The sequence below is a fragment of the Gastrolobium bilobum genome, unplaced genomic scaffold, assembly GCF_033153095.1.
Source record: "Gastrolobium bilobum isolate Gb01-03AN ecotype WA unplaced genomic scaffold, APGP_CSIRO_Gbil_v1 utg3949, whole genome shotgun sequence".
NCBI classification, from domain to species: Eukaryota; Viridiplantae; Streptophyta; class Magnoliopsida; order Fabales; family Fabaceae; genus Gastrolobium; species Gastrolobium bilobum.
In genome coordinates, this window is record NW_026897444.1 from 158,037 (window position 1) to 218,984 (window position 60,948).

Sequence of the window (60,948 nt, forward strand, 5' to 3'; positions counted from 1 at the left end):
CATTAAATATTAGGCTAATCTATGTACTTTATGTAAAACAAAAGGGAGATAAGTAATTAAAAAGGAGAAATTCAAGGGAGTAAGTGATAAAATATTAAATCATATGATTGTTTTGAATTTTTCCCTTACAATAATTAAAAAAAAAAACTTGATGTGAGGAATAATATGGAACTGGACAAGCTGATGAGGTTATGACCGTTGCAAATAAAGGATATCATGTACAAATGCCATCCGCATGTATCTTTTATGTTTGTCATTTATATGTGTCTTTTATGTTGGTCGATTATTTTATTTAAAAACATCAATGTTATACATGTACATGGTTGCTAAAGAAAAAAAAAATATAATTATCCTAATAATTTAGTTTTTTATTTTATTTTCATTCTACCTATTTAAAAAATTAAAATAATAAAAGTATAGCACCAATAACAATTTGTTTATATTTTATAAAAAATAAAAAACTTTACACTATATAATCCTAATTTAAGTAACGATGATCATCTCAATTCTAATCCTTTTCACAACGAAGCATTCATTTTTTTTTCTTAAGAAACAAATTATAGTAGATGTTGAACATAATACTCTTTCTTTGCATTGGTCATATAACTCATCAACTTGTTCGGTTCCATATTATTCCTCACTTCAAGGTTTTCCTTTTTTATATTAATCTTTGTGAGGGAAAAGTTTAAAAAACCTTCTATAATTTAATATTTTATCACTTACCCCTTGTACTTTTCTTTTTTAATAAGTTACCTATTTGCAAGGGCAACATGAACAGATTGGCCAATATTTAATAGTGTTAAGGATGGACTTTGATATAAAAAAAAAAAAACACAAGAAAAATAAATGATAAAAAAGACAAAAAAAAAATTAAACAACTTTGAAACAAACGTCAAAAAGTTTTGAACTTTTTAATTATTTAAAGCTCTTCATAAATAATAGAGTCTTGCAATGGCTTACATCCGGTGCCAAAAATGTAAACAAACTTTAATCGACCTTGGTAGCTTTATTAATGGAGAAACTCCAACACCTTTCTGGATGATTACTTCTCCTAAATGCACATATAACATGACCAGAGGCTCGATCATCTTGGCCCAAACATTCTCTACTAGCGCGCGCACACACACACACACACATATATATATATATATATCTAATTATTGAGGTGCCTCTCTACTTGGCCATGGACTATAAAACCTTCTATAAGGCCTAAATATTTCAAAATGCATTTCATGATTTTATTATTAGACACTTTAAAATCGTATATTATATTGCTTGTATGTATAGCTTAGGGTTGCAATGAGAAAATTTTCACTTGAACTTGTATATTAGAACTCAATTGTTGGGCCGAGATCCGCTCGAGGTAATGTGGGAGCAAATATGTGAGGAGTAAGTATTATGTTCGAGGAGTAAGTATATATCTGAAAAGTAAATCTACCCACATCAAGTAATACAGAGTTTGTTATAAGCTCCAAATTATCGTCCTCAGGCAAAAGTTGTAAAAGTTGCGTTAAAAGAAATATAAATAAAGAAAAACAAGAGCAAATATTAAGTAAAGAGCAATCTCGTTTCAAGGAACCGATTAGTATTAAGACTAAGTTTAGCCAAAATGAACTTGTCACCAGCTCAATTGAACAGAGTCAATGAATCTGAATTGACTAAGAACTAAGTTTATCCCTTCATCCTAATTGAGCTTGCCTTGAAAAATTAGAAAATGATGAAATTTAGAGCAAAAAACAGAAGATAAAGAGAAACAAGTGAGAATCTATGTGAGTTGGTCACAGTAACAGGAAATAGAGAGCTAAGAGAAATATTGCTTTTAGAAATTCTTAGATTCGTCAAACAAATATCAATAAAAGAGAAATAAAAATAACTTAGACTCAAGATAAAAAGACTAGGCTCAGGTTGTTTTTTCACCCTCTTAGTCATTACTAAAACTCTATCTGCTCCCAAAATCGATATAAACTCCCAATACCCTTTTAGGCTAAGGAGACAAATTCCTATGTCACCAAGTTTCACCACACAAAGCATTCTGACACAAAAAGACCTTGTTTGCTACAAACTGCCTTAAGAGTCTCATTAAGTTAAGACACAAGGGAGATTGTGCTGCAATTTCTTCTCTAAAGCTGGACAAAGTGATTTCTAGCTAAAATAATTTACGCACAACAGTGTTCCTTACTTCTGAATATCCCTTTCAGTGAAAGCGAATACTCTATGATTTTCTTCTCCCTCTTGATTATACCACCACTAGGAAAGCTAAACACAAGGAACAACACAGATACATTAATAAGAACATATTTACATAATAAGTTCAACCAAAGAATAAGAGAGATACTTCAACTTCCCCTTTGCCTACTAAAAACACTTAGCTCATACTAAGGAGCATAATGAAAACATATTTACAAAAAGAAAATGACAGAGAATAAAGGAAAATTCTAAGGAGGACGATGAGTCATTTCTTAAAGAAAGCTAGAAAAAACTTCTGAAAGTGGTGTTTCCTTCACTATTTATATATGATGTGTCCTTCATAAGTTGATCACGTCCCTTGGTTAATCAATTATTCAAATTATGTTGAGATATATAGTCCCACATTGGTTGTATGTGCAACTAATGTGGAGTTTACAAGGCCTTGGGCACTCCCACCCTTTGAGCTAGCTTTTGTAGTGGTGTATCCCAAGGTTCTTTACATGGTATCAGAGATAAATTGGGTAAAAGAAGAACCAGCAAAAGAATTACCAGAGGGTGCAATGGATGCAATAGGTGGGCCTGATGTTTGCTTCTCCGACTTTTGTTCAGCCGGAGTCCCAGAAACAGAAACATTGGAGACATGAGGATCCATAACAAAAAAAATCAGAAAGGACAGATCACACAACTAACCGGTAGAAGAGGAATCTGTACGTTAATGCAAAAAGAGGTCCAAACACCAAAACAAGACCAGATCCAGAACCTACGCAAGGAGACGAGAAGATCGCAACCAGCCACGGCCGGAGAGGAGCCTCCATGCGCCGCCACGCGCCGCAGGAGTGAAGGAGAGTGGCCGAGAGTGGCCGAACTGTCACGCGCGCGTGAGGGCGCGTGTGACCTTTAAATCAGACGGGACCGGTGGCGTTGGAACCGCGCGACTGAGACGAGCACGGCGGTATGTGGATCGCCGAAAACGGTGACCGGACGATGGTTCTGGACGAGTCAGAAGTTGTATGTAGAGAGAGAAGCGTCCAGAAACTGACAAGGAGACAGCTCCGGAAAAAAAAATTAAACCACGATGAACAGTGGGTTCACCGGAATTTTTTTTTTTCAAAGTTCCTTATGATTGAGAACAGATGATGGCATACGATTAATGAGATAGCATGCAGTAAGTATAGCATCACCCCAGAATGTGTATGGAACATTGCCATCAATTAACAAGGCACGAGTGGTTTCAACCAAATGGCGATTCTTGCGCTCGGCTACACCATTTTGTTGAGGTGTATGAGGGCAAGATGTTTGATGAAGAATGCCATGAGATGAAAAGAATTGTTGAAATTGATGAGATAAGGTACCTCACTCTATTTTATTTCCCCATCAAGCTTTATATCCTTTAACTCCACATGTGTTTGGTTCTACGTGTTTTGTTCATCATCTTGGTCCAGGTTTGGATAAATTAGCTCCCAAGCCTCATAAATGTGTTTTTCTGGGTTATCCTCGGTCTCAGAAGGGTTACCGTTGCTACTATCCCACTTTACGTCGATACTTTATCACGACGGATGTCTCCTTTTTTGAATCAGTTCCCTTTTTTGGATCCTCTACTATTCCTGTGGATACTAATTCTGTACAGTCATCCCTCCCAGGTGACCTTTTTTACCTTCCGTCTCTGGATCATGTTCTATATGTGCCCGATTCTCCTTTTAACTTACTTTCTATTAGTCGTTTGACCAAATCCATTGACTGTGTTGTTTCTTTTACTAAAACATCTGCCATCTTTCAGGATCGGAGTTCGGGGAAGGAGATTATCAAAGGATGTGAGTCTCAGGGCCTCTATCAACTAGTTCCCTCTTCTTCAGCCTGCTCCACTGTGGATTCTCCTCTTACTATCCATGCTCGTCTGGGTCATCCTAGTCTTGCAAAGCATCAGAAGATGGTTCCCCATTTATCGTCTCTTTCTACTTTAAATTGTGAGTCTTGTCAGTTTGGGAAACATACTCGTAGTACGTTTTCGAGTCGTCTTAGTCGTCAAGCTGTTTCTCCTTTTTCTGTGGTCCACTCTGATGTTTGGGGACCAAGTCGTCATTCTTCTACTTTGGGTTTTAAGTACTTTGTTACTTTTATTGATGATTATTCCAGATGCACTTGGTTATTTTTAATGAAAAATCGGTCTGAGTTGTTTTCTATTTTTCAGTTATTTTATAATGAAATAAAAACTCAATTTGATATTTCCTTTGCAGTGAGTGTTGTCAGTCAATTTCTCAATTCTCCATGTCAAGAACATTGAAATGCAGTCATTCGTATTCTTAAGTACATCAAGGCATTTCCAGGAAAAGGCCTTGAATATGAAGATAAAGGTCATGATAAAGTTGTTGGGTAATGTGATGCTGATTGGGCTGGTTGTCCAGCTGATAGGAGATCTACTTCTGGGTATTGTGTCTTTGTTGGAGGCAACTTGATTTCCTGGAAAAGTATGAAACAAAGCGTGGTTGCCAGATCAAGTGCTGAAGCAGAATACCGCTCCATGGCGACTACTACTTGCGAGTTCATCTGGCTTAAACAGCTTCTCAGAGAGCTTAAGATTGGAGACACTGGACAGACAACTCTTATTTGTGATAATCAAGCAGCTCTGCACATTTCATCAAATTCAGTGTTTCATGAAAGAACCAAGCATATAGAAATAGATTGTCACTTTGTTCGTGAAAAGATTCTTGCTGGTGAAATTAAAACTAGTTTTGTACCCTCTAATGAGCAATTAGCAGATGTGTTTACAAAATCTTTGAGGGGTCCTCGAATAGAGTTTATATGTAACAAGCTTGGTGCTTATGACCTATACGCTCCAGCTTGAGGGGGAGTGTTAGAATATATTAAATATGATTAGATATGATTAGTCTGTAATTATGCTGATTAGTCTGTAATTATGCTGATTGTATTAGTCTGTTATTATGATGATTGTAATTAGGTCTGGACCTTTCACTTAATGCCTATTAGAGTCTCTATATATTGTAACTCTCTGAATTAGATCAATACACACAGAATATTATTTCAAATGTTCCTCTCTTCTCTCTCACTCTCTCGTTATTTTACATGGTATCAGAGCCTCGTCGCCCCCCACTTTCTCTTGTGACATTTCTTAACACAGGTAGGCTGGGCCTGTTGCATTGTCCACTCTTCAAGCCCAATGGGCTCTCGTGTGAGGGGGCGTGTTGAGATATATAGTCCCACATTGGTTGTATGTGCAACTAATGTGGAGTTTATAAGGCCTTGGGCACTCCCACCCTTTGAGCTAGCTTTTGGGGTGGTGTATCCTAAGGTTCTTTACAAATTATATTAATTGCTCTCTAATCAGGGACGTGCTCTCTACCAGTTCAGCCTTAAATATTACTATGACCTTCTTTTCTTCCTTCTTTTGTCGAATTTTAGTGTTATGATGTTGCAGAACATTGTGTGATCTTCCTCCCTTCTTTTCTGATGTGTCTCCTAGTTGTAGTGCTGTTTTTTAGAGAAAGACACTTATATAACAATGTTTTTTTGTTATTTTTCCTGCTTTTAATCCTTTTTGTATCCTTTTGTCTTTTTCTTCTTTCTTTTCCTCCAAGTATGCCTTATATCCGAATTGGGCTTTTTCAAATAGTCACTGCCCCTCCCCCCCTAAAAATGCAAAACAGTCAATTAAGCCCGAAAATAGTCAAATTCACCCATTTTGCATCTAGTCATGCCCTAGTTCCCAAAAGTACAAGTTACTTCAGCCTAATTTACAAGAAAGTGCTCCTGAATGCAAACTTAGTTCTAAATGACAAAAATTAACAGTAAAGTGGGAAATTCAACAATAAAATACATAAGATAGCTCTCCACTTTTGGGAGCTATCATCAATCAAGCTTAATATCTCATCTCAAAACCTCATTAAGTTATTCATAATTTCATATATAAGAATTTGATGGTTAACTTTATGTAATATACATTGTCTATACCAAACAATTAACAAAATTACGATATATTATATTCACTTCCCCCGTAATATTAATATAACGTGTCGATCTAAATGTACTCTGTAGTTGTGTTTTTATTTATTGCATAGTTTTATCAATAATTGCAAAGAACATATTGAGATATTTCAAAGTTCTAAAATTGCAAAACAAGAAGCCATGGATGACAAGAAGCCATGTAGTTGTGTTTTTATTTGTTGCGTAGTTTTATTACTAATTAAGTATTTAGGTATTTCAAATTTCTAGAATTGCAAAACAAGAAGGTATGGATAGGCCTAACACGTTGGGTCAATCCGTTTAACCCCTCTCTATATGGCAGGTTAATTGAACATTTTAATCCATTAACCCAACATAAATCACCTTGTGTTATGGCATGTTAAAGTTGATCAACATATTAGAGGTCTCTTTAAGCCCTGTGAATGGAGAAAATAATTTTAGGAAAGTCACTCCTTGTAATGAGTCTGATAGTGCTCGAACCTGATTAGTCAGGTAATTAATGAACCGATAGATATATCCAAAAAAAGTGGGTCAACCTGCAAGGGAGTTTTTATTTTTTTAGTATAATGTAGTGTTTTATTTGTTATGCCAAGCTTTTATTATATCCAAGAGTTTTATCTCAGTCTTCTTCTACAAAAGATAAAGAAAAAATCACTTGATTTATATGGAGGCAAAAATGAGTTTCCAAATATTATCAAACTGACTATTTACATAAATTTAGCTTGGGATTGGAAAAAATGAATGTGATGTGACATGAAATTAGATAATACTATAAAACTCATAACATAAGATTTATTTATAAGTTATTTTATTTTATTTTATTACTTGAATGGGTTGACCCGCCAATTCGCCATAAAACGGGACTTGTTGATAATTTCAATCCACTTCTAAAAAGTGGACCAACCCGTCTTACCCTATTTTTTACAAGTTAGTCCATTTTATCACCTCCTACATGAAGGCATATGAAACCTACTATTAGCACATGGGAGAAGCTACCCATTTACTTCCCATGTTAATTTCTTTCTTTCTAGTTTCTGTCATTCAAAATGTATTGTTAAGGTTTAAAGAATAGGAGAATGCAACAATTCTGAACTGAAAGAATTCGACGATCATGTGACTTTATGAAAAATATCAAGGTAAACTTCAAGGGTTGGTTCAAGTGGTAATATGAGTTATAAAATGGATGAACTGTCAAAAGAGTAGGAGTTTAAATTATAAAGAGAATTTTGTTGGATTTTGGGTCTAAATCCCATAAGTTATGAATAAGAAGTTTGGTAGTGAAAATGTGTGTCTTTTCGTCGACAAATAGATGTATCTTTTCATCCTAAAGGATGTGTTGTTTCATCTTAACAGACGTGTTGTTTCATCCTTGAATGGGTATCTTTTCGTGTTGAACGAATGTGTCTTTTCGTGTCCAACGGATGTGTTGTTTCGCCGTCGAATAGGTGCCTTTTGACACGTGACCTTACGTTTTCTATACATAGACCCTGACCCCTTCAGAAAATATAATTCAGTTTTCTGCACTGTCGGATTTTTCCTTCATCCGGTTTTGCATACTTCTTTCTATTTTTTCTGGTGTAATTCCTATAGCATCTTGTTGTGTTTGTTCGCGCTGTTGATTGATAGTGTCATCACTCTTCAGACGAAATCCGTTCTATCCTGGGAGACAAATTCCATCAACCTTTGGCATCAGTGAGGGGACAAATTGTCTTAAGGAGATGCATTTTGTGGGCTCGTATTTAATCCTATACTATTATGCATACATTGATCATTCTGTCTCATTATCTGACATTAAGTAAGTCTGTTCTAATTTTTATTATTGCACTGTGTTTGATATTTCTGATCATTAATCTCTTATGTTCTATACATGGGTTCAAACCTCTTAGTGATTTAGTATCTCTCACTGTCTTCAAATAACAAATTTTTGGGGCCTAAGCTAGATAATTATCATACTACTTGACTTAGGATTAATCTCATATATGTGGAGAGTCTTTCTTTGGGTCATAAGATACCTTGAGAACTTAATTCATCCCAAAGAAATAATTAACATCATAAAATAAAAAAATAATATTAACATGAATAATTAACTAAGGGTACAGAAAGATGACTTTTAATGTAATTATTCTTTATAATATTAATTTATTATGTCTTTGCATACTATTACTAAATAATAAATTCTTTTTTATGAATTGAAAATATGGCTCTGTTTGATTTCTGTTCTGCAGGACAGTTTTCTAATTTTAAAAACAAAAAAATTAAAAAACTTGTTTGGTATGAGTTTTCTGTATTTGATGTTCTAAAAACAACATCTATTTTTTAGTTTTTAAAAAAATAAAATAAAGAACAACTCTTACCTATTTTTATTTTCTTTCCTATTTTTACTCTTAAAAGTTAAAAAAAAAACGGAGAATAACATTTCATTAATGATATTCTGATAATTATAATCAAACATATTTATTTTTATTTTTTATTTTTTACAAAAACAATTTTTATAAGTTGTTTTATAAAAAAAAATTAAAACAAAAACACATTCAAACGCAAATTATATTTTCTCGGAATGCATTCTTTATTACCAAGCATGACAGGAAAATAATAATAATGAGAAAGTCAATATCAATAATATAACATGAGTCTATGACAACTTTCAAAATGACAACTATTTTTTCCTTTTTTTCCTTTTTTATATTTAACCGACAACTATATTATATTCACAGGAAAACGGTGGGGGACAGGGAACAATAAATAAACAAAAGATTGGGACTTATTTGCATGGTACTCCCATCGAGTGGGGCTCCCCTAACTATGACTTTGAAATTTGTAATAGAATTCATTGCCCCTTTTGATAAGAACGTAACTGATTATATATCTATTCAATTCTGATAAGCCTCTCATTTTAAAAGACACATGGCTGATCTTATATAGTTACGATAGCTTATCAACTTTGCAAGCATGCCTGCGAAAGTGAGTCTCGTGCTTGAAATTAAAGTTGAAAGTCCGGCAATTGATTTGTATTTATTTATCTCTATAAAAATATTTGCAAATTTTAATAAAGTTTTATTTATTTCATGTCAATGAAAAGATAGGTAAAACAAAATCAAAATCATGTCACAAAATCATATAAACTTTAATAAGAGAAGACCACCTTCCAAAACAGAACAGAAGGCAACTTCTACAAAAAAAAAAAAAAATTAAAAAAAAATATGATGCCTGAAAGTCAACTTCAAGCTTCATTCATAGAAGGCGTGCACATGAAATTTCAGCCGTCAACCACTCATTTTTTTATTAACAATGATCGTTCTTTTTGTTGTTTGTTTGAAAAAAATGTTAAAGATGTTGATGATGAAGACTTTCTTAATTCGTTTATCTTATTGACATTATTGCCAGAATCATGGCTTATGGTATCATTAAATATTATAACAACAAAAACTGAAATTCAATGCTACTTTAATCTTATTTTTCAAATTGTTTTTAAAAAAATTCACATGGAATCAAGTTTAACTTTAAAAAGTAGTAATATTATTGGCAGATCAAAACTTAATTCATCGATCCAAGAAGATTGGTAATATATAGGGTGTTCGCGGTCTGGATTGGATCAATTTTGGAAGTAAAAATTATCTGATTCAATCCCTTCGATTTGATCATGTAATTATCCATTCGGTTTGATTTTTTTTTCAAATCTGATCTGATCCAATCCAATTTTTTTCGGTTTGGATTGGATCGATTTTCGGTTTTTTGAAAATCCTAAAATTTGTATCTTTTGTATATATTGACTTTGTAATTATTATGATTTTGAAACACAAAAGAATCAATAAACGATAATATAATTTTTTTTTTTATTTTGGACAATGAGATATGAAGCTCTAGATAGATGAAATTTTGTTGATGAGATGTGACTAGATTTTTTATTGAATTTAGTTGATGGGTTAATGGGTCCAAGTAGGTAGAGAGAAATTAATATATTGGATCGGTTTGGATTGGATCGGTTTTCATCAACCAATCCGAAAATCGATCCAATCCAATTAAAATTTGCGATTTTTTTCGGTTTTCGATTTTTTGATTTTCGATTTATTCGGTTATCGGTTTTATGATTCGGTCACCGCGATTTGGATCGGTTGATGAACACCCCTAGTATCAAAAGGTCACCGATTATGTTGGTGGTGGTTTATGGAAGAGAGATTAAATTAATGACTGTTCACAATAACGGTAAAGTCAAAGGCGTGAGATATGTATACAATAATAATTAAGAAAGCGGATATCAAAGGATGTGTAACTTAGAGGGTTAGCTGAAATTACTTATTAACGAAAAGTAGAATCAAATTATTGGGAGACAGAATAAACGATTATATCTCTTATTCTTATATTAATCACTTATCTTAGTCTATTGCTTCTACAAGTTATTGAACCCATTAGAAGGGTTCAGAACAGGTATATCAGTTTTTATGAAGATTAATAAGCTTTTCATGGATTAAAATAAATTATTTTACATAAAATATATCCTGAGGTAAACATTATGCAAAAATATTAATATTTAAATGGGATTAATGTTTCTGCTACAATATGAGATAAAATTATTTCCTGTAATTCTAAAATAATTTCGTTTTGGGATTTAAGAAAAAATGCATGATAATTTTATAAAATTTATAATACAAAAGGAAAGTAAAATTTTCAAAATACTTTTTATTTTCGTAAGTCTCAAAATGATGTTGTTTGGAGTTGTTGAGTTTTAGAGATAACTTTTTCTCCTGCAAAAATATTTTTTCCTATTTAAATAACATTGGTGTTGAAATATATATATATATACAGTGGCGGACCCAGGAAAATTTGTTTATGTCCGCACATTTAGTGGCGGGTGCCCCCGAATTTTTTTTGTAAAAAAAGTTTAAGTTAACGCTTAAACCCGCTCATAATCTAGTTGCTTCCATAACAAGTTGCAGGCAATATTTTGACCCATCATTTTTTCTGTTAAATCTTACCAATCCTCCAAAACAAATATGAAAATATACTTAAGTACATCCATACATCATCATTCTATTTTATAGTGGTGAATAAAAAAGTCAACACTATTTGTACAGAAGACAAGCAAAATCACAGTGAAGGCCTTGTCTAGAAAGGAAACAAAGGATCAAGAGAGCGTGAGAATGGGTACATGGTAGGGGAGGAAGAATAAGTTTTCTCTCTAATCAATTTGCGTTGCTACGTTGTTTTAATCATCTCCGTACGTTGCTAACTAATATAAGAATAAATATCATTTTTAGTCTCCAACAAAAAATTCGGTACCCACTTTAGTCTATTATAAAAAAAAATAGCTACCTGGTCCTTATGAAATTTAAAGTGGACTCATTTTAGTCTTTTTGAGTAACTAATGTAGGTCTTTTTTGAATTAGTGAGGAACCACGATTTTAACTAAATTGATTCACTTTGAATTTCGTAGGGACCTCGAGACTAATTTTTGATAAGAGACTAAAGTGGAGATCATGTTTTTTATTAGAAACTTAAAAGGATATTTACTCCTAATATAAATATTGAATCAACATACAAATAAATACCTACAAAGCTAAAAAAAATTTATGTGGGCACTTGCGAACATTTGGCCATGGCTGGGTCCGCCAGTGTGTGTCTATATATATATATATATACGAGTTATCAAAACTGCATAAATATAATAAAAGCTGCATTATACCTACCAAGATATTGGGACTTAGTGATTGGTGTTATAACTATATATTTGCTATGTTTAACATTCACGGCCTACATTCATCTTACATTTTGCATCAAAAATTTAAAATTGGTACTGATTTAATATTGATTGAAACCAATTTATAACTTGTAAACAACAATTTAATCCAAAAGGTTAAACTCTTAGGTGAGAACATTTTTAATGATTTATGTTATACTTTAACATGTTTCCTCATACGAGAGTTGACTGGGCATGAAGGGTGGATAATACACAGGCCCACCTACCCGTAGAAATTCTACAAGAGAAAGTGAGGAGCGGTGAGGATCGAACCCGTGACACCGAGGCTTTGATAGCATATAAAGAACGAATTCAACCCAAAATCTTAAGATGTTGGGTGAATGTCTTTTAATGGTTTATTTTATTCTCTAACATACCTCATCGCACAAAAAGCCAAAAGCCCTTTGAGCTTGAAGCGTGAATATTTCACGTATATACTCAATTTTGGATTTATCATTGTGTTTTTATTTAATTCCATTACAAAGTGAGGGGAGGTGATGATAGAACTCGTGACCTTGTGGTTAAACTCTTATACGATATAAAGAATCAATTCAACCAAAAAACTTAAGTTGGTGTGTAAGACTACGTTGATTTTATATATTTTCTAACATAAATGATTCACCTACTAGACCGATTTTGCATTCATTGCCTACAAAAATAAATCCTTAATTAAACTATACCGATTCAGTGCTCAGATTAACCGATCGGAGTAAGTGGCAGAGCCACATAGTAGTTGGGGTGGCTCGATCTAGGCTAAATTTTAATAAATTATACTTATTATATATAATTATATAATTAATTATAATTTGACCCAGGTTAAAATTGTATTTTGGCCTGAGTTAAAATTTATATTGGCCCTATCTAAAAATTAAAATATATTTGGTAAGAGATTTGAGTAAGTTATACTAGGTTTGTGTTCAATTTTCACTTATATAAAAAAATATTTAATAAAATCAAAAAATATTTAATAAATTATAATTTTTCTTAATGCTGCCTGCTCAGGTGCTTTGTATTTAATATAATTTAAATATATTATAATATGAACTAATTAAAATTAAAAAATAAATACACATATAATTTCTAGCCTGAGCTCAAATTGAACACCGGCTCCGCCGCTGATCGAACTGACCGATTCAGTGCGATTTTACTAACATTCGTTACATCTTGATAACATTTGTATACAAAACAATGCAGACATTAAAATATGCGGTTAAAAGTTTTTCAATTATTATTTTACACATTAAATAAAACAAAAACTCAGCCACTTATTCTTATTCTTGTGAGGAATTTGTATATATGCAAAACATGAAAAAGTAACTCTTTAATGTAGGCTGATTAATCACTTTCGAGTAAATTTTAAAAGAAATATTACTTTAGGATAAATTTCAACATATTTCCAAATATTCTGATTTTAAAAAAAAATTCCAAAATAATATTATTTTGAATTGCATAAGATATCTTTACTGATCTTATAAAAGAAGAAATATTAATTTTATTAACATTAATCATATTACCGTTTTTGCCAAATAAAAATACAGTATAAAATATAATTTTAAAATATTTTATTGAAGTATGAATTCGACCTTTTTTAAACTCAAAATTATTCACTTTTTTGTGGTATTGGAAATATAATTTTAAAACAAAATGCACAGCAAACTTGGTGTAATGTACCTAAGTATCATTAAAAAAAATAGGGAATTTCTATTTTCATTGATACAATTTGTTTATTTTTATTTTGTTTAACCAAAATCACATGGGGATGTGCTCCTCTCCTTGCCTCTAAACAAGACTTCTCCTCATAGAAGCATGCGCGATTATTATATGTCATTATTTAGTCTCTCTCTTTTTCTCTGTCCTCACATGATTAGTGATTAGATGCTAGTAGTTCTAATGTAATTAATCATAGTAATTAAAAATGAAAAAACGCAATGATTAATGCATGTTAAGTCATGTGCATCAGCTTGCCCATTAATGGTGTGATTGGTGTCTATTACCCTATACATTTATAAAGTTGCTACAAAACTGTGTGCTTGCTTCCTCTGTTTTAGCATATTCTTTCACCCAATCTTTAACTTTTAAAAAATAAAACAGATAAAAAAATAGTTATTATTATAAAACAAGCTGTTTTGACGTCAGCTCTTTAAAAAAATAAAAAAAATTCGATATCTAACTTTTAGCTGTATTTTTTTAGGGAGGTTATATTTATAAATTATTTTCGCTTACAATTCTTACAATCAAATTTTAAATATTTATTTTCACCAATAAGACAGTTATAATTTATTCAGAATTATTAATTAATTAATAAGTGTGACCCAATAAAATCAATAATTAAAATTTTGTTCCAATAGATTGTAAGCGAAAAGATATTATGAATCAGAAAAATATTTCTGCAGTTAATGCAGATAAATTATATGCATTTACTCCAAAAACGAAGTTGTTTTGGGATTGAAATATTAAAAAATTATAATTATAAAGATTATAATAACCCTGAAATAAATTAAAATTACAAAAATACCATGATTTCTGCCCTAAAATAACGTCGTATTGAACTTATTGCAGATAACTTATCTGCAGTAACTGCAGAAAAAATAAACCCATTATAATATAACATTCCCCCCTCTTTTGTTATGAGGAATAAAAAAACCAAAATATAAAAGCTTCCAAGAGGAGTTTTTTTAAAGATATATACTAGTTTTTTAGAGTTCTAATATTTATTTATCAGTTTTACCCAATGTTATAAAAATCGAACCGACCCGGCCGGGTCGACCTGGAAACTGAAGAACCAGTCATATAACCCGTCCGATTTTCATATTGGGCCGACCATGTTACAGAACCGGTATGACCTGATGCGACCCGATCGGTTTTCGTAAAAACCGGTGACCCGGTCCGGTCTATAAAAAAAAAACTAATTTATTTTCATAAATTAATGTCTTCTTTGTTTTACTCTCAAACACAAATGATTTGTTTTCTTTTGAAATATTTGAGTGATTTGTAGCTTATTAACTTACATAGATTATGTACCTACAACACTAATATTATCTTGATTATGCAATATGCAGGAAATTTTAATTTGATTTATAGTTAGAGATGTCGTTTATTGGACCTTAAACACTAGTATCACAAATATTATATGTTTGATTGATCTTTTGTTGGACAATAATGTGTAATTTATTATTTTCATATTAAAATATTTGAAATTGGTATATTTTTTTTACAAGTATTTAAGTATATTTATAATTTTTTTAATATAAATTGTAGATTTGCATATACTTACCGGGTCATGCGGTTGAACTAGTGACTCACTGGTTGAACCAGTGACCCAGTACCTCGACCGGGTCAATAACCGGGCCGAGTTTAATAACATTGGTTTTACCTTTTTTTTTGGTACACAAAATATAACTACTTTTATTCTAAATTTGTATTTATCAATTTTACTCTTTTTTCCAATGTTATTAAACCCGACCCAATTATTGACCCGGTCGAAGTACTGGGTCACTGGTTCAACCAATGGGTCACTGTTTCAACCGCATGACCCGGTAAGTATATATAAATCTATAATTTATATTTAAAAAACTATAAATATACTTAAATACTTGTAAAAAAATGATATCAATTTCAAATATTTTAACATGAAAATAATAAATTATGCATCATTGTCCAACAAAAGATCAATCAAACAAATAATATTTGTGATACTAGTGTTTCAGGTTTAGTAAACGACATCTCTAACTATAAATTAAATCAAATATTAGTGTTGTAAGTACATAATCTATATAAGTTAATAAGCTACTCAAATATTTCAAAAGAAAATAAACCATTTGTGTTTGAAAGTAAAAAAAAAAAAAAAAGATATCATTTGATGAAAATAAATTAGTTTTTTTATAGACCGGGCCAGGTCACCGGTTGAACCGACCGGGTCACCGATTTTTATGAAAACCGGTTTGGTCGCACCGGGTCACACCTGTTCTGTAACATGACCGGTCCAATATGAAAACCGGACCGGTTACATGACTGGTTCACCGATTTCCGGGTCGACCCGGCCGGGTCGATCTGATTTTTATAACACTGCTTTTTTCTAATATTTCATCCTAATAATAAATTGTTTCATCTTCTCTCTTTCCGACCCTCAACTTTATATAATCATCAAATAGCTTTTAATTTTATTTTTTAAGCTCTTTTTGTTTAACTTTTGTAACATCCTCTATCTGGCTAGTATAGAGGATATCACATTACTTCTCAAATCTTATTTTAAATAAGAGAACAAGAATTATAATGAGATTATATCACAGCGGATAAAAGCTAAGGCATATGATAAAATATTCTTAAAATTTAATTATACATAAATCAGGTTTATTATTACATCTAAAATACATCATAATCTAAATTGAAAAGAAATATTTTTTTGATTCTGTCAGTTGCTCCACTGAACTCCGTACAGTCTTCAATGTTTTTAACCACAGAGTGTTTTATCCTACTCCAACGCTACACATACCGACATGCTTATTTTCTGAAAAGATTAGCATAAAAACAAACAGACGTGGGATAAATCTCAATAATATTGAAGTTTTTGAAATATAACCAGTCTTATTTCAAAAAAAAAAATATAACCAATCTAGTCACTTAAGTGAAAAATATCATTATCTCAAATATGTTTATAATGAGAAAACAATATAATGAATAATAAATATAAGCCCAGATCTTTGTGGGTTCTTCATTCAAACATATCCAAACCTTTGTGGGTTCTACATATAAACACACCTAAATCTTTGTGGGTTTATGCATCCAAACATATAAAAGAATGTGTAGTCTTTGACTGAAATAACTAATGCTCAAATTATGTGAGCACCCAAATTCTGTGAGTTTTGTATATGAAAGATTTTGTATGATGTATCAGCTAGTCAATATATACACTATTTAATATTTGTTTGTTTGTTTTTGATTTATTATTTATATTATATATATATATACATATTTATTATTGTATTATTTTAATATTTATTTTATTTTTTATTTTTTTATTTTTTTTATGGTGTTATTTAACAAAAATTGCATCAATTTTATACTGATTTTTAGTTTCTGCCACGTCTTGTGCCAACTTTAACACTTTTTGTGCCAATAAGCAGCACCATGAATAGTACTACATTTTTTTTTATATTACAACTTTAACTTAGAAATAACTTTTAACTTTAAAAAAAAATGTACCAAATATACATTTAACGTGTTCTTTTTGAAAATTTTACATATAAGAAATACTTTTTAATTTTAATATTTAAATAATTTTTTAATTAAAAATATTTTTTACAAATATTATTTTCAAATACAAAATAACTTTAATTTTTAATAAAATTCTTTCTGAAAAAGGCACTGCAGAAAAGTGCTTTCCTCCACACCAAAAAAAAGAAAAGAAAAGTCCTTTCTTAAAAGCTCATGCAAATGGTTATTCCACTAAAATACAAAACATGCATTCACATAAAAAAAATATTCTCAGCCATTCCACTAAAAACAAAACATTTGCATAAGAAATATCATCATCTTGCCCCCCATTCTGCATGACCCAACAAATTGATAGCCTGCGGTAATTACTTGCCCCACTGCCATGTACTATCGAATCTTCCCAGAATCATCTATACATAAGCAGCATATCTTTGGTAACATGAGACTTAGGTAAAAATAACCACAAAAAAATGGGTAAAATGATACGAGTTATCTATTTTTTTTTTTCAAATTTAATAAAAGATGTAGTGAATTTTCAGGATTACAGGAGTATAGAAGAAATTTTCGTATATATGAGGATATGCACAACAATCCCGTTGCTTGCATTGAAATATTTTAGCTACATCTCTCGTATCACTGACTTAACGCGATGAATCAATTAAAATGAGATATTTTTTGTGATGTGTGTGCGATTAAGAGAGAATTTTTTTAATCCAAATGTTAATTTTTAAATAAAAATCATAGCTACATGGGTGTATCGAAAATGTCGTCTTGGACCAACAAAGTACAAAAGTTACTTTATTTTATTTTCTTTTTTTGTTCATCAATTATACAAATTGATAAATATATTTTTTTTATTTCCTTTTGGATTGAAGTTAAATGGGAATAAAGGCATGCAAATATTTCAAACGTATGAACCGTCAAAATAGAAACGATTAGTAGACATGCAAATATTTGATTGTTAAATGGATATATTTCTTCACAAAAAACATATAATTATATTTGTGGTGGAAATGGAATGGGTTGCCATGGATTAATTTTTCTATTTATTAATTTTTTCTATTTCTTCAATGTCCTTTTTTCTTTTGAAAGACAATTTTGTAATCATACGTTTGAAAAGTATAAAAGATTTTAACATATAATCAAAATCATACAAAATGGGATTTATGATAATAAATCTATACAAAATTAGAGCTACTATAATACTCTAGAGTTGTTGGTTCAATGACGAGTCAATTAGATTTCTAGGCTTCATCTGTCGAAAGAATATTGGATTTGATGTATGGGATCTATTTATCTCATGCAACAAAAATAAAATAATAAGGTCAACTACTTTTTAAAAAAAGAAAAGAAAAGGAAAAGATAATAGATCCTACTATCTTATATCTATTACATGAGATAATTATTTCAAATAACATGAGATAATTATTTTCCTTGACGTATTATACCAATAAAAGATAAACAACATAATCAGTTTTGAATATAGTTTAACCAAATTTGTAACAAAAAGCAGTTTCAATGTCCAGGCTAATAGAGAAACACTCTTTAAAGATAACTTTAATGTGTTATAATGACATTAAATTTGACTGGTACATTAATATAACTTTCCATCTTGTGCAGGAAAATTGAAAGGAAAATGTGAATCGGCATCTAGCCCCTAATGCTGCAACCTAGTTAAACCTAGTTAACGTTTGAGAACATGAAAGTGTGCGTAAACTACTAACAACTGAGGAAAGAGAGAATCTTTTAAAATTGAAAGCATATTCCACCTTATGAAGTAATGATTATATTCATCAATAAAAAAAATAAAAAAAAGGAGAAAAATAAAAATTTGTAAGAAATGTCTCTAGTACTTTTTTTTTTATTATATAAAGACACCCCATTACTCCACTTTGAGATCACAATCTTGAACTCTTATCTCTTTCTCTCTCTGAACCATTTTTCATTCGTTGTAATCTTCTTCTTTCTCGTATCTAACTGGCCCTTACACAGGTCAGTTATTCATCATGGGTCATGCAAAATTCCTTTTTTTTTTTTTCGTTAATTTTAATGTTCTACATGTAATGTTTCCATAGGTACTTTTTTTTTGTTTTGTTTGCTGTTGTTGTATCAGTAGTAGTAGTAGCAAACTGAAAAAAGCATTATATCTATGCACGTGTCATCCACCCATCAAATCATAGATGTCAACGCCTTCATTATTTTCGGGCTATGATTAGAATTTATGGATGTTGTTTTGATTCCCCCCATGGTTTTAGGTTCATAGTTTTTATTTTTATTTTTATTTTTTTAATTTCTTCCTGTGGATTATTGTTTGGATTTTGATGTTCACAGGTAGGGGAGTAAAAGGTAGCAATGGCAAACAGGAACTTGGAGAAGATGGCATCCATTGATGCCCAACTTAGGCAATTGGCTCCTGCAAAAGTGAGTGAGGATGATAAACTGATTGAGTATGATGCTCTTCTGCTGGATCGGTTCCTTGATATTCTGCAGGATTTACATGGGGAGGATCTGAAAGAAACAGTGAGTTATTATTATTAATTTTTTATTTTTTATTTTTTTTTGTTACACAAAATTGAAGTCTTTGGAATTCATGTTAGATTAGTTTGTGTGCTCTCAATTAGGTTTGTTTACTCACTGTATGGTCTCAAATGTCTCAATTTTGTAGTGAAAGTCAATGATTTGGTTTGGTTAGAAAAAGCATGGAACTTTACTTCTGTTGACAGATTTTGCTTGTTGGGTCAGTTTTATTGGTTTGGAAAGTTTTAAGGAAACAAAACTTTTGATATGTTTTTGTAGAGGGGAAATATTCATGGGTCCAGTGAATAGTATTTTCCATTTTATGTTAAATAGTTTGAATATATGTTTGGCTTACCTCTAAGGAGACAAAACATGACCTATTATGTCTTGTTGATTGGAGGTTCAGTACTTCAGTAGGAGGAAGATATGTATAATAAGTGAAATAAAAGGAACAATCATCGGATATATTGTTAAATCTTCTGTTCTGCTTGATTTTATGTGTTCTTGCATTTCTCTTTTGATATTATGAACTGGAAAACTGTTTCACAGTGATGGTTAAAGCTTAAAATGTTCTTGTGCAGGTTCAAGAAGTGTATGAGCTTTCTGCTGAGTATGAAAGAAAGCATGACCCTAAGAAACTGGAAGATCTTGGAAATGTGATAACCAGTTTGGATGCTGGGGACTCTATTGTTGTTGCCAAGTCCTTTTCCCACATGCTTAACTTGGCCAACTTGGCTGAAGAGGTCCAGATTGCTCACCGCCGAAGGAACAAGTTGAAGAAAGGGGATTTTGTAGATGAGGCCAATGCTACAACAGAATCTGACATTGAAGAAACTTTCAAGAAACTTGTATTTGACATGAAGAAGACTCCTCAGGAAGTCTTAGATGCACTGAAAAACCAGACTGTTGATCTGGTTCTTACTGCTCATCCTACCCAAGCAGTTCGTAGATCTTTGCTTCAAAAGCATGCAAGGTTTGTCTCAAAATATAGTATTTTTTCAGCTTCAGTATTTGCTTTTGTACTTATTTATTTATTTTTAAAGTTTCTGCATAGTTAAGAAAGTTAAGCTTTCTTCTTTTCCTCTGCTTTACAGGATACGTAATTGTTTGTCTCAATTGTATGCCAAAGATATCACCCCTGATGATAAGCAGGAACTTGATGAGGCTTTACAGAGGGAGGTGAGTATCAAATCCCTTTAGATTTTGTGTGATGTTTTGCCAAACTGCAATAATTCTACCATTAATTTTTTTTTTTTTGTAAGTACTTTTTCTTGTGTTCAGTTCTTTTCAGACTGAAAATCATAGAAGTCAACGATGCTAATAAAGATAATTGTTTTGTGTTGTTGGCTGCAGTTGAAGCATGCCATGGTCTTCTTTTGTTTGTTTCTCTGGCTGTGACATACACATGTATATATAAAACTACAATCCGCACACTCAAGTCAACTGATAATTTATATTCCATTTGATCTTTTCAATCAGCCCATAATAATGGGGAAGAATATTATTTTTCACAAAATAATCTTAGGAGTTGCATGTTCAGGATCTAATTGTTTATATCTGCAGATAGCTATGTTTCCATGGTTATCATAAAATGTTATTTTTCTTTCCTAGGTTTTTCAACTAACCACCAGTACCGTTGGTATATTTAAGTCATCAACCGAAACCAGAGCTGATTTTGGTGTTTCCATTTTTTTGAATTGGTCTCTTTTAATAGTACAGCCAAAATTATACTAAGACATTATAGTTTAAGTGTTGACATTCAAGCAAGAATATTCAATGATATGGAATTCTTATTCTTCCTAATTCAAAGAGGTGGCACATGGACACACCTTTTTTGTTTGCAACCATGATATGAGGTCCTGGTTTACTAGGGAGAAAAGGATAAATTTGTTCATTGAGGTTCATGTGATTAAATATGTTGTACATACATTGCAAGATTTTCTTTTTCTTCCTAAAATTCCTTTCTATGGTTTTTAGTCACATCAATGCCTTTGTTTGGAGTTGATTCTGCAGAAGAAGAAAATATTTAAGGATAAAAAGAGAGATGCTCAAGTGAGTCAATGGTATTTTTAATAATTATTTTTAAACTTCTGTTTATGTAGATTCAAGCTGCCTTCCGTACAGATGAAATCAAGAGGACCCCTCCAACACCACAAGATGAGATGAGAGCAGGGATGAGCTACTTCCATGAAACAATTTGGAAGGGTGTTCCCAAATTTCTGCGTCGTGTTGACACGGCTTTGAAGAATATAGGGATTGATGAGCGTGTTCCTTATAATGCACCTCTTATTCAATTTTCTTCTTGGATGGGTGGTGATCGTGATGGTATGATTCTTATCTGTGATACTATAAATAGTATCTCAGTATACTGGAGAAATGGAAGGATCTGCAAATTATCTTCAAAATGTTAAAATAAAATCCTCTGTGATTTCAAAACGAAATAATTTAGTGAAAACAAATAAAGGGGGAAATGGGAGAGCAGCATATATGATTTGAGTTTATATGGTTTCCTCTAAAATACATCATCATTATATCATATAATATTTCTAGCATATAATTGGTTCAGCTGGTAACTTTTGTTTTCCTCAAACTATTATGACAATGGAGAATTTCTTAAGAACACTTGGATTCTGCTAATTGGAGTAATCTGGAACATTTTATCAAACGAAACATTGAAAAAGGATTTGAGTTCAATAATGAAGTCATATGTGTCTAATATATGTTCAATATGATGCAGGTAATCCAAGAGTAACTCCTGAAGTGACAAGGGATGTTTGCTTATTGGCTAGAATGATGGCTGCTAATTTGTATTATTCCCAGATAGAAGATCTTATGTTTGAAGTAATTAACAGCTCTCCATCTTGCAGTCTTTTAAAATAATAATTGTGGATGGTTTATTAGCCTGGTATCATTTTGCTAATTTCCCTTCTTGTTTCTGTAGTTGTCTATGTGGCGCTGCAATGATGAACTACGTGTTCGTGCAGATGAACTTCACAGATCTTCCAAGAAAGATGAAGTTGCCAAACACTATATAGGTGTTTACCAGACTCTTTCTTTAAACTCGGGGGATAGATGATATACTTTATTTTGTAAAAACCTATAAACAATGATATCCGCACAAGGTTACATCACAATGGAAAAAACTGTTGTCTACTTATGTATGTCAGTGGCAGAGATTGCTGAAATATGTTGGTTAGTACACTTTTGTGATTATCTTGACTTTCTTCATGATGCAGAATTTTGGAAAAAAATTCCCTCAAATGAACCATATCGTGTGATACTGGGTGAAGTAAGGGATAGGCTTTACAAAACTCGAGAGCGTTCTCGCCATTTGCTATCTCATGGGTACTCTGAGATTCCAGAGGAAGCCGCTTTCACCAATGTTGAGGAGGTATATCCATTGTTTTTGCTTCCTTGTCAACAAGTAATACAATCTAACTGCCAACTTTAGCAGTTCTCAAATCATCAATGTCCTCTTATTTTTTCAACTGTATGTTTTTGTAGCTTATGAAATTCTCTAAGGCCTCCTTAACTGTAAATGTAGTGTTTTTTCACCTTGGATATCTTTATCTGAAAGATACTAACTAAAGATAATTTGTGTAGTTCCTGGAACCTCTTGAACTCTGCTACAGATCACTCTGTGCTTGTGGTGATCGTGCAATTGCTGATGGAAGCCTTCTTGATTTCTTGAGGCAAGTCTCCACTTTTGGACTGTCACTAGTAAGGCTTGATATCAGGCAAGAGTCAGATCGTCATTCTGATGTGATGGATGCCATAACCAAACATTTGGAAATTGGCTCCTACTTGGAATGGTCTGAAGAAAAACGACAGGAATGGCTGTTGTCTGAGTTGAGTGGCAAAAGGCCACTATTTGGACCTGACCTTCCCCAAACTGAAGAAATTAGAGATGTTTTGGACACATTTCATGTCATAGCAGAACTACCACCTGACAACTTTGGTGCCTATATCATATCAATGGCAACTGCGCCATCAGATGTTCTCGCAGTTGAACTTCTGCAACGCGAATGCCATATCAAAAATCCATTGAGAGTTGTCCCATTGTTTGAGAAGCTTGATGATCTAGAGGCTGCTCCTGCGGCTTTGGCTCGGTTGTTCTCAATAGACTGGTACAGAAATCGGATCAATGGGAAGCAAGAAGTCATGATTGGTTATTCGGATTCAGGAAAAGATGCTGGAAGGTTCTCTGCAGCATGGCAGCTATATAAGGCTCAGGAGGAACTTATAAAGGTTGCTAAGGACTTTGGTGTTAAGCTAACCATGTTCCATGGCCGCGGTGGAACTGTTGGAAGAGGAGGTGGCCCTACTCATCTTGCTATCCTCTCTCAACCTCCAGACACAATCCATGGATCACTTCGTGTAACAGTTCAAGGTGAAGTTATTGAGCAGTCATTTGGAGAGCATCACTTGTGCTTTAGAACACTACAACGTTTCACTGCTGCTACTCTAGAACATGGAATGCGTCCCCCAAGTTCCCCGAAACCAGAATGGCGTGCTTTGATGGATCAGATGGCTGTCATTGCTACAGAGGAATACCGTTATTATGTATTCAAGGAGCCGCGCTTTGTTGAGTATTTCCGACTGGTAAGATATCAGAAAATCTTTATCTTCTTTGTTAAGCAAAATGACTTATAACAATCATTGTCAACCTTGTAACATGCAGGCTACACCAGAGTTGGAGTATGGCAGGATGAATATTGGAAGTAGACCAGCAAAGAGAAGGCCTAGTGGAGGCATTGAAACACTCCGCGCGATACCTTGGATCTTTGCATGGACTCAGACAAGGTTTCATCTTCCAGTATGGCTAGGCTTTGGATCAGCATTTAAAAGTATTATTGAGAAGGATGTTAGGAATCTCCATATGCTGCAAGAGATGTACAATCAATGGCCTTTCTTTAGAGTCACAATTGATTTAGTGGAAATGGTGTTTGCAAAGGGAGATCCAGGCATTGCTGCTCTGAATGATAGGCTCCTTGTTTCAAAGGATCTCTGGCCATTTGGGGAGCAATTGAGGAACAAATATGATGAAACTAAGAAACTCCTCCTTCAGGTAATGTTCTACTTTTACCATGTAAACATTAAACATTTTGCTTTTGTTAAACAGAAGACTATTTCTGCAATTAATTTATCTGCATTTATTTCCAAAACGACGTCGTTTTGGAATTGAAAGATTAAAAAATTATAATTATAAAGATTATAATAACCCTGAAATAAATTAAAATTACAAAAACACCAAGATTTTTGCCTCAAAACGACGGTATTAGGCTTACTTATTTGCAGTAACGGTAGAAAAAACGAACTCTTTATTAAAAGGCATACGCATATATACTCTAAACAAAATTGTTATTTCACAAAGCTAAGTTTTGTTTTTTTGCCGTAATGTTAGGTGGCTGGACACAGGGAAATTCTTGAAGGAGACCCCTACTTGAAGCAAAGGCTCAGGCTTCGTGATTCTTACATTACTACCCTAAATGTTTTCCAAGCTTACACATTGAAACGTATCCGTGATCCTAACTACAATGTGACGGTGCGCCCCCACATATCAAAAGAGTCAGGGGAAACAGGTAAATCAGCTGATGAACTTGTAACACTGAACCCAACAAGTGAATATGCCCCTGGTTTGGAAGACACCCTCATTCTCACCATGAAGGGTATTGCTGCTGGCATGCAAAACACTGGTTAAATTTGAGTTACTTCCTTTACTTCCCTTGTTTTTGCCTTTTTTTTATATCAAGTCTTGCCTAGATATCATAAATCTGGTTGAATCTAGTTGCATGCACCAAAAGTGAGTGCCTTTTTTTTTTTTTTTTGCCTCTCTTGTATCCACTTTTTTTGGTTATTTATGTTTTCCTATTTTCATGTAAAATATGGTTTGCTGCTCTAGAATTCCACCAGAGCTCTCTATCATACAGATGAGTCAGTGTAACTGATCTTTATGTTTCAATGCATAAATTTTACTGAGTACCATTGCACCCTTCTTGTACTTAAATTTGTACTTTAAGGTAGTGTTTGGTTGAAGTTTTTGGTGGAAATGTCCATCTATTTGAGTTTGGGAATTGATGTTGTCTTTGTTTGGTCGACGGTTTTTAAAAATTTTCCCACCAATCTCTTTTGCCTAGCAATTGAGAATCAAGTGCAAAAATGCACCATGGAAGTTTACCAACTTGAACATGTTATTGCATATATAGCTGGGCAAGTGGAAAAAAGATGATAAAAATGATGACAATGTTATCTCTTTTAACCCAATTTTTTCGGTAAATTTTTTTTCCAACCAAACAATTTTTTTTACATTTTCCTATCAAACTCATTTTCCAACCATTTTCCTATCAAACTCATTTTCCAACCATTTTCCTATCAATTACATCTTTCTAGTATTAAAAAAAAAATTCCTCAACCAAACACCCCCTAAGTCTTTGTTTGATACACGGTTATCCACCGGTATACTAAGATAAGATTTGAATTCTCACATGTTCCTTAACTCGTATTATGAAAGAGAAAGATATAAAGCAACTATAATGAGACTCACAATTATTTGTAGGATTCAATTACATTTGCTTTTTATATTTCTCTCTCTCATATTAGAAATTATAAAAGAAAGAACATTAAGGAATCTGAATCCTTTTGAGATAACTAAATTTAAGATCTATGGGCACTAGAGGTCGTTGTTCTAACTATTACAATTGAAAATGATATACTTATTATGGATGTGTGATTCATGAATAACAACAATAGAGTCTTCGAATCAGCTACATAAATCATAACTTACCGTGAAAAAGCTTTGATATCGCATTATTAAGCACCAGCTAATGAAACAATATTGTCATTGAAATTTGTCTTTTTTTTTACTCTATAAGCAAGTCTCGGATCTCCAAGTAACCATGAAAAAGCTTTGATATAGCATTACGCACCAACTAATGAAACAATGTTGAGCTAAAAAGCGATTGCTGCGTGGTATAGATCAAATAATACCAAGTTATCTTTAAGGGGGCATTTGGTTGAGGAAATTTTTTTTAAATACTAGAGAAATGTAATTGATAGGGAAATGGTTGGAAAGTGAGTTTGGTAGGAAAATGTAAAAAAAATTGTTTGGTTAGAAAAAATTTTACCGGACAAATTAGGTAAGATTTATAAAGTCTATGTTTGGTTAGAAGTAAAATATTGATGGGAAAATAAGTTTAAATTACAAAATAACCCTTAGTCTTGGGCCGTTCCTTGCGCCAGGTATATCTTTTGCAACTTCTGAACTTATTTACTTATACCTTTTTTTTATTCATAAAACAAATGATTGTTCATATATTTTTTATTCTGGGATATGAAAGAAAGATGATGAATGCAACTTGAAGGAAAGCAAATCACTACAATTTTCATCATAATTGGTTAGTCTCTTACTCCAGTTCTTCATATTGAGTAACAGTGTCCCAGTTGGTAGCAGAGTCTTTGCAGACCCTTTAACCAAAAATTGTTTCCGCAAGCAACTTCACTTCCATTCCCATTGTGTTGTTTTTTCTTCATACTCGTAAATCCTCTCTCTTCCTCGGTAGGAGCAATGTCTAGGGGTGCACACGTATTTTGCCATTTATCTATCCCTCATTTAGCTAGTTATCTTGTGAAATACCATGTGAGAAGTGAGTTTTTTGCACAGTATTTTTTTGCTCATTTTTTCACACAATTCTGAAAAGTTAGGGAACTAAGTTTGGTAGGAAAATTTTGTGTTCTCTTCTACCAAACATGGGTAACACATAATCCAACTCTTAGATGCCTAGGTATCCTCTCAAAAATCCTCTACCAAATAGCACCTAAGGCAATGTTATCAAAATCTGATCAGTTTGAATTGAACATAGGGGGCGTTTGGTTGAGGTTTTTGTTGTAGATGCCTAAGCAACTTTAACTGATATTTTTTCTTGACCATGTTTGGTATAAGAGCCAAAAAAATATAACCAGGCAAATCATTTGCCTGGCATTTTGGTTTCTTTGTAAAATTTGAAGAAATTTACATTTCCGAAAAATCACTTGCGATGTGGTATTTTGGGATTTGTTGGGAAACTGAGAAAAAGAGCGCGAAATGGAGACGAAAATGACCTTGAGATGTACTGTTGTCATCGGTAGACTTTCCTTTATTTGAGATTCAAAAATTAAAGGGGTTACTTTTGTATTTTAATCCATTTTTTCATCAATATTTTACTTTCAACCAAACTAAGACTTAGAAAACTTAATTAATTTTTTTCAATAATATTTCGCCCTACCAAACAACTTTTTTTCAATTTTACCAGTAAATTTACTTTCCCACCATTTCTCCAGTAATTGTATTTACCTGGTTAAAAAAAATTTCTCCTCTACCAAACGCCTCATGGGTTTTATTACTCTTCTTTCACATAAGATAGTTATCTTATGTTATGTTGTAGAGAGAAAATGAGTGGGTCCCACCATTGCATAAAAAAAGAAAAAAGAAAAAAAGTGAGATGCGAAAATAGAAGTGAGATAATATAAGAGAAGTTATCTTATATGAAAGGAGAGTAATGATTCCCTTAAATATATATAGTAATATATTGTAAATAAATATAAAATTAGAAATATTATAACCAACAAATAGAGTTGCTCTGGTAAGTGTTGTAAGCTGCACTAGAAGTCTGAATCTTGTGAGAAATGCTAGCAACACTTATTTTCTTAATAATCGTTTAATCTTTTATTTTTTTACTTAATCTATAATATTTAACATAAAATTTATAATTGAACAAAAATATAATACTCCCATTTTAAAAGAAAATACGAATGTAAACCCGAGATTGCCCTATGCATTAAAGTTGGGGAGATAAATTTGTGAGATTCCATTATAAACATTTTATTTTATTTTATTTTTGAAAAAAAAAAAGAAGTATTAAATTAATAAAAGTAAAAGGGAGAAAAAAAGAAAAAGATAAAAAACTGCACTGACAAAAGTGAAGAATTTGCTTTGGAAGGAAGGAAGGAAGGGAGTGAATAATGAATGGGATGGTTTCAATTTTCAATCTTTTGAAAGACAGTGTTTAGGGTTAAGAGAAGAGAAAAAGAAGAAGAAGAAGAAGAAGAAAGGATTGCATTTCATTTTCATTCTCATTTTCTTTTCGAAGTGAAGCCATGGCGATGGCCCTTTCGAACTCGATGAGGCAGAGACGCTCTCAGCCTTCTGATTCGGCGCCATCTCAGCCGTACACGAAGCTCGACAAGCCCCAGAAATCGGACGGCGAAGACAAAGGGTTGGGGTGGTTGTTGCCGTTTCTGGCTTTGGGATTTTTGAGGTACACGAGTGCAACCTCCAACATCATCCACGATTGTGATGAGGTTTTCAATTACTGGGAACCCCTTCATTACCTTCTCTACAAAACTGGCTTCCAGACATGGGAATATAGGTACACAGTGTTCATTCATTTTTTTTTTATTTTTTTTTCTGATGCTGTTTTTGTATTCAAGTAAATAATGGGGTTATGATGTATTTTACTATTTTTCTTTTTATTTTTGGTTGGGAAGATTTTGGGGTTCATTTTTGACAAGATGGGTGGTGGGAGAAGAGAAAAAGTTTTGATTTTGATGACTTATATTATATGCATGTAGCTAGTAGATGAGAGGAAAAAGATCATTTTGATGATGCCCTTATTGGGTTTTATGTATAATTTGGAAGAAATTAATTAAATGACGTATTACAAAAAAATAAAATAATGGTAGCTTCAGTTCGGGCCAATATTCTCCATGGTGTTGACAAATGACAAGTGGTGTGCATATTGCAGTTCACAGTTTGCTCTTCGGTCGTATTTGTACCTTTTGTTTCATGAAATAGTGGGTCGACCAGCTTCATGGTTGTTTGGTGAGGAAAAGGTAAGATTTCAGCTTTGCTTGCATATTGATTGATTACAGATTGCATATTTTCATGTTTATGGTTTTTATGTAATCATTGTCTTTTCCTGTTGTAGGTCAGAGTATTCTATGCTGTGAGATTCTTTCTTGGTCTTCTCTCTGTTTTCACAGAAACTGTTCTCGTGGTAGCTCTTTCAAGAAAGTATGGAAAACGACTTGCTTGTTATGCACTTGCTATGCTGTGCCTAACTAGTGGCTGTTTCTTTGCTAGCACAAGTATGTGAACTTTGGTTTTTTTTTTTTTTTTTTATCAAAATGATTTCTTATCGTCATCCTTGTTCTCTTGTCATTTATACATACCTGCCTTTGATGATAATTCTCAACCTCACCCAAACACAAACCCTTTTAAGACATAAGCAAATTGGCATATAAATAAAGGTTGACCAAGTATTATGTATTTCCAGATTCAGTATTCCATCTGAGATGTGGAGCTCAGTTTTGCTAATGTTCTTCTTTATCAATTGTCTGTTTTCTCTAGGTTTCTTGCCAAGTTCGTTTTCTATGTACGCAATGTCTCTTGCATCAGGTTTATTTCTTCTTGATAGACCTGCTTCAGCAGTTGCTGCTGCTGCTATTGGTGTAATACTTGGCTGGCCATTCTCAATATTGGCTTTCCTTCCGGTGACACTTTATTCTTTATCTAGAAAATTCAAACAGGCATTCATTGCTGGGGCTGTCACATCAGTTATTCTCCTTGTAAGTCAGATTTTTTTCTCATATTGACCTTCTTTGGCCTGTAAATTATGCCTATACCATCTAATGTTGTATATAGTATATAGTTGTGCTTGCATCTTATTATGTTGTTAAACATCATATCCTTTACAATGGTAGCATATTTTAATTTTTTACAGGCATTGTCAATAGTTATTGACTTTTACTATTATGGAAGATGGACTTCATCTGTCTTGAATCTTTTAATATACAACGTAGCTGGAGGCGGGGAAAGCCATCTGTACGGGACTGAAGGGCTTCTTTTTTATCTGAGGAATGGATTTAACAATTTCAACTTTTGCTTTGTTCTTGCTCTTCTGTTCTTGGGAATTTTGCCTATTGCAAAGAAGAAATATGCACCAGACCTACTGATTGTGATATCTCCGGTGTATATTTGGCTGGGGTTTATGTCTTTGCAGCCACATAAAGAAGAAAGGTTTGGCAAAAAGTTTACCTGGTCTTCTGTTTCAAATTTAATCATACTATGTTATTTGAGGCAAACATGTTCTTTACTCTTGCACAATGCGCACACCATGTCTATCATTATATTTTTATGTTATGACATTGAAATCAACACTAACTTTGGTTTATACAAATCTAACTACCTTCTATTTTTGGTAATCTCCAATCCACACCTATATATTAAATTAGAGTACACTCTTTTGAGAGTGGTTTGATCTCTTAATCTACTCTCCTTTAAAGAATGACATATCATTCTTAACTTCTCTTCTTTAAAATTTTAAATTCTAATTCTTTTGAAATAATTATGCATATGCCCTTTTTTTGCTTTTTTAATCTATAGCTTTTAGGTTCTACCTTAATCATGCATATACCCATTATAAATTTAAACATTTTTTCTCTTTATATATTTTTTCTTTCAAAGTTTACTTATATTTAAAAATACCCACGCGTTGCATGGGATTATTGTTAGGATTGCATCATTTAGGAATGAGAGTTTAGTTAGTTCAGTTTAGATATAGAAAGACAGGAATTGTCTTTGAATTGGTGCACTCACCTATAGTTAAGAAACCTGGAACCTTATTAATTGACTTGAATATAAAATAATAGAAGAATAATATGTTGTGTATTGATCTGTGTCAAGGAGTTACAATATATAGAGACCCTAATGGGCTTAAGTGTAAGGCCCAAACCTAATCCAAACCTAATCCTAATACAGTCAGAATACAGTCAGACTATTTACGGATAAGACAGAATCCAATCATATCTAATCAAATCTAATCATATCATATCTAATATTCTAACACTCCCCCTCAAGCTGGTGCGTATATATTATGAGCACTAAGCTTGTTACAAATGTATTCAACCCGAGGACCTCTAAGAGCTTTAGTGAAAACATTTGCTAGTTGATTAGATGAGTTGACAAAAGCTGTCTTGATTTCTCCTGACTGAATCTTTTCCCGAATGAAGTGACAATCAATCTCTATATGTTTGGTCCTCTCATGAAAAACAGGATTAGAGCATATATGTAGTGCAGCTTGATTATCACAGATGAGTGTCATGGGTTGTTTCTGTTCACAAAGATGAAGCTCCTGAATCAACTGCTTTAACCAGATCAACTCACAGGTAGTATTTGCCATTGCACGATACTCAGCTTCTGCACTAGAACGGGAAACAACAGGTTGTTTCTTGCTTTTCCATGAGATTAAGTTTCCTCCGAAGAAGACACAATAACCAGAAGTAGAGCGTCTGTCCGAGGGTGATCCTGCCCAATCGGCATCTGAGTAACCACAAATTTCTGTATTTCCCTGATCCGAATACAACAAACCTTTTCCTGGTGCTCCTTTGATGTATCGGAGGATCCTCACAGCAGCATCCCAATGTGAATCACAAGGGGAATCAAGGAACTGACTGGCCGTACTGACAGCGAAAGAAATATCTGGCCTAGTCACAGTAAGATAATTGAGCTTCCCAATTAGCCTCCGATAACGTCCAGGATCAGATAACGGCTCCCCCTGTCCGGGTAATAACTTGACATTAGGATCCATAGGTGTATCAACTGGTTTACTCCCCAACATACCAGTTTCTTCTAGGATATCCAAGGCATATTTCCTTTGACAGATAGAAATGCCCTGCCTTGATTGCGCCACCTCAATTCCCAAGAAGTAACGCAGCTTCCCAAGGTCCTTTGTTTGAAATGTACTAAACAAATGCTGTTTTAACTGACGAATTCCGTCTTGATCACTTCCGGTGAGAATGATGTTGTCAACATAGACTAACAAATAGATACACTTATCAGGAGATGTAATCCTATAAAACACAGAATGGTCAACTTTACTGAGGATTAAGCCAAACGCCTGAACAGCAGAACTGAAACGACTGAACCATGCTCGAGGAGACTGCTTGAGACCATATAAGGATTTCCGAAGACGACACACCTTTCCAGACTCCCCCTGAGCAACAAAACCAGGTGGTTGCTCCATGTAAACTTCTTCTTGTAAATCACCATGAAGAAATGCATTTTTGATGTCAAGTTGAAGGAGTGGCCAGTGACGAACAGCAGCAAGGGCAAGAAAGAGGCGGACTGACGCCATCTTAGCGACCGGAGAAAATGTATCGCTATAATCAAGGCCAAAGATTTGAGTAAAACCCTTGGCAACTAAACGTGCCTTGAGACGATCAATATGGCCATCAGGTCCAACTTTCACAGTAAAAACCCAGCGACAACCAACTATAGACTTCTCTGGAGGAGCAGAAACAAGGTCCCAAGTGCCATTGGAATGAAGTGCAGTCATCTCATCAAGCATTGCTTGACGCCACCCTGGATGGGAAAGTGCTTCACCTGTGGTCTTAGGAATAGAAATAGAAGAAAGACTAGAAACAAAGGTGAAATGAGGTGAAGAAAGACGGTCATAACTCAAAAAGGTATAAAGAGGATAAGGGTTACGAGTAGTACGTGTACCTTTTCTTTGAGCAATGGGAAGAGTCTCTGATGAAGGATCCGGAGGGGAAGAAGCAACAGCAGTGGGCGATGAGTCAGCAAGAGTCGAGTCGACAGGAGGCACAGTTTTGCGACGCTGATAGGTGAGAAGTGGACGGTCCTCAGGTATAGAAGCAATAGGTTGCTCATCTGGAATAGAAGCACCTGCAGCTGGCAAAGACAAGTCAAGAAAAGGGACAGGAAGGACATGATCAACCTGTGACATCTGAGATGGGATAGAATTAAAGGGTTGTTGATCAAGAAAAGTGACATCAGCGGAAACTAAGTAACGCTTAAGGTCGGGAGAATAACAACGATAACCCTTTTGAAGACGAGAATAACCAAGAAAGATACACTGAAAGGCTTTGGATTTTAACTTATCCTTACCAGGAGTGAGATCATGAACAAAACAAGTACAACCAAAGACATGTGGAATTAGAGGATAAAGAGGAACATCTGGAAGCAATAGATTATGAGGAATGTCATTGTGGAGCACAGATGAAGGCATGCGATTGATGAGAAAACAAGAGATGAGTACAGCATCTGCCCAGAAGTGAAGGGGAACCTGCATATGAATAAGAAGGGTACGGGCAGTTTCAATGAGATGTCTGTTTTTACGTTCAGCCACCCCATTTTGTTGTGGAGTGTGAGGACAAGTAGTTTGATGTAAAGTACCTTGTGTGGCCAAGAATTTAGAAAAATCAATAGAAACATATTCCTTAGCATTATCACTACGTAGAATACGAATAGAAACACCAAATTGAGTATGGATCTCAGTAGAAAACTTTTTATATATGGAAAATAGCTCGGAACGATTTTTCATTAAATAGGTCCAAGTGCAACGGGAAAAATCATCAATAAAGGTAACGAAATACCGAAAACCTAAGACAGACAAGGTACGACTTGGACCCCAAATATCTGAATGAACAAGAGAGAAAGGGGCATCAGCTCGTTTATTGACTCGACTGGCAAAAGAGGAGCGTGTATGCTTCCCTTGTTGACATGACACACAATCTAAAGACTGAAGACCGGACAAAAGAGGAACCATTTTCTGCAACTTTGAAAGACTTGGATGACCAAGGCGACTGTGGATAAGTTGTGGAGATTCTGTGAGAGAGCATGCTACTGAAGGACGAGGCACATCCAGATAATAAAGCCCTCGTGACTCACGACCCACTCCAATCATTTTCCCCGTACCCGGATCCTGCACAGAAACAGAATGGTTAGAGAAAGTAATGGTGCAAGTGAGGGAGTGCATCAACTTACTAATAGAAATTAAGTTATAAGGGATGCCAGGAATGTAATAGACAGATGTCAGGGCCAAGGTAGAGGTCGGACGAGCTTGTCCAATCCCACGAACTGGGGCTTTGGTTCCATCCGCAAGGGTAAAAGACGGTAAATGATCAGAATAAGTAAGAGATGTAAAGAGTTCCTTATTACCACAGAGATGATCGGTAGCACCGGAGTCAAATATCCAAGTGCCAAGTGATGTAGAATGAGAAGCACAAGCAACAGGATTACTAGTATAAGGCTGAGACTGAGGAGAAGCCTTCCTGAGAGGGGTTTGGAGTGCAGCATAGTCTGAACCTGAACCAAATGATGCATTGTCTGACTGAGCTATATTTGCAACAATAGAAGGAGAGTTAACCTCCGAGAGATCAGGAGATGCTGCTGCCATTTAAAGATAAAATATAAAAGCCGTAAACGAAGGCAAACGATATCCAATCAAGAAGAACCACGCGTCTAAGGTCAGACCCACAGAGAAACAATCACAGATCCAGAAAGGGGAGGAGAAGGCGAGCTTCTCTGTCCAAGACCGGCCGGAAAAAGCTGCCGGAATAGTGCTCACGCACCGGGTTGCCTGAACAGTGATTCTGACGGCGGGCGGTGGTTCCGGTGGCCGTCGGAGGTGCTGACACGTTTGGAAAAATCACTCAGAGGTTGTTTACAGCCCTAGAAGGCTTGCCGGAAGGACGCACGGCAAGAAAGAGGACTCCTAAGCAGTGGGCTTAGGTTTTAAAGCAAAAAACAAGGTTTCTAAGCGGAAGCGAGGGTTCCCAGAACGAAAGAGCTCTGATACCAACTTGAATATAAAATAATAGAAGAATAATATGTTGTGTATTGATCTGTGTCAAGGAGTTACAATATATAGAGACCCTAATGGGCTTAAGTGTAAGGCCCAAACCTAATCCAAACCTAATCCTAATACAGTCAGAATACAGTCAGACTATTTACGGATAAGACAGAATCCAATCATATCTAATCAAATCTAATCATATCATATCTAATATTCTAACAAATTGATTACTAGCTTATAGTGAATGAGACACTCAATTTGAAGTTGCAGTGAAGTCAATTTCCAAAATATTTACATTATTGCAAATTTTCTTTTGTGCATTCATTGAGAAACTGATGGAAGAAAGAAATTTGGAATTACCAAAACTTTAGTTTAGTTTCGTGGGCATCTTCAATTTATTGAAAGCATGTCTTCTAGAAGTTTTTTGTTTATTATTATTATTATTATTATCTATGTAGCACCGATACTGACACGTGACATGATACGACACGACACTCCGACACGTTAATTTTAAAAAATGTTAGATTTCGACACGTTAGGACACGTTTTGATATTAAACAATATTTTTAATTTATGTAGTATATATTATATTTATTATTCAATAATTTAACAAAAAAATGAATCTAAACTTATAATATTCATAAATTTTGCAAAGAAACATAAGATATTCCAAATATTTATATTAAACTCAATAAAATGGTAATCGTAACCCAACGAATCTAATAGTTGGAACTAAAAACTCAACGCAACGTAACCTTTGAACCTTTTTTGAATTTCTATAATGCGTGTTGGAGTGTCGGGGAGTGTCGGAGTGTCCGAGAGTGTCGGACACGATACGTCAAAGTTTTTAAAGTGTCGGTGCTTCATAGATTATTATTAGACGGGCCTATCCTTAATTAAAAAACAGTTGCAAAAATCTAAGTCCTTTTCTGTGTGTGTATCTAGTTGGATTAGTTGTTCATTACGGGGATTCACTCCTGAATAGAGGTGGGTGTTGCTCTCCCTTCGGATAAATCTAAGCTAGACACTGTAACTGGATTTGATGATCATGGTTTAGTTATCCTCCACATTGGTATAGCAATTATTATGATAATTTGTGCGCTTCAGAAGATAAACAGTAGAGGATGGGGTACTCATTTAGAATTATTTCTTCATCTTGTGCATTTGGGTGAATTAACTATTGTTTTCTTATTTGATTGTGTTATTATAAAATTTACAGTTATATCGACATGGATAACTGATTTTTTTCCCATCCTTCTTCCTGTATGCCTTTTACATGCAGGTTCCTTTATCCAATATATCCACTTATTTGTGTTGCTGCTTCAGCTGTCATTGAGAGCTTCCCTGATCTTTTCCGTAACAAATATGATCCAAACGATAATTCTATAATAGTGATGGTGAGATTATCAATTTACGTGAGATTCAGATAGATCTTTATTTATCTGATGTGGAAGCAATAAGTACATTCTGAATGTCACTCTTGCTAAATGCAGGTAGCCAAATTTCTGAGACCAGTGTTTCTCAGTCTGATATTATATTCCTCTCACGCTCGTACATTTTCTCTGACTAATGGTTACTCAGCTCCCTTGGGGGTTTACAAGATTTTAGAGCACCATGGCTATGCAGAAAACGGTGAGGGTCGAATACTTTGGTGACTTTGTTTATTTATTTTGTGTATGGGGGCTGAAAACATTTTAAGTGTGATTAAATGGAGAAATGATTAGGTCATGTGTCATATTGAAGCCTACAATTTGTAAGGAATATTTTGTCTTCAGAAGGATTTACAGAAAAATGGAACTAAAGGGTACTTCAAGAAACTAAGACTGCTGTGTTGCTTAAATTTGCAGACTCCTTGATAGTTTTCCTTTTTTAATTTATCGGGAAAATGAATTACTAATAAAATATGTTCACGAAACTAAAGTGTTGTAATTAACTTGGATTCTAACTATTACTTCAATATGCATTATAACTTTTGATTACAATCAACTAACTCATTTCTTGTGCTTGCTCAAATTGAAGTTTTCTATTGCAAATTTTTTGTACAACTTTGTTTACTTCCTCCTTATTTGGTATAGTTCTGTCATTGATCCCTCTTCTAGGCAATGTTACATTTTGTCATTACCTTCTAGTCTTAGCGAAATTTCACTGTTTATTGAAAGCTTCTGTGTCAAATGTCCATTGAAGTATGAAACTCAAATTTGGTTACACATCAGTGATATTCCGTCTTCACTGCGGGGAAAAAGAGAGACAGAAACCAGTTTCAAAGTCCAAGTTTCTTAGATATTTTTATACAAAAACATCAGAATTATGTATTATTTTTTTCCTTTTGTATTGCAGGTTCTGTACTTTGTGTTGGAAGTGAATGGCACCGCTTTCCATCATCATTTTTCATCCCAGATTATGTGGGACAGGTTCGATGGATTGATGATGGGTTCCGAGGTCTTCTTCCTATCCAGTTTAATTCTACCCTAGGTGGGACTGCAGCAGCACCGCCGTATTTTAACGATAAGAACAAGGCATCAAATGAACAATACGTATGTCCTCTTTAACTGCATATATTGGTGCTAGACTGGCGAATGAATTCTCTTATGTCTCTTTTTAACATTACCACGTTATGTGAGAAATCATAGTCATTCATTGACTTATCTATGGTCACAATATTGATCACAAAGCTCATAAAACGAAGAAGAGAAATTGTCATTTTAGTTGCTGGCTGTTGATCTATCATTAAATGGCTAAGATTTTTCACATAAGAGGATCCATTCCCGCAAGACTGTTAGTTCTTTGTTCTATTTTAATTTTTGTTAGAAGGAAACTGACTTGTGACTAACATTGATTTGGCAGCTCCATGATATTGATGCATGTACTTACCTTGTCGAGCTGCAGCTAAAGCGGCCTTACTTGACTCGTGGAAGTGATTTGTCAACATGGGAGGTAGAAGTCAATCTTGAAATTTCTCATATTGAATGCTAATAACATCTTCTTTTAATTGTTTGGATATTGTATGTATATTTCAGGCTATTGCTGCATTGCCTTATCTGGACCGGGAGCTTTCACCACCTTTGTATAGGTCTTTTTTCATCCCTTACCTTTGGTATGAGAAGAATGTTTTTGGCATGTATAAGTTGCTTAAAAGAATACCCAAATAAAAGGGAAAATGGTGGATTTACAAGAAAACCATTTTTGTTAGAGACAGTAAGTTTGTAGGATTTTCCTCTATCTGTTGTTGAATATTTGATTTAGTTCTAATCAGCTTAAGTTTCTACCTTGTTGTAATGAATGTTGTCCTACTTTCTCCCACACAAGCATTCAGTTCATTAATCATGTTCAGTGCAATTTGTAACACCAAGTTCAGATGAAGACATTCTGCATATTCTAAGTGTAGTTTCAATCTTCAGTTATCTCTAGATTCAATTCATATTTAGCTTGAAAATGGGTAATCAAACTTTTGTGTTGTTTCACCACTGAGTTATCTTCCATGCACTTATGAGAGTAACATTCTTGAATATGACTATAGCGAATCAAAATAACATGTTTTTGACATTATGACTTTCTTGAATAAGCTACACACTATATTTCGCAAAAAAATATAGGGGTTTGCATTCAGCATGTAATATGACACAAAAACGTTTTTTACACAACATTTTGTGGGATCCGTATTTTTTGAAGCAAAAAAAAAAACTGCACGGAAAATGAATCTTTATAACATAACAGAATCACTTTTATTACAACATAATTCTTATAAAACCCAAAAATATATGTTGGTTTTTGAACATTTAGCTCATTTTCACAAAGTATAGGAAATGGATGGCTGAGTGTTTTTTTTTTTTTTAAAAAAAAAAAAACCACACGTGTTAATATGATGTGAAAATAACATTTATCTTTTCACTTTTACCATATATCATTATTTGATTACCAGGTGCCCTGCTGGAACCAAATTCTTTCCTTTTAATTTTTTTTTTTGGAAGTGCTGGACAACCAACTTATGCTACATGAATAATGATGTTGTCTATAAAGTAAAAATGTTAAACTTTTTACTTTTTCTCTTTTATTTTTTTGAAGGAATCTTTGGGATCAATCATGATTATTCATCCATTCTAGTACGTCTTAAATTTGTCCCTCGTGTAAATAACTTTGTAGTTGTGGTGAAAAAGCATGATGGTTTTTTATTTCAAATAGTGCTGGTTTATACAAACTATTTATTAAAATCAAATTTTAATCTATTTATCAACAATTTATATGACATTATCATTTTTGTCGGCTGCATGGTTTTTTTTTTTTGTAATGGATTCTCAGTTAGGATGATCAAGTAACACACTTTATGAAAATTCATTTTTTATGAAAAAATATTATATATCATTATCACCTTTGTTTTGAACTAGTTGGAGAAAAAAAAATCATAAATTGAAAAAGTTACGATAACAAAATTATTGTAGTGAACAATTTAGAAAGTCTCTTTAATATATATTTTGTATTATTATGTTATTGAGAAATGTTATACTTGTTACCATTTTAATTTCATTATTCTTACTACATGTTTGGTTACTTGGTTACTGTTGGGTCAACTTGAAATTATCGGTAATTAATTTTTTCTCTAAATTTAAATTAATCTAATGGTAATCAAATAAATAGTTAGAGTAATAAAATTAAAATGGTAATAAGTATAACCGTCTTTTATGTTGTTTGGATAAGAAAATCCCATAAAAACAACATTATTCAAGGAATTTACAAAAAAAGAATAGTTTAAGAGTTAATGTTTTTCGTGTTGTAAAATATAAATTTTATCTTCTATACATATATAAAAGTGTGTGGAGCCTATATGAGCCCATAAGAAGAGAAGACAAAGAAAGAGAAAATATAAATCTCACACATTCCTACAATAATAGAAACAATAAACCTATATATATATTTTTATTGAATTACAATAAAAATCAAACACTACACATACTATGCTACATACATCTAACACATACACCTCATGCAACTAGGCTAAACTAGTGGTTCCAATAAACCTATATTTGAAGGGTTTTATAAAAGTTATCTTATAGGAAAAATAATTGTGTTATGTTATAGAAATTCGTTTTATGTGTCATAATTTTTTTTTTTCTCTAAAAAATATGAATACCATAAAATATCATGTGTGTAAAAAACCTATCATCAATGCAAATCTCATATTTGAATGCTAGTTTTGATACTCACCTAAAAACTGCAATCACAACCTCCAAATATCTTTAGAAATATCACACACTCCGAAGAGGCGTAGATACCCTACGTGGCACACCTTGATTGGCTTGATCCAACCAGTGTTTATGCACTTAACCATGAGATAATCTCCTCTTTACGTTTGAAAAACACCCACAATATTTCAAAGTTAAGTTTTATGAATTATAAAAAAGGTGTGATTTTTGTTATCAAAAAAAAAAAAAAGTGTGATTTTTAATATCACACAACAAATTTTCTTACACACACAATATTTTATGTAGTTCACACTTTTTGAAGAAAAAAGAAAAAAAAGAAATTAGGGCACGCAAAACAAATTTTTATAACATTACACAGTCACTTTTCCTACAACATAATTCTTATAAAATTTATTATAAAACAAGTGTTACTAAAAACAATAATAACAAATTTGTCCCAAATTAATTAAATAAATAATGAATTTAGAGAATATATATAAAAAGTAATTAATCAATTAAAAAATACTAACATGGCACGTGGGGCCCACACCCACACCCTATGGGTAGTACCACCTCCTAGGTTTGTCACCGGCAAAACATCCTCCATCCTACCTATAAATTCTCGAACCTAGAATAAAAAAACAAACAAAAAAACCGTATCTACCTTTCCTTTCATTTGTGGTTCCTCTCTTTCTCTCTCTAAGCACACCACAGAGCAGAGAGAAACTGTAACCAGAGATACCTCAAATCAGCCATGGCTTTCTCCTCCGAGGAGCGCGACAACTTGGTCTACGTTGCCAAGCTAGCCGAGCAAGCTGAGCGCTACGATGGTTCTCTCTCTCTCTCTCTCTCGTTCGATGTTCACTGTGAACATCGATTCTGGTTCTTTCATTTCACCTTCATTTCACTTTCAATCACGTTTTCAGCAGCTTCTTCAACTACCCACTTACTCTTTTTCCTTATAACAGTGTTTGCTCTGATAAAGTTTCAATTTTTCAAAAAAAAAGTTTTTTTTTTTTAACTTCTGCATTGAACTGCTACTTTACTTTTCCATGCCCACATCATCATATGAGTTTTTGGGAAAGAAGAAAAAGAGAAAATTTTGGATTGTATAGTTGTGTGTGTTTTGAAATTGATTCAAGAGTGTTCAGTGTTGGAGTAATGTGGTGTGCAGAAATGGTAGATGGCATGAAGAAGGTGGCGAAGCTGGACGTTGAGTTGAGTGTGGAAGAGAGAAACTTGTTCTCTGTTGGGTACAAGAATGTGGTGGGGTCACGGAGAGCTTCATGGAGGATCCTGTCATCGATAGAGCAGAAAGAGGAGTCAAAAGGGAATGAATTGAATGTTAAGCGTATAAGGGATTACAGGCAGAAGGTGGAGTTGGAGCTGTCCAACATTTGCGGTGACATTATGATAGTTATAGATGAGCATCTAATCCCATCTACTAATATTGCGGAGTCCACAGTGTTTTATTATAAGATGTATGCTTTGTTTGTTGTTTTGATGTTTGTGAGATTTTTTAAGTGTTTTTGTTTTTCATGTTTTTAGATTTTGGTCTTTTAAACCATTTTTGGAGTTTTGACTTGGATGCAGGAAAGGGGATTATTACCGGTATTTAGCAGAATTCAAAGCTGGTAATGAAAAGAAAGAGGTAGCAGATTTGTCGCTTAAAGCATATCAGGTATTCACTTGAAGTATTAAGGACCACCTCTGTAACATGAGTTTGCCTTATACTTATATATATGCCAGACTTCCATGACAAGGTTGGATGAACTTTACTAATTTAATGTTAGTAGAAAATGTAGATGATGATAATTATATGATGTTTAAATGTTAGCTATCATCATAACTTTGTATCAGTAGCTTAGTTAGAGATGTTTTCATAAATTTTGGCCCTTAAGATCCTGCTACTTTGGAATACCTTTTATGCCATGACTTCTTGTGCAAGTAAAGTGTCTCATGAATTAGTCCTTGTCTGTACATTAGCAGTTACTTTGAACCTTCTATTATTTTATGATTCTTGCCTACAAATGGGAACTTCATTGGGATTTATATATATATTTTTTACCAGTGATTTGTATGTATTTATATGCCCCACAGGAAACAAATAGTATGAATTCTAAGGCTTTTGTGAGAAAAGGAGAGTGGGAGATTTTTCATTTTTCTCTATGCTTTATTAGGACATTGTTGGCTGCAGGAATACTTCTATGCTTTATGAAGAGAAATATCCATCATTAGATGCTTCACAATTTTGTGCTTCCAAAATGCTATTACAAAATGTCTTTCTAGTAACTAAGTCACGTGGTAATCCAGCATGATTGTGTCCTATGGATGGGGATCTGACCTATTGTAGAAGGTTTTAAAGTTCGTAATTTCTCCCTTCATTTTGATTGTTTGGATGGTACAGAACTAAGGATCTTTTCTTTCTACAATAAAATGAAGAGATTGTTTTGTTTCTCTTGAATGAATCATTTGTTCTAAAATAAAAACTTAGAGAGTGTCATCTGACATCCTGTATCTCGGAATAGGAATAAGCATAATACAGAAAGGTATTTGCAGTCCCAGAAAATCGAGTCCCGTTGTTATTGTGTTAAATCTGTATTGGTTGGAAATTTTGTAGCCTCATTCATAAAGCTTCCTGTGGTCGGAAAAAGCTCATGTGAAGTGAGCTTGTTTTTAAAGTGCACAAGTAAAGGTGTATCCACCCTTAAAATTTTAGTGGGTTCAGATCATGATGTAATTTAAATTAAACAAGGGTGGATACACCTTTACTTGTATACTTTACAGACAAACTCACTTTAGAGGAGTCTTATCCTCTGTGGTATGTTAAGTATTATGTTCTTAGCTTCTTGGCAACATGGTTAGAGGAGTACCATTTTGGTGAGGCCAATTCTGTATTGTTGCCTTCTGTTTTTTCTGAATTTGAGGAATTGCCTTTCTTGCTTTTAAAGTTTGGAGACTTCTGTTGCTTATGACCAATAATATGTCCTTGGAATTTGAATCAGTTTTTCATGTTATGCTGCTCTCCTGCTGGTTCTTTTCTTATTCCTCAACCTTGTTGTATTTCAAGTTATTTCTGTTAGTGGAGAAAACTTCAAAATTTTCAACTCTGAAGACTTCAACTGTTGATTTTTAATTATTTGCAGACAGCTTCTACCACTGCTGAGAGTGAATTACAACCTACACATCCTATCCGATTGGGTCTGGCTCTAAATTTCTCTGTGTTTTATTATGAGATAATGAATTCACCTGAAAGGTATGTGGAAAAATAGCTGTGCTTATGAGAAAAAGGGTGGTGGAAGATCCTTATTTTGTGTAACTTGTTTTCAGGGCCTGCCACCTTGCAAAGCAAGCCTTTGATGATGCTGTCTCAGAGCTGGACACCCTGAATGAGGAATCTTACAAGGACAGTACCTTAATTATGCAGCTGTTGAGAGACAACCTTACTTTATGGACTTCTGATATCCCAGAAGATGGTGGTAAGATATATAGCTTATAAACAATCTAGTTTCCATTTCTTTTCATGACCATTTTGCCCCTCTTTTAAAATCAATTTACTATTTTATCCCTCTTCCCAAACTATATACGAATATGTCCATTTTCTTCAATTACATATCCATTTGCCCCTTATGGACCAAAGTTTGATCAAACCCTAATCCTTGATAAATCATTTACTTGAATAAATGGTTCATTTACTCGAGTAAGTATCGGTCAAACTTTGATCAAATAGGGACAGATTGATATATAGTTTAAGAGGGAAAATTTATATATAAAGTGGTAATTTTTTTAAAAAAAATAAGGGCAAAATGATCAATCAGCCACCTTTTGAGATGCAAATGATTTTTAAATTCCTATAATTGCTGACCTACTGATTTATACCTATTCCTGCTGCATATCTAAAAATCTTTCCATCAGTTTCTATCACCTCTTTTTCCCATGATTAAGTTGCTCCTTATTGGTGCTATTATGTGTATATGATATTTGTTGGAGTAAAAATAGGGGAGTGAAGTTGCCTACACCAATTATCTAGGCTTTTGGTTGATGTTCCAATCTTAATTCTTCTTGTTGGGGATTGTAGCTCAAACTGTGTTAGTTTGTTTGGTTAAAGTTATATATATATATGTTCTTTGGTTTAACTAGTTAAGTTTCTAATTTTCCATTTCAGAGGACCAAAAAATGGAAAGCTCAGCCAAGAGTGGCCAAGGAGAAGATGAGGGGGGCCGCTAATCCATCATCTTGCCATAACTACTAGATTGATGTGTTAATTTTTCTCACTAGCATATTTTATCCGCAATGGTGAAGCCTCTATATGGATGATGCACCTCATCAACTTTGAGTTATTGTTATTTTAGAGTGAGAGCGTGTATTTGAATCATGTGCTTCATTTGCATCCTATTGTTGGCTAGTCTTGTTTATGTTTGTGTAACAATTACACCATTGGTTTGCAAATGCATGATTCCACTATTTGTATTCTGTTATAATTAAGATTAGTTCTTGGGTTTACCCTTGAAAAATTGATCATAAATGAACCAACCCTAATGTTGCAGTAGTTAGACTTCGTTGGCTCAATTTGGATCATTTTGTTAAAACAGTCACAAGTTAACCTTCTTTACTATATCTTGTAGTGTAAACAGAGTAAGTAATTGAAAGACTTTCATTAAAACCGAGTTGATGATACTCAAAAGATCAGAAGTTCATACATTCGAGAGAGAGAGATATCAAACTGATACAAAGCTTAGAAAAGGGAAAGTAATCCTAACCATAGTAACACAGATCAGAAAATAAACTAACTATGGTAAAAGGTAAACTAACTATAGTTACTAAAATAAAATAACTAAAGTTAAATTTACTGTATGCTTAATACTCTCCCTCAAGATGGACAATGAATATCTAACACTGCCATCTTGGATAATAGAAAAAAAAGTGCAGTAGATGGAAGAGCTTTTGTAAACAAATCTGCTAGTTGATCTTTTGACTTGATAGGCATTAATCTAACTTGACCAGAAATGACTTGATCTCGCACAAAGTGACAATCAATTTCTATGTGCTTCGTTCTGTCATGAAATGTTGGATTAGAGGCAATATGTATTGCTGCCTGGTTGTCACAAAAAAGTAAGGCAGGAGCAGCTCTATGCAAACCAAGATCAGTGAGAAGTTGTGAAATCCAACATAGTTCAACATTGGTAGCAGCCATTGCTCTATATTATGCTTCAGTTGAACTTCTGGAGACAGTTGTTTGCTTTTTAGCTTTCCAAAATATTAAAGAATCCCCAAGGAAAACACAAAAATCAATTAAGGACTTTCTGGAATCTTGACATCCACCCCAGTCAGCATCACTGAAAGCATTTAATTGAAGAGAAGAAGAAGACGAAGAAAATAAAAGACCCTGACCAGGATGAGCCTTGAGATATCGCAGAAGATGGTGGGCAGCTTGTAGATGAGGTGTTCGAGGCTGTGAAACAAATTGGCTTAATCGATGAACAACATATGTAACATCTGGTCTTGAAATCGTTAGATAAAGTAGTCGACCAAATAAGTTGCGATATTGAGTAGAATCTTTAAGAAGATCACCATCATAGGTATTGAGAGTTATGTTGGGATCTATAGGTATGTTGGCAGGCTTGGAAGCCAAGAAACCAGTATCCTCAAGCAACTGCAGTGCATAATGCCTTTGAGAGAGCACAATTCCTTTCTTGCCCCGAGCAATTTTAACCTCAAGAAATATTTAAGAGAACCTAAGTCTTTAAGCTTAAACTGAGAGTTAAGAAAAAATTTAACCTTTTGAATCAGTTCAATAGAAGGCCCGACTAAGATGATGTCATCCACATATACTAGAAGAACAATTAAGTCAGCCCCAAAATCTTTAGTAAAAAGGGAATAATCAGAGCACTGAACAGTTTAGAATACCACTGCCGGGAAGCTTGTTTAAGTCCATAAAATGCTTTATGAAGCTTACAAACAAGTTTAGAATCACTTGAAAAAGAGCAAAGGGTAAATTTTGGTGTACAACGTTCCCCGAGTTATGGAAATAGAGATGAGGGTTGATAGTATGTATTCTATTTTACAATTTTTTGTTTGCACGAGACTTCCGTTACTTTAAGGCTAATATAAATAATAATAGGAAAAATATTTTCTCATCTTATAAAAGAATTGTTTTTTTTCTATTAGTGATCTTTCAATTCTTGTGTAATATTTTTTTTAATAGATGTGGGTTTCATATAAGATATGTTTATAGCATGAGAAATATTTTTCCTATTGCATAAGAAAATCGAAGCCCATAATAATATTATATAAAAGTTGAAGGAGTGTAAAATGATTAAAATCTAAATAAAAGTATCAAATATAATTTGGGATAGGATATTATGTTTATTTTTTTCCATGTTTATTTTACCTATTCCTTTCATTTTAGATCACAATAAGTGAAGAAAAAATGATAAATGTTAGTTGAGATTATAATATAATGACGTTAGAGAAAAATAAATAGAGTAGATATGATAAAAAGATAGGTATAATATATCATCCCATATAATTTTATTTTTACCCTTTCATTTTACTAAAATTTTATATAAGATTTGGAGAAGTTGGTTGGCAGCCATTTAAGACATTGATTTCGTCATAGGGCACAGTTTATTATGAAGATTCTAGTTTTGTTCAGGAAAGAAGTATTACTGTATTAGTTCCTATAATTCAATAATTTCATTTTAAAGAATATAAAATTGTGTTATTTTAAGTGAAAAAAAGAGATAAATAAAAAATGATGGATAAAAAAAAATAAAGATACGGATCTTATCTCTTTATGAGAATAAAATGACACAAATTATATAATTTAAAATGATAAATAGTTTTCTCAACTTGTATACTATTCTAAACCAAATAACTCATAACTGCTTTTCCTCGTAGGCTACTTTACTGTTATAAACTTTCTGCTGCAATATTATTTCTTAAGAGGTAAATACTTGATTTTCAAAGTAAAAATAAAAATAAAAGTTGACGACGATATAATTGAATCTTTTCTTTCACCTTCATTTAGAAGTTTGGGGTACATAGAGATCAAGAAGTGAATGAAGATTTTGAAGGGGTTCAAGTAAGGTGGAAACTTTATTTATTGCTAATCAGTAAATATATTTTCTTCTAGTTAATTAGAAACGAGAATCAATGGAAATTGGAAAGTGATAGAAAATAAAAATTGATTATGAAGTGAGGAAAAATCATTATGTTAATCATCTTGATTTTTTTTAGAGGTGACAATATGGATTGAATCTGACGAGTCAACCCGCCAACCCGCCAAAACGGAACGGGTTGGGTTGAGGTTTTCAACCCACCAACTCACTTCAATTCGTCCCGCCTAGAAATGGGTCAAAACGGGTTCAACCCGCCGGGTTATAATTATTATTATTTTAATATAATTAGGTAATATTTCATTTGTCATTAAATTTTTGTGATATCCAATTTTTTTTATCTTAATACTTCCTAGAAAAGATAAAGAATAATAATTTTATTTATGAAAAATGTTATCTATATATGAAGACAAATGAGTTCTTAAAGAATGTTTGGCAAATATTAGTATACATTTAAGATTGAGACTGAAAAAAATTAAGAGAAGTGTGAAATAAGATAAAATATAATTTATTTTTAAATTTTAGTTATATTTTTTTAATTGGCGAGTTGGTGGGTTGACCCGCCAACCCACCATAAAACGGAGTGGATTCAAATTTTCAATCCATATTCGATGGCGGGCCAACCCGCCCCGCCCCATTTTTAGCGGGTTGATGGTGGATTAGGGCAGGCCAACTCAAATTGCCACCCCTAATTTTTTTTCATACTTTGATTGAAAAATCAGATAATTAATTAATCATTGATAGAATTATAAAAAATGAGACTCTTAATTTAAAAAGTAAAATAATATACAGATACCAAATTAATTATCTTAATTTTTCCATTTTTAATATGATTAATCATATAAATATAAAATTTGGGGCCTCAAATTTTTATTATCAAAACATTTAGGTTTGATATTCTTTTGATTAATCCGGTGAGAAAAAAAATTATAAAATTCCCTAAATTAAAATGTCATTATGTATAATAGGTATTGAGATTATAAGAATTTAAATAGGGAAGGAAGAAAAGAGAGAATAAAAACTAAATAATATAAAATTGATGTTGATTTATGTGTTGTGATGTGATATGCTATGATATGGTATAAATTACAAATTATTGATTCCTATTTATACTAATATTAAATTAAAAATCTTAATTAATTAAGATACCGTAATTTATTCTAATTATTATGGAGGAGTTAACGTAAGTTGGAAACTTAAAGGTGAGTCTGTTGTGTCTTATGGTACACCTCATTCTAATGACATGAATGCAAATTTACGGTCACAACTAGATCCTATGATCTGAGCTTTCATAAGAAACACAAGGAGAAGATCTTCAATTCACTTTTTTTTTTTTCCAATTGCAAGCAGCTTGTCTTTCTGATTGGGACAAATTTTTTTTTGAATAAATTAATGAATTTTGGAATGAGTTTGTCCACGGTAACAAAAATGATTGTTACTTAAGGCTGTTTGGTTAAGGAGAAGTGTCAATATCCCTAGCAATCCTCGAGTGGGAATCAGTGTTTGCATTGTTTGGTTCAAGAAAACCAAAAATTTCTCCAGTTTTCACAGTTGCGTAGCAATTGTCTTTTATGTGTAAAGAAGCAGGAAAGTTACTATGTTATTTGTCCAAAGTTAATGTCATATTCTAAGAAGCATAGCGAAATGGCTTTATGAGATGCGCCTTTTTTGACAAAACTACCCCGACGAGAGCTGAGCAAATGTTGGGTCAATTGAATGTAATTTCAAAAGGTTTTCAATAAGTTTTAAAAAAATAAAGGGTTATTTCTTTTGGGAGTTATTTTATAATTTTATTAAATTTTCTCATCATTATTTTATCTTCAACCAAACACACATTCAGGAATTTCACTCAATTTTTTTGGTAAAATTTTGTTCAACCAAACAACATTTTTAAAACTTTCCTATATAACTCATTTTTCCTGCAGATTCTTAATAATTACATTTTTTTAGTAAAACAAAAATTTTTCCTGAACCAAACAAAGTAAATAACAAAACAAAATTGAACAGGGTGATTTACTTAATTTCAAAGGTTGATCTGAATTAGCGGCACATATATATCAACAAAATGGGTGGAGGAAAATCAAAAGAGGAGCAAGTCTTTCTCCCTCCAAATATAGAGAGCCCCATATATAGTAAGAGGCATTTTTGCATGTGCCCTCCTATATAAGGATTTGATAGCACCCCATTGTCTCTTAACACCAAGGGGAGGAACATTAATCATTAACGACATCATCATGGGAAAATCATTCGCCGTTGTTGCTCTCCTTGTTTCTGCTTTCTGCTTCTCATCTGTCTTGGCTCGCAAAGCACCTCCCACTGGTGAAGAATTCTTCGTTGAAGGCAAGATTTACTGTGATCCTTGCCGCTTCGAATTTGAGTCCAGACTTAGCCACCCCTTGTCAGGTACATATCTGATTATTTGTTCACTATATATATATATATATAGATTATAGTATAAGACTAAAATGTTTTACTCCCCATTTGGATTAGCCATTGATTTTCATTTGTTTAATGGTTGAAAATCAGCAGCAGCTAAGATGGGGAATAAAACTTCTTAGTCTTACACTGGAGTCTTTCCATTATCTTTTGTAATTGATTTAATGGTATCCAATGATACACATATATCAATATGTATTTATTAACTATGTGAATCATTGTATTCCAGTAAATCAATTACTAAAGATGTTTGTAAGACTTTTTAAGTATGTATATATTAGAGTAAAGTTCTTTTTGAGTCCTTAACAAAAAAACACGGTTTTCACTTTTGTTCTTTACAAAAAATTAAATACCTATAGTAGTCATTTTTTAGGGACTAAATTGAATTTTCATTGAATTTTTTAGGGATCACATTTTCAAAAAATAAAAATTGTAAAAGGACCAAAGATTGACTTTTTTTTATAAAGGATGAAAGTGGGGACCGTATTTTTTTTTGAAGATCCAAAAAAGACTTTAGTCTAGATTAAATGTCAAATGTGATGATTTAATGTACATGTGTAAGGTAGGGAAGAGCAAATGACACAAAGTATTTATAATATGTGCAGGTGTTAAGGTGACTTTGGAATGCAAGAAACCAGACAGTGATAATGTGACATATGTCAAAGATGTTGTAACTGACACAAATGGGATATACAGTATTCCCGTGCATGGTGATCACGAGGAGGAGATATGTGACGTTAATGCTGGGGAAAGCCCAAATGGTGAGTGCAATGAGTCCATGAAAAACCAGGCTGATAGAATTGTGCTGACCAAAAACATGGGTGTCTCCTCCTTGAAACGCTATGTGAATCCCCTTGGGTTCAAGACACAGGCAGTTGATCCACAATGTTTCAGTGTCTTCAAGGAGTTGGGTTTGGACAACCTTGATGACTGAGTGGGACAGAGAAATTAAACTCGATCCTCACACATTAATAAACATCTATTAAAAAAAAACAAATTATGTGGTGTAATGTATACTGGTACAATTGACCTGTACTAATTTTAACCATTCTCCAATATGTGTTGTTAGTTATGCTTAACTATACAAACACACGTTATTTAAATGATAATTTTCAGAGTTTGGTACATTTTTTTTTTTATCTTTGATTAAGCATTTTTAGCTATATTTAAAGGACTTTTATTTAATTTTGAGTTTCGAAACTTGTTAAAAATTGAAAATGTGTGAAATTACTCAATGTTCAGGAGTGTGAATAAAGTTAGAGAAAAAATTGTAAAAAGTAAGTCAAAGATTAGGTCATAATCCTTGAAATATGTTGCTGTGCCGTGTATAGAATATAGAAACTTTTATGCAGCCACTTTCATTTTACGTCTCAAATATTATATATTATAAATAGATTTTTTTCTGTGAGCTAGGTTTATTCTCATGTAGATTACAAAAATTATTTAATCGTAGAGTTCAAACTTACTTATCATTTAAGTTATTTTTATAAGTTTCTTGTGACACAAGATAAAACTAACTAGATAATATTAAACAACTACTATTCATGAAGGTGGGGCTATATATGCATGCTATTGGGTCGGTTTGTTCAGCGTTGATCCAACGCAGAACCCAATTCCACCCTTTTCATTTCATACCATATAATTAAGGGATGTTGTTGACAAACCAATAACCAAACAACAATAATTCTCAAGTTTAGATCTTTAATATTCTTTGCTATTCAAATACGAAAGAAGGAGAAGGAAAAAAAAAAGACGTGTTATTGTTTCTTGTTTGGACCATTGATGAGATTACTAATGAGTCACTTTTAACAGCTATTTTATTTTATAAAAGTTGCCAACAACACTCTAGAGAATGCAACTCGATCTAAACATGTATTGTTTAATCTTTATGCAAATAATGTAAAGGCACTTGTATATCCAATTTTGAATTCTCTTATTTTTAACCTAGAAGCTACTTATAAGCTAAAGTTAAAAAAAAGAGCTTAAAAAAAGAAGCTAAAAGTTGTTTAGAAACTACATAAAAATTTTAACTTAAAAATTACTTAAAAACACATATTTCAAGAAAATTATCTCTCTCTATTTTTATCACTCTTCATTTTTTAAAAAAGCATACAATTCAAGAAAAACAGATAAGAGCTTAAAAAAAAAGTTCCTCCTAGAAGCTTTTAGTTTTCAGTTTTTTTCTTCATTATAAAAAAAAGAGTTTTTCGTTATAAGAGCTTTTCTCAAAACCTGTTTGGCTTAGCTTATACTTATAAGTAGCTTCTAGCTTAAAAAAGAAAAGATTCAAACAAGCACTAAAAATAATGGTCGTTAGATTATATATAAATCAAATAATTTATATCCTTATCTTTACCATAAAGCCGTAACGTGTGGTTGGATTTCAATCCTTTTCATTTTCATTTTACATTTTTCCTTGAAGCTTAATAAGTCTTCTTTTTAATAATAATAATAATAATAATAATTAATAACATCTAGAAGAGCATTCCTTTTAGTAAAAAAAAAATAACACTAAATTTTTAAAGGTACAGCGTGCATTATAAAAAAAAGTATAAAATATATATTGAAAGTGTATGCAAGACTAAGACTTTGTTTGGGAATTAATTTTACGAGGGAAAGAAGGAGAGGAGTTTAATAATTCTTTTCTTTATTTGTGAGTTTAAAAAAGTTAGAGGAATGAATTGAGAATTTTTACAAAATCCTTCAAAAAATTTATTGTTCTTAAAATTAAAGTTCTCCCAATTTGGGAGGTGTAATACAAAATAGAAAGAAATTTAGAAAATTGTTAATAATAATTAATAAAGGGACCTTCAATATTTGAAATTACTTATCTATTTTTAGCATTAAAAAGTGAAAACTACATAATGTGTATTAATTTTTTAAATGTGACACTACTAACAATTTTCAAATACCGACAGAATTTATCTACAGAGAATATTCTGTAAAAAATAGTAATAGAATTATCGACGAAAATCATATTTCAACCAAAATAGAGACAATTTTTTTCCATCGAAACTAAAGATAAAATTAGAGAGGGAACAAGATTTGGTCACAATCACTTACAGTTTTTTTGACGAAAATAAAATTTCGTCAAAACTCTTGACAAAATCTAAATTTCATCGAAACTTTTCCTTCCAAATTTTTCAACGAAAAATATTTTCGTCAAAATTTTCAACAAAACATATTTTCGATGAAAATTTTCGACAGAACACATTTTCATCAAATTTTTTTGATGGAATACATTTTCATAAAATCAATTGGCGGCCATTAAAATTCTTGACGGAATCTAAATTCCGTAAAAAATTTCATCGAAAATATTTGTGTCAAAAATTTTAACAAAAAATATTTTCGTCAAAACTGTCGACGAAACACATTTCTATCGAAAATTTTCAACGAAAAACATTTCCGTCGACAATCTTGACAGAAAATATTTTCGTCAAAAATTTAGACAAAAAATAATTCTGTCAAATTTTTTTTACAAAATCTAAATTTCGTCGAAACTTTCGATGGAATTTTTTTCTGTTGAAAAAATTTAAGAAATCATTTTCATCAAAACTTTTGAAAGAAACTAAATTTTGTTGAAAATTTCGACGGAATTATGTTCTGTTGAAAATTTTGATGCAAATTTATTTCAATCAAAATTTCAACAAGATAAAAAAATTTGTTGCCTTTCGACCAAAAAATTTCATTGAAAATATATTTTTCATAGTTTGAAACGTAGAAATTTTATCGAAAATATGATCTTTTTTAGTAGTGAGAAAAGTATATAAATAATTTTTTTTAATTTTGATTTAATTTAATTTGTAAAATATAATAATTATATTAATTTTTTAAAAGGGGTAAAATGGTAAAAATATCTCACTAACCTTTCATTTTTCTCCCTTACCGTTTTTTTAACTCTCAAACAAGGAAAGTGAATACCCTTTATTCCCCTCCCTTCCCCTTGGATTCCTTTCCTTCCCCTCCCCTCCAAACTCCCAAACAAAACTTTAATGTAATTCAAACTTTACATAATGAGAGTAAATACCTTTAGAAGTATATGGGAGTAATGCCTCTATAATTGATTATATAAACTATATATTAATTTAATGATGCTCCTACAATTGGCTCATTACACATAACTCAAACATTGATTCAAGAATTTTGGAGTCAACCAGAATTATATGGCCCAATAAGTGTGGTCCGTATGTTCAAAGAAGCAACAATTTAAAATATAACAAATTATGATCATATCCAAGTTCAAATGAAGCCACAAATATGATTGTAATTTGTTTGACAAAAAAGAAAAGTAACAAATTTGGCATGATTTGAGATCTAAGATTTGGAACATATTTTGAATGATTTAATTTTAATTATTTGTTTTATAAAGTAACTACCATTATATATATATATATATATTAGAAAATTTCCTTACTTTTAGGATGTTAGATTTCGAATTTATTTGTAATTAGTTTATAAAATGGTGCTTAAGACCCTTGTCGTAGGAGTTAAATTTTATTATTTTGATAATTAGGTTGAGAACCAGAGGATTAATCTTTTATGAAATCCCAACTTTTTGTTTAGCCACATTTTTATGTGCTTTCGGCATCATTTCGTATCAAAGCACTATGTTGCCTTCTACCAATGGCTGAACAGAATCGTGGAGGCTATGGATAGCGCGGAGTTGTGATGGTAGGGGGTGTGGATTCGTTCCTAAAGAAGGCAAACATCCATGTCATATAGACCAGCGAGACATAGAAAATGAAGAGTTCGGAAGATGGATCCAAGATTTGAAGTGACAACTTGTGCAGGTGATGGAAAAAAAATCCAAATTTTGGAACAACAACTTGTGCAGGCGCAGGGCAAGAAAATCCAAGATTTGGAGCAACGACTTGTGTGAGTGCATAATGAGAAAATCCAAGTTTTAGAGCGACAACTTGTAGAGGCACAAAGCATCAAAATCCAAGATTTAAAGCGGCAACTTGTATGGACAAAGTTGAACGTTCAATCCGAAGAAAGAATGTAATCAGAGGACGCATCTGATAATGAAAAGGAGGATGTCAATCCTTTGGGGATACTAAACCAGGGATGAAATTGGGGAATACGACCTAAAAATCAGTCCACTTTTGAATATTTTGAGATGCAACTAAACATTCCTGATTGACGTCTACGATCATAATCTAGTTTATGGTAATTATCCAATCCATGATGATAATCCAATTTGTGATAATTATATAATTTATGATAAGAGCAAATACCATTTTCGATCCTCAGCAAATTTTTCGATGTCCGCTTTAGTTCTTAGCAAATAAAAAGGCTATTCGTGGTTTTTAAGAAATTCAAAGTGGACCCATTTTAGTCCTTTTGAGGGACTAATGTGGGTCTTTTTTGAATTTATGAGGGACCATGATTTCAACTAAATGGGTCCATTTTGAATTGCATAGGGACCACGAATAGCCTTTTTATTTGCTAGGGACTAAAGCGGGTATCGTTAAATTTGCTGAGGACCAAAAATGGTATTTACTCTTATGATGATTATCCCACTTACGATAGCAATTCAATTTATGATGATTATCTAATCTACGATGGTAATCCAATCTATGATAATCATTTAGTTTATGATAAATATGATAAAGAATTAGATGATGAAGATCTAATAGAGGAGGAATTATCATTTGAGTTTCTGTCTAAAGATATTGATATAAGTGAAGATGAAGCATATTCGAGGGCAAATCAATTCCTAGTAAGGGGGAATAATTCACTTACAATTAGCTCATTGCACATGGCCCAACATTATTTCAAGAAGTTTGGAGTCAACTAGGATTTTGACCCAATAAGTATAACTCATATTTCAAAGAAGCAGCAATTTGAAATATAATAAATTACGATCAAATTCAAGTTCAAATGAAGCAACAAATATGATTGTAATTTGTTTTGCAAAAAAAAAAAAAACAAATTTAGTATGATTTGAGATCTAAGATTTGGGATGTGTTTTGAATTATTTAATTTTAATTAATTAATTATTCATTTATTTTTAAAAGGTAATTTTCGTTATATTTATATTTAGGAATTTCCCTTATTTTTAGAATTTTAAATTTTGAATTGGTTTGTAATTAGTTTATGTAATGGTGCTTATTGCTTAAAACCCTGGTCGTAGGACTTGAATTTTATTATTTCGATAATTATAGTTAAGAATCGAAGGATTTTTTTTTTTTATGAAATCCAATTCTCTATTTAGCCACATTTTTTATGTGCTTTTGACATCATTTAAAGTAATTTCTTTTTATAAAAAAGATAATAGAATAATGTGTGTAGGGCCAACGAAAGAGAAAAGAGGTTAGAAGATTTACACTATATCATTTTGCTTTGAATGTACACTTTGAATTATATATAAATTTATGTGGACGAATCAATTTCTTGCAAGAGGTAGGTTATATTTATAATATATTTTTATTTAAATTTTTCACAATCACTTTATTATTATTAAATTAGTTTTATTTAAATTTCTCACAATCACTTTATTATTATTAAATTAGAGGTTTTATTTAATATTGTTTTATAATCTTTGATTTGATTTTGATCAAATGATAAAAATAAATAATTGTAAGAGGTAATAAGGAAAAATATATTTTAAGTATAACCCCTTCATGTAAAATTAAGTTTTTGTATTTAAAATAAGAGAAAGATTATATTTATAACCTCTTTTCACTTACAACCAAGTCTTAACCATTGATTTCCGTCAATTTAATGGTTATAATTTATTGGGTAACACTTATTTATTAATTATTAATTTTCAATAAATTATAACCGTTAGATTGACGAAAATTAACGATTAAGATTTGGTTGTAAAAGGTTGCAAGCGAAAAGAAGTTGTAAATATAACCTCCCTCTTGAAATAAATAAGCATAGACAAACTATTTTCAATGTGGGAATTTATCTTCCACGATATTTTATTAGCCATGAACAATGTTTCTATATTACTCAAGTATATATATTTTGCTGATTAATGTAAATGAAATCGTAACCCATCATTATATTAAGTTAAAATAAATATCAATTTAGATGAACAAAATTTCACAATTATATTCACGGGTGCTTGACAAACCTTTACAATCTTCCAAGACTTCGGGTTTTTGGATACCTTACAATCTCCAAGTTTACGGGTACTTGGCAACCTTACAATTCACTCCAAATTTACTTAGGTATTTGGCTGCCTCTCAAACAATGGGTCTCACAACCCTCTCAACTCAAGAGTATAAGGAGGGAAATATTTGGAAATGAATATACACTCTCAAAGTGTGGATATACAACTTGAAGCACTATGTGTATATGAATTTTCAAGATATGAGCTCAAATATGTTTGATCTTTGAAAGATATGAAATAATATGCAAATGATAGTGTAGAAGCTCTCAAATCACCCTTAAGATGTGTTGGAATAGTGATCATTACGTTTTAGGGTCATAAAGAATGTATTTATAATGATTTTTTGCAAAACTAGTCGTTTATAGCTGTTATAGGATTTCTGTCACAGGGGGAATCGATTCCCAACCTTTCCAGGAAGAGAGAATCGATTTCCTAGTTGGGGAATCGATTCCCAACCTGTTGGAAGGCTGAAAATTTGACAACAATAACACTATTTCGTATTTTGGGCATAACTTGAGCTATTCTTGTCGAATTGATATGATCTTGGTCTTGTTGAAAAGATAAAATAAAGATATACAACTTCTATGAAGAACACAAGATCCAAATCCATCATATTGGATACGAAAAATTGTATGGAAGGCAGCAGCGAAATTATGCAACAAATTTTAAATTCAAATGTGTTCTAGCTTGCTTCCAACCATTTTTTTGTGAAAGATCTTGACATGATAAATATGTTTTGAAATTATAAAATATGTCAAGGATCTTTTCCATGGGTTTTTCAAATTTCTTTCAAGTATATAAAGGTTATAATTATGCAATTCGAAAAACACGTTTACTATGAGAAAACTTTGAGCTCATGCAATGCAATCTACCATATACCCTCACATATATTATAAGTCCTAAAGATATATTCTAAATATGATTTTAGAATTAGCTTCAAGTCTTGTGTCTTGGATCTTTACTTGAGTTTGATGCTTTGACTTGTTGGATATGACAATGCTTGACACTTGTTGGTTTTGATCATTTTTCACCATGGTTAAGATATTGAGCTTCTCTTAGATGTTTTCTATGATTTGTTATCTTTGATCTTGGTGTTGCTCCTCTAATTATTCCTTGTTTCTCTTGATCCAAGCATCTTGTTACTTTGATATGTCATTACTCTTTCTTGTGTGGTTACATCATATATCTTCAATATCCACATATGGTTGATGTTTTTTGCTCTTTATTAATACTTTTCTCTTTTTGTTGTTATCACTTTGTAATCATCAAAACATACATTGAATCTACAGTATAGGATTTGAGGCATAAAGTTATGTATTTGGTATATTGGACCATGTGTAATCAGTTACATGATGTTATTTATGTGATGGAAGGGTTTTCAAGCCTATTTTGATATCTTATGACCCTGGAAATTGCAGGAATCGTGTATTGTAATTGTTGTATAATGTCAATTAGGTGAAAGCAAACATATAAGTTGGAAACCAATTAAATATAAGTATACCCTGCTTAGTGATCCATTTTTCATATTCTAATTGATAGATTTTTGATTCTTTGATCTTCATGGAAGTTACAGATCTTTCTCATAGCTTTCCTACGATACCAAAATCAATTGGATTAGTATAACTAAAGTTATGGCTAAAATAACAAAGAAGGTCTCAATCCCCTGTTCAGGTGCCACTCCCCTACTTCGCGGAGCTATTGGCATCATGGCGGCGTTTTTTGCGCTACCAAACAGAGGCAAAATGTATCCTTGGAGCAGATGGCGCCAAGTTGGCGCCGAAAAATAGAAGCAAATTCACCTTAGTGCTACTAGGGCCAGCCCACTGTTGGCTTCAGTACCTTTTTCGTAGAAAATTCATAACTTGAGCTAGAAAGTTTCAAATTGAGCGCAATTTGAACCTATGCGAAGCTAACAAAGAGATCCATAACATAGTAGGAGATGAGAATCATAGAGAAAGTAGAGTATTCTCAATGTAATAAAAAGTGAAAATGCTTTAGTGTTGAACATGAATAAAATGGATTTTAAGCCTTGTTGGTTCAAGGGGACTTCTTGGCACTTTGTGGGAGTAATGTATGACATAATTAAATAAAAATTAAGTGTTACGCGTGTTTTAAGTTATAATTACAGTTTTTGAAATTTTTTTTAATTATGAAATTAATTTTAAACAAAAAAATTTATTAATGAAAAGGAAAATTTTTTTCCTTATTTTAATTCAATTACTGTGATTATAACTACGCTTAATGTCATACGTAATGTTAACAAACTGTTGTACAACGGGGTGTTACATCGGCCTACCCCACCCTCTAAATGGGCGAATTAGCCCGCTAACACGTTTTCCCCCTTATATTTACTGTCTAACAAACCCATCTTTGTGTGGCTATCTCTGAGAAATACTAAAATAAGCCGAGTCAAACTACGTAATTTTTGAATGACTACAGGATAAGCTAATACAATGACATTTTATATCAAAAGATCAAACAAGATGCCTTTGCAAAGTTTGATGTATAGTCAAGTAATCACTAAACCCACAGGTACAACACTTTATACATGGAGTAGAGTTTCGTTTGAACTAAAAAAATTATTTATTCTTATTAATTACTTAATTAAAAGGAATGATCATTCAATGTTTTGCAGTATATCATTATTTCAATGTTATTTATGATTAGATGTTTCCAACCCAGTAAGTAGCTGACTTTTCATATTCTTCACCAAATTATTGTTGATAGAGTTGAAGTATTATTCAGATTAAATACGATGCATTAAATATATGCTTATATATATATGTTAATTTTGTGAATAATTATTTATACTTAAGTAATTAAGCTTGTAAGAATATTAAATGTACTACCTCAAATATTATATATTATCACATTCAACTTCAACTATGAAGTGTTTGTTAGAATATTAAATGTAATACTTCAAATATTTATCAACTTTACATGTATAAATAGCTGGAGTTAGGTACCTCATAGTGTTGATTTAAATAAAAAGCAACGATATACTTTTACGATTTGTGTCAACTTTTACGAAACAAATAAATCGATTTATTTTTTTCTCTGTGCAACGCACGAGTAATAAGCTAGTTAATATAAAAAATTAAAACATGTCATTTATCTTAGGGTTTCATATACTAACCTCTATTAGTAATGTGCAAATAAAAAATATAAATAACTAACCTTGTAAGAGAATAATTAAACAAAAAAATTAACAAAAAAAAAATAATATATCCTCTAACCTAAGGTTTCAAGTCCTAAACTAAATAATATCAAAATAAAATATATAAAACATAAATAATTAAACAATTGTTAAAATGATATTTATAATTTTAATTTAAATATAAAATAATATACCAACTACCCTAGAGTTTAATGTCTATACAAATTAACATAACAAAATTAACACGTCATCTATTCTAGGGTTCATATATTAACCTCTATTAATGATGTATAAATAAATAAATAAATTAAAAGAACTAACCTTGTGAGAGATGGTTTTAAAAAAGGGTTTGTGTTTTCTAAAGTTACTTTAGATAACTTTATCTAATGTTCATCGAAACGACGTCGTTTTGGGGCGGAAATCATGATGTTTTTGTAATTTTAGTTTATTTCAGAGTTATAATAGTCTTTATCATTCTAATTTTTAAATTTTTTAACCCTAAAACGACGTCGTTTTGATGAACATTAGATAAAGTTATCTAAAGTAACATTAGATACTTTTTTCCCTTTAAAAAAACTTGAAATACAAATGATTATGGTAGCTCAGTTGGCGCGTGAGAGCTGAGCAGGTGGAGTAAGAGCATGTGTTTGATCCTTTCAAATACCATCTTTGGGA

The 60,948-nt window shown here is 32.5% G+C and overlaps 4 protein-coding genes across 6 annotated transcripts; all 4 read left to right on the forward strand.

The window, feature by feature from the left end:
* The first annotated feature begins 19,069 nt into the window (after nt 1–19,069).
* LOC133307005 (phosphoenolpyruvate carboxylase) lies at nt 19,070–25,575 on the forward strand. 3 transcript variants are annotated; one of them, XM_061507424.1, is made up of 11 exons: nt 19,070–19,105; nt 19,445–19,633; nt 20,212–20,603; nt 20,725–20,809; nt 21,733–21,955; nt 22,368–22,471; nt 22,572–22,665; nt 22,867–23,021; nt 23,234–24,232; nt 24,312–24,698; nt 25,035–25,575. In XM_061507424.1, the coding sequence occupies exons 2-11, from the start codon at nt 19,466–19,468 to the stop codon at nt 25,329–25,331; spliced, it is 2,904 nt and encodes a 967-aa protein (XP_061363408.1). In that variant the 5' UTR covers nt 19,070–19,105; nt 19,445–19,465; the 3' UTR covers nt 25,332–25,575. The 3 variants fall into 3 exon arrangements, with proteins under 3 accessions (XP_061363408.1, XP_061363410.1, XP_061363409.1); XM_061507426.1 differs by lacking the exon at nt 19,070–19,105 and adding an exon at nt 19,330–19,368; XM_061507425.1 differs by lacking the exon at nt 19,070–19,105 and having other exon boundaries at nt 19,356–19,633.
* A 3,025-nt stretch (nt 25,576–28,600) lies between these two features.
* Nucleotides 28,601–38,640, forward strand: LOC133307004 (dol-P-Man:Man(6)GlcNAc(2)-PP-Dol alpha-1,2-mannosyltransferase). Its single transcript, XM_061507423.1, has 10 exons — nt 28,601–29,034; nt 29,410–29,497; nt 29,593–29,752; nt 30,015–30,232; nt 30,388–30,683; nt 36,545–36,659; nt 36,756–36,894; nt 37,600–37,796; nt 38,107–38,196; nt 38,280–38,640. The coding sequence occupies exons 1-10, from the start codon at nt 28,763–28,765 to the stop codon at nt 38,409–38,411; spliced, it is 1,707 nt and encodes a 568-aa protein (XP_061363407.1). The 5' UTR covers nt 28,601–28,762; the 3' UTR covers nt 38,412–38,640.
* Nucleotides 38,641–41,075: 2,435 nt separating this feature from the next.
* On the forward strand, nt 41,076–44,967 carry LOC133307003 (14-3-3-like protein D). Its single transcript, XM_061507422.1, has 6 exons — nt 41,076–41,269; nt 41,614–41,920; nt 42,033–42,120; nt 43,586–43,695; nt 43,770–43,918; nt 44,605–44,967. Exons 1-6 carry the CDS (start codon nt 41,194–41,196, stop codon nt 44,664–44,666), a joined length of 792 nt encoding a protein of 263 aa, XP_061363406.1. The 5' UTR covers nt 41,076–41,193; the 3' UTR covers nt 44,667–44,967.
* Nucleotides 44,968–49,791: 4,824 nt separating this feature from the next.
* LOC133307006 (olee1-like protein) lies at nt 49,792–50,927 on the forward strand. The gene is made up of 2 exons (XM_061507427.1): nt 49,792–49,960; nt 50,599–50,927. Exons 1-2 carry the CDS (start codon nt 49,792–49,794, stop codon nt 50,925–50,927), a joined length of 498 nt encoding a protein of 165 aa, XP_061363411.1.
* Nucleotides 50,928–60,948: the final 10,021 nt, after the last annotated feature.

Excerpts from the sequence above, each read along its gene's own strand:
- LOC133307005 (XM_061507424.1), top strand. The coding sequence starts at position 19,466 with ATGGCAAACAGGAACTTGGAGAAGATGGCATCCATTGATGCCCAACTT. Across the intron at positions 22,472-22,571 it reads TAGAAGATCTTATGTTTGAA|TTGTCTATGTGGCGCTGCAA; the intron begins GTAATTAACAGC and ends TTGTTTCTGTAG. Across the intron at positions 23,022-23,233 it reads CTTTCACCAATGTTGAGGAG|TTCCTGGAACCTCTTGAACT; the intron begins GTATATCCATTG and ends TAATTTGTGTAG.
- LOC133307004 (XM_061507423.1), top strand. The coding sequence starts at position 28,763 with ATGGCGATGGCCCTTTCGAACTCGATGAGGCAGAGACGCTCTCAGCCT. Across the intron at positions 29,498-29,592 it reads GGTTGTTTGGTGAGGAAAAG|GTCAGAGTATTCTATGCTGT; the intron begins GTAAGATTTCAG and ends TTCCTGTTGTAG. Across the intron at positions 36,895-37,599 it reads CCATGGCTATGCAGAAAACG|GTTCTGTACTTTGTGTTGGA; the intron begins GTGAGGGTCGAA and ends TTTGTATTGCAG.
- LOC133307003 (XM_061507422.1), top strand. The coding sequence starts at position 41,194 with ATGGCTTTCTCCTCCGAGGAGCGCGACAACTTGGTCTACGTTGCCAAG. Across the intron at positions 41,270-41,613 it reads GCAAGCTGAGCGCTACGATG|AAATGGTAGATGGCATGAAG; the intron begins GTTCTCTCTCTC and ends TGTGGTGTGCAG. Across the intron at positions 41,921-42,032 it reads ACAGTGTTTTATTATAAGAT|GAAAGGGGATTATTACCGGT; the intron begins GTATGCTTTGTT and ends ACTTGGATGCAG.
- LOC133307006 (XM_061507427.1), top strand. The coding sequence starts at position 49,792 with ATGGGAAAATCATTCGCCGTTGTTGCTCTCCTTGTTTCTGCTTTCTGC. Across the intron at positions 49,961-50,598 it reads ACTTAGCCACCCCTTGTCAG|GTGTTAAGGTGACTTTGGAA; the intron begins GTACATATCTGA and ends TAATATGTGCAG.